The sequence below is a fragment of the Phyllobates terribilis genome, unplaced genomic scaffold (genome assembly GCF_046119375.1).
Source record: "Phyllobates terribilis strain yellow unplaced genomic scaffold, ASM4611937v1 Scaffold_11__3_contigs__length_659146591, whole genome shotgun sequence".
NCBI classification, from domain to species: Eukaryota; Metazoa; Chordata; class Amphibia; order Anura; family Dendrobatidae; genus Phyllobates; species Phyllobates terribilis.
Genome location: NW_027362771.1, coordinates 194,207,891 through 194,279,979, shown reverse-complemented (window position 1 = coordinate 194,279,979; position 72,089 = coordinate 194,207,891). Strand labels below are relative to the sequence as shown.

General features: G+C 45.7%; 1 pseudogene; it reads left to right on the top strand.

Annotated features, from left to right (window-relative positions):
* Positions 1-35,391: 35,391 nt before the first annotated feature.
* On the top strand, positions 35,392-68,860 carry LOC141167242 (protein canopy homolog 1-like; annotated as a pseudogene).
* The last annotated feature ends 3,229 nt before the right edge of the window (positions 68,861-72,089 follow it).

The window sequence follows — 72,089 nt, the reverse complement described above, 5'->3', positions numbered from 1 at the left end:
CTGCGCCCGTGTGCCTGAGTGCGCCCCCTCCTGCGCCCATGTGCCTGAGTGCGCCCCCTCCTGCGCCCATGTGCCTGAGTGCGCCCCCTCCTGCGCCCCGTGTGCCTGAGTGCGCCCCCTCCTGTGCCCCATGTGCCTGAGCGCACCCCATGTGCCTGAGTGCGCCCATTCCAGCGCCCCATGTGCCTGAGTGCACCCCGTGTGCCTGAGCATGCCCCGTGTGCCTGACAGTCCCCTACGCCTGACAGTTACCTACACCTGACAGTCCCCTACACCTGACAGTCCCCACACGTGATTGCAGAAGTTTACACCAAGCACTCACACATACACACACACACGTACACTCACACTATAATAAAGTTTTGATTTTTTTTTTACACATGCACACAGCACACAAAATGTCCCGCCCGTCCCGCTAGTCCCAGTCTAGGGCGTACACAGATGAGGAGGCATATTCCATTATTGCCCCCGAAGCTGATAGTGAGGGAGAGGACACCACATTCCTCTATTCCTCCCATTCTTCCTCCTCCAGTGACACCGAGCCGGCACCAAGACGACGTCAGAGGTCAAGACATCGTCCGGAGGCCGTGGAAGAAGACCCACAGCCATCTGTGAGTAACCCTCAACCTGGTGCTAGTCAAGCCCAACCTAGCACCAGGGCCCCCGTGTGGACCCTCGTCCCTGAAAATTACACTCCGCGGATTCCTGATTTCCTTCCCCAAGCAGGAATCCAGTTTGAGACGGCAAACCTCAGGGAAATAGACTTTTTCAAAGTCTATTTCTCTGAGGCCATTGTCAGTCTCATGGTGGAGCAGACCATTATCTACGCCCAACAATTTTTGGCTGCAAACCCATATTCAATGTTTTCTACTTGGAGTCCCGTTGACTCAGTAGAAATGTTGAAATATTGGGGACTGGTACTTCACATGGGGATTGTGAAGAAACCAGAAATCCGCCAATACTGGAGTACCAATATTTTATATCAAACTCCAGTGTTCGGAATGGAGATGACCCGCAAAAGATTTGAGGTCATTCACAAGTTCTTATATTTCCGGGAAAACGCGGACAGCCTTCCCCGCGATTACCCGTATTTTGACAGACTGTTCAAAATTCGTCCGGTCATCGAACACTTCAGCAACAAGTTTGCTGAAGTGTACGTTCCCCAAAGGGAAATTTCTGTGGATGAATCCCTCATCCACTTCAAAGAGAGGCTTCAATTCTGACAATACCTGCCCAGTAAGAGGTCAAGGTACGGAATAAAACTCTACAAGCTGTGCGAGAGTGCCTCAGGGAACACTCACAGCTTTAGAGTGTACGAAGGAAAGGATTCGAGGATCCAGCGCCCAGAATGTCCACCTGCTCTGAAGGTGAGTGGGAAAATAGTGTGGGATTTCATCCGCTCACTGCTTGATAAAGGTTACCATCTATATGTTGATAACTTTTACACAAGCATTCCACTATTTCAGTCCCTCTCTGCCAGAACTACCGCCGCTTGCGGTACTGTGCGCAGAACCCAGAGGGGTCTCCCTTTGATGCTAATTGAGCAGCCTCTCCCAAAGGGTGAGAGCCGAGCCCAATGTAGCGGCAACATGGTTGTGGTGAAGTTCAAAGACAAAAGGGATGTCTTTTTCTTGACCACAATCCATGGTCCCGGCACCACGGCCACCACCGTTAGACGTACCCCAGCACCGGTCCACAAACCGGACTGTGCCCTGGGGTACAACAAGCACATGGGGGGAGTTGATCTTTCTGATCAAGACCTCCAGCCCTACAGTGCCATGCGGAAGGCGAAGGTTTGGTATAAAAAACTGGCCGTGCACATCGTTCAAATGGCACTGTATAATGCATAAGTGCTGTCACGATGTGCAGGCCAGACCATCAATACCTTCCTCAACTTCCAGGAGGCGGTGATAAAGGCCCTGATTTTTAGAGGTGAAGAAGAAGCGGTCCCCAGCACCCCTGGAACTCGAGTCTCCCGTGTGGTACCAGGGTAACATTTTTCCGGTGAGGTCACAGTAAGAAAAAGGTGCTGGGTCTGCCATAAAAGGGGGATAAGAAAGGTCACCCGTTTCCAATGTGAAACGTGTCCTGACAAACCAGGACTGTGTTTGAATAAATGCTTCAAAATTCATCACAAGTCCCCGTACTAAACACATCCTGACCTTCCCAACAGAACTCACCCACACAAGCATGACATACACAACATCACACACACACACACACAACAACCTCACGTACACTACAACACACACACCAACCTATGTCAGGTTGGTGTGTGTGTTGTAGTGTATGTGAGGTTGTTTGTGTGTGTGTGGTGTATACACTATACTATACCACACCGCACAAAAAACCTGACATACACTACACAATTTGTGAAGCACCTGGGGGTGCTCACTATGCATCTAGATAAGTTCCCTGGGAGGTCTAGTTTCCAAAATGGGGTCACTTGTGGGGGAGCTCCAATGTTTAGGCACACACGGGCTCTCCAAACGCGACATGGTTCCAATTTGTTAGCGGACACCATGTCGCGTTTGGAGAGTCCCTGTGTGCCTAAACATTGGAGCTCCCCCACAAGTGACCCTATTTTGGAAATTAGACCCCCCAGGGAACTTATCTAGGTGGGTGGTGAGCATTTTGAGCCCCTAGGTGCTTCACAAATTAATCCGTAAAATGAAAAAAAAAAAATTTTGTGGAAATGTTTTTTTTCATTTTTACGGATTAATTTGTAAAGCACCTGGGGGTTCAAAATGCTCACCACCCATCTAGATAAGTTCCCTGGGGGGTCTAGATTCCAAAATGGGGTCACTTGTGGGGGAGCTCCAATGTTTAGACACACAGGGGCTCTCCAAACGCGACATGGTTCCAATTTGTTAGCAGACACCATGTCGTGTTTGGAGAGCTCCTGTGTGCCTAAACATTAGAACTCCCCCACAAGTGACCCCATTTTGGAAACTAGACCCCCCAGGGAACTTATCTAGATGGGTGGTGAGCATTTTGAACCCCCAGGTGCTTCACAAATTAATCCTTAAAAATGAAAAAAACAATTTTCCACAAAAAATGTATTTTTTCATTTTACGGATTAATTTGTGAAGCACCTGGGGGTTCAAAATGCTCACCACCCATCTAGATAAGTTCCCTGGGGGGTCTAGTTTCCTAAATGGGGTCACTTGTGGGGGAGCTCCAATGTTTAGGCACACAGGGGCTCTCCAAACGCGACATGGTGTCCGCTAACAAATTGGAACCATGTCGTGTTTGGAGAGCCCCTGTGTGCCTAAACATTGGAGCTCCCCCACAAGTGACCCCATTTTGAAAACTAGACCCCTCAGGGAACTTATCTAGATGGGTGGTGAGCATTTTGAACCCCCAGGTGCTTCACAAATAGATTTGTAATAGTGAAAAAAAAATTCCAGGAAATTTTTTTTTTTCATTTTTACAGATTAATTTGTGAAGCTCCTGGGGGTTCAAAATGCTCAACACCCATCTAGATAAGTTCTCTGAGGGGTCTAGTATCAAAGATGGGGTCACTTGTGGGGGAGCTCCAATGTTTAGGCACACAGGGGCTCTCCAAACGCAACATGGTGTCCCTTAACAATTTGAGCCGATTTTCCCTTCAATTTGTTAGCGGACACTATGTCGCGTTTGGAGAGCCCCTGTGTGCCTAAACATTGGAGCTCCCCCACAAGTTACCACATTTTGGAAACTAGACCCCCCAGGGAACTTATGTAGATGGGTGGTGAGCATTTTGAGCCCCCAGGTGCTTCACAAATTAATCCATAAAAATGAAAAAAGAAAATTTTTCTGGAAAAAATTTTCCTTTCATTTTTCCAAATCAATTTGTGAAGCACCTGGGGGTTCACGATGCTCACCACCATCTAGATAAGTTCCCTGGGTGGTCTAGTTTCCAAAATGGGGTCACTTGTGGGGAGCTCCAATGTTTAGGCACACAGGGGATCTCCAAATGCAACATGGTGTCCGCTAACAATTTGAGTCGATTTTCCATTCAATTTCTTAGCGGACAACATGTCGCGTTTGGAGAGCCCCTGTGTACCTAAACATTGGAGCTCTCCCGCAAGTGACCCCATTTTGGAAACTAGACCCCCAGGGAACTTATCTAGATGCATGGTCAGTGCTTTAAACCCCCATGTGCTTCACAAATTGATCTGTGAAAACGAAAAAGTACTTTTTTTTTCACAAAAAATTTCTTTTAGCCTAAATTTTTTAATTTTCACATGGGTAACAGGATAAAATGCATCCTAAAGTTTGTTGGGCAATTTCTCCTGAGTGCAGCGATACCTCATATGTGGTCATAAACCACTGTTTGTGTGCACGGCAGGGCTCAGAGGGGAAGGTGCCCATTTCACTTTTTGAATGGAAAATTAGCTCCAAAAGTCAAATTGTGCTCCTTCCCTTCTGAGCCCTACCGTGCGCCCAAATAGTGGGTTATGATCACATATGAGGTATCGGTGTACTCAGGAGAAATTGCCCAACAATTTTACAGCAAAAACTATACACCATTCTCTGTCCAGAGAAAAAGTTGTGGTGAGGTGCACACAGAGGCACATGTCTATTGTCAGACACTCCTAATTCATTAAGAGGGGTACACCTTTTAATAAATTTAGAACATCTGACTCCTACACACACTTTCATCAAAACCGGTGCAGTTCACTCCAGTCTTGATGAATCGGAGCCCCTGACTGTACAAAAGTTAACTTCACTTGCCTAAATATTTAACTCCTAAAGCCAGCTCCTTCTTCCAATTGTTAGGTTATAATTTCTTATTAACTTGAATTTCGTATATTGAGCATTAAATTATTTGTCTTAATTAGTCTTAAAGAATGTGAAATCATTTTCATTTTTTTTCACTTTGATATTAGAACCTTCATATGTTGATCATTGTCAAGGATCTTCCTTTACCCACAGTGATTCAGCATTGATATTTAGTAACATTTAGCTCATTGCTAATTAACAACATGTAACATAGTAACATAGTAACATAGTTTTTAAGATTGAAGGAATACTAAGTCCATCTAGTTCAACCCATAGCCTACCATGTCCTAACATGTTGATCCAGAGGAAGGCAAAAAAAAAACATGTGGCAAACACCAAGCTTCACATTGGGGAAAAAAATTCCTTCCTGACTCCATACAACAATCAGACTAGTTCCCTAGATCAACGCCCTATCAACGAATCTAGTATATATAATCTGTAATATACTTTTCAAAAAAGGCACCCATGGCCTTCTTAAATTTTAGTAGTGAATCACTCATTACAACATCATGCGGCAAAGAGTTCTATAGTCTCACTGCTCTTACAGTAAAGAATCCGCGTCTGTGATTTTGCTTAAACCTTCTTTCCTCCAGACGTAGAAGATGCCCACTTGTCCCCGTCTCAGGCCTCAGAGTAAAAAGATCAGTAGAAAGGTCTTTGTACTGTCACCTCATATACTTGTACATAGTAATAAGATCACCCCTAAGCCTTCGTTTTTCCAAAGTAAATAACCCCAAGTGTAATAACCTGTCTTGGTATTTCAGACCCCCCAGTCCTCTAATGACCTTGGTCGCTCTTCTCTGCACGCGCTCTAGTTCAGCTATGTCTTTCTTATACACCGGAGACCAGAACTGTACACAGTATTCTAAGTGTGGTCGCACTAGTGACTTGTATAGAGGTAAAATTATGTTCTCATCAAGAGAATCTCTGCCTCTTTTAATGCATCCCATTATTTTATTTGTCTTTGCAGCAGCTGCCTGACACTGGCCATTAAACGTTAGCTTGTCGTCCACCAATACACCCAGGTCTTTTTCAGTTACAGTTTTGCCCAGTGTTTTACAATTAAGCATGTAATTATACATTTTATTTCCTCTGCCCAAGTGCATTACCTTACATTTATCCCCATTAAAGCTCTTTTGCCATTTATCATAGATCCTCCTGTAATATCAAATTGTCCTCCACTGTATTGATTACCCTGGAGAGTTTAGTGCCATCTGCAAATATTGAAAGATGACTCTGTATGCCCCCTACAAGGTCATTAATAAATATGTTAAAAAGAAGCGGGCCCAATACTGACCCCTGTTAACTGAGACCCAGTCTGAGTGTGTTCCATTAATAATCACCCTTTGTTTCCTATCACCGAGCCAGTTCCTAACCCACATACATATATTTTCCCCTATCCCCATTGTTCTTATTTTATGTAGTGACATAAAACTGGTGATGAGCAAACACTAAAATGCTCGAGTACTCGTTGCTTGGGTCGAGCAAATTGGAATACTCGGGTGCTCGACCCGAGCAATGAGCCCAATGTAAGTCTATGGGAAACTCGAGCATTTTTCAGGCAGCTCCCCCCGGCGGTCTGCAGAGGGCCTAAAAATTGCCAAAATTGATGGGAACAGTGCTCAAATGACATGGAAACAGCATGGGGAAGACCCCTGGAAGCATCTCTGACTCCCAGATCAATGCTGTTAGCAACGTGGTCAGAGTATTACACCACTTTTACGGACTCACAATGAAACATACAAAAACGAAACCAAAATGGATTTTCCTGGGAAATATGTTAAGGAACATCCTTTCCAGGGTAATGACTTGTATATAAGGCAAAATAAATAACGAAAAAAAAAAAAATACTCCTCCACAACTTGGGCTATGTTCACACGTTGCGTTTTTGATGCGTTTTTGCACTTTTGAATTGCTTTCAACCAAGACAAATGCATTCACCAGAAAATGTCATTTTAACATTTTACCACCTTATCTGGCCATGTGGTGTGTGACACATCATCATACACATGCATACAGTGCTGAAAAGACATGGGAACAGCATGGGGAAGACCTCTGGAAGCATCTCTGACTCCCAGGTCACTGCCTAAAAGTGTGCCCATCATAAGTGATCCTTGGCACATGCGAAAATGCCTCCCGCCATGCACCTGTCATTGCAGACTTGCAATAATCACCGTCCACATCCTTGTCCCACTGCAGCATTCAGTTGTCCCTACGCCATTCCTTGGAATGCAAGCACAAGTATGCAGGCAGCCACCCACCCACAGGCTGCAATACTATACTGCTAAATTTTTGACAGCTGCTTGCACTTGAAATGTGTCCACACTCGGTCCCCAGCCGCCACTATATTTCCCGGTATCGCCTCCGCCTTCCACAAGCACGGGTCCCACAACATTACCAGTGCCCTCCCCAGTACACTTACTGGGAAGATCCACCTAACCACAAACACGTGGACAGGTGAATGTGGCCAGGGACCGTACAGAGCCAGTCCACAACTTTTTTTGCTAAGAGTTGTATTTAGCTTGGTGAAAGGGCTGGCATAGAGGGAAACCGTATCTACCCTGGGTGTCATTTCTCCCAGGGAGTACTCTAATGCAGCTTGTTTCAGAAGCAATGGCAGCCCATCCAACATCAACTCGCAATTGTCAGTGGTGCTTTGACACACACACATCTTTCTTTGCGCATTTAATTTCTTGAATACAGAGTTGGACAATGGCCTGATCTGCAATGCGTTTTGAGAAATAACATGCATAAGCATGGCTGATCCACATTAAAAAAGCAGCCATAGAGTGTCCGGGAACCTTCCCCCACACTTTTCTTAGCCAGGGCTGCTTTCCGGCAGGGTTGGACGGGCTCACCAGAGAACCGGAGACTCCTCCAGCGGGCCCTGGCTTCTCCTTCTGGAGAGTTCATAGTGCATAGGTGAAGCCATGATGATGCTAGAAGCCACCATCTGCTTAGTTTTCTGTTACTTGGAATGCAAGTGCAAGTATGCAGCCAGCCACCCACCCACAGGCCGCAACACTAAACTGCCAGATTTCTGGGCAGCTCTTTGCACTTGAAATATGGCCTTTTAAGCTCATGGAGGCGGAAGCTTTTCACAACCTCATGCCGGTGGCGGCCGGGTGTCCATACTTGGTCCCCATCCGCCACTATATTTCCCGGTATTGCCTCCGCCTTCAACAAGCACGGGTCCCACAGCATTCCCCGTGCCCTCCCCAGTGCACTTACTGGGAAGGACAGCCTAACCACAAACACGTGGACAGGTGAATGTGGCAAGGGATGGTACGGAGCCAGTCCACAACTTTTTTGGCTGAGAGTTGTAATTAGCGCGGTGAAAGGACTGGCATAGAGGGAAACCACATCTACCCTGCGTGTCACTTCTCCCAGGAAGTTCTCTAAAGCTGCTTGTACTTGAAATGTTACCTGAACATACTGCTGGTACTTTTCTGTGGGAATTTGCTTGCCTCCTTCCAGCCTGGAATATTTCCAGCAAACTATGGTACGACGCCATGATATTAGCACGGCACCCAGTACCAGTAGCGAAGCCACCCCCAATTTCCTTCTCAGGAATTTTATTTTCTCACAAAGGAGCTGAAGATAGAGTGGCAGTAGGTGCAAGTTTCTCCAGCCTGTTAGATATTAGAGGGTGAACGGCAGCACATTGGATCAGTGGTTAGCACTGAAGCCTTGCAAGGCTGGCATCCTGGGTTCAGATCCCAGCAAGGACAACATCTGCAAGGACTTTGTATTTTTGCATGTGTTTCCTCCTCAGTAAAAAAGCAGCCATAGAGTGTTCGGGAACCTTCCCACATACTTTTCTTAGCCAGGACTGCTTCTCAGCAGGGTTGGACGGTCCCACCAGAGAATCCTCTGGTGTGCTTTGGCTTCTACCTCAGGAGAGTTCATGATAGCGCTAACTTTGCAGCTGCTATGGGGCTCTTGTGCGGGTAAGAAAGGTTAGCCCTCATAATCAAATCCTCAGGTGGGCAGAATGCTTTTCAATCTGAAACAGCTTCTCAGTGGGAGTTGTATTTCACCACAGCCATATTCTTTAGCTCGTTGAAAGGACTGGCATAGAGGGAAACCGTATCTATCCCGGCTGTCATTTCTCTGTCACCAGGTTCCGCCCATTGTCACACACGACCATGCCTGGTTGTATGTTCAGCGGTGAGAGACACAGATCAGGCTGCTGTGTTACAGCTTTCAACAACTCTGCAGCGCTGGGCGGTTTGTCACCTAAGCATTAAGCATGTTATCTTCAGCACAGCCTGTTGCCGCTTTTCCAAGGCAATGCTGCAGTGCTGTCAGCTTGTGACTGATGTGATCATTTCGGAGATGGAGGAGGAGGTGCATGAGCTGAACAATGTAATTACATTGAGGTTAAATTGGTGACGCTGTTTTTTATACTAAAGAAAGATCCTATTGTTTTGGTTTTTTTACGTTATTTTTTAAGACAAATGCATTCACCAGGAAATGTCATTTTAACATTTTACAACCTTATCTGGCAATGTGGTGAGTGACACATCATCAGACTCATCCTTTTTTATTTATGATGGAGGGACTCTGAAAGTCATAAAGCCTATTTTCACAGGGACATCAGATGGCCCTTACTATTCTTAAAAGGCCAGCAGTCGCCCATAGCTATTGTTAGAGAGCCATCAGTCGGCTATGCTTTTTGTTCTCATTATTAACAAGTGGGTCTCCTATACTGTTATTGCGTATCCAGTGACTGCAAGGGCTGGGAAAAATTTGGACGCAACCCAATACCCCTTTGAAGAGACACAGAGGAGAGTCTCAGTAAAAAAAATGTTCCCATTATAAAGGAGCGGGTCTCCTATAAGTGGTAATGCCCTTGCTGTGACTGCAAGGGCTGCCAAAATTTGGGAAAAACCCCACTAAGAATTTAAAGACACATAGAGCAGGGCCGCAGTAACAAGGTATGACATGTTCCCATTACAAAGGAGAGGGTCTGCTATACAGTTATAGGGTATGCAGTGAGTCCAACGGCTGACCAATTTTAGGAAAAACCCCCTTAAGAATTTAAAGACTCCCGGAGCAGGGCCACAATAACAAGGTACGACATGTTCCCATTAGAAAGGAGAGGGTCTGCTATTCAGTTATAGGGTATGCAGTGAGTCCAACGTCTAACCAATTTTAGGAAAAACCGCACTTAGAATTTAAAGACACACGGAGCAGGGCCAGATTAACAAGGTATGACATGTTCCCATTAGAAAGGAGAGGGTCTGCTATACAGTTATATGGTATGCAGTGAGTCCAACGGCTGACCGATTTTAGGAAAAGCTCCACTAAGAATTTAAAGACACATGGAGCAGAGCCACAGTAACAAGGTACGACATGTTCCCATTAGAAAGGAGAGGGTCTGCTATACAGTTATAGGGTATGCAGTGAGTCCAACGGCTGACCAATGTTAGGAAAAACCCCACTAAGAATTTAAAGACACACAGAGCAGGGCCACAGTAACGACAAATTCCCATTAGAAGGAGAGAGTCTCCCATAGTGTTGGCCTATGCAGTGAATGCAAGGGCTGCAAAAAATTTGGAGGCACTTCAATGCACCTTGGAAGAGACATGGAGGAGGGCCTCATAAAAAATGTTCCCATTAGAAAGGAGTGGGCCTCCTATACTTGCGATGCCAATGCACTAAGTGTATGGGCTGATAAACTTTTACCCCTGGGGGGTATGCATGAACATACTGTATAAAAAAAAATTTTCACGGGCATCATATACACCCTTTAAAAAAATTATGTGGGTGTTGCATCACGGACCACGGTCATCCTGGTGATATGGTGGTGGAGGATGAGGAGAAGGAGGAGAAGGAGGAGGACAAGAGCAAATAGACAAAATCAGGAAGCGTATAGTCATGTGTGGGTGTGAAAAGGTGCATGGGAATAGACCCCCCCAAGAAAAGACACTGGATTTGAGTTTATGTTACGCTGCTATCATTTGGTGGTGTTGAGAAGCCTGGCCCAATCCAGCCCTTGTTCATTTTTATAAGAGTCAGCCTGTCAGCATTTTCAGTTGACAGGCGGATGCGCTTATCAGTTATTCTACCAGCGGCACTAAAAACCAGCTCTGATAAAACGCTGGCGGCAGGGCAGGCCAGGACTTCCAAGGCATAGAGAGCCAGTTCATTCCACGTATCCAGCTTGGATACCCAATAATTAAAAGGCACATAGGAATCACAGAGGACGTTGGTACGGTCGGCAAGGTACTCCCTCAGCATCTTCCCAAACTTTGCACTCCTTGTGAGAGTACCCCACGCCTCAGGGCCTGTGCGATGGGAGGGTCTGAGAAAACTCTCCCAGAACTTTGACAGTGTTCCCCTGCCTCTGCTGGATTGAAGTTGTGTCTCTCTCGCCTGTACTCCTTGGTTGCCAACGAAGTGTGCCCTCTGCCGCAAGGGTTTTCAGATGGGAATTTTTTTAACAGTTCTGCAACAAGGGTTTTCTGGTACTGCCCCTTTTTTGTAGACCTGCCTGCCTCAGGAATAAGAGATATAAAGTTCTCCTTGTAGCGTGGGTCTAGAATTGTCACCAACCAGTAATGACTGTCACCCAAAATTTTGAGAATGCGAGGGTCATGGGAAAGGCAGCGTAACTTAAACTCAGTCATGCGTGCCAGACTACTAACAGGCAAGACTTCTGTGTCCTCACCAAGAGGATGACTGACCATGCTCTCCTCCTCCTCTCTGTCCTTTGGCCATCCATGCTGAACAGACGGTATGACAGCTGTGCAGGTAATACTGTCTATAGTGCATGAAACTAGCTCCTGTCCTTCCTCCTCCTCCTCCTCTTCCTCATTGTTACCCAATCCACATTGGGATGAGATGAAGCTTGGCTGTGTGTAATCACCCTGTATGGTTCCTTGCTCCATCTCATCGTGCTCTGCCTGCAATGCATCGTCTTTGATTGTGAGCAGAGAGCGTTTCAGAAGACAGAGAAGCGGGATGGTAACGCTAATAATGGCGTCATCGCCACTCACCATTTTGGTGGAGTCCTCAAAGTTTTGGAGGATGGTACATATGTCAGACATCCATGTCCACTCCTGAGGTCTTATGTGTGGAGTCTGAACTGAATACCGATGGCCTTGTTGATGCTGGTACTCAACAACTGCCCTCTTCTGCTCACAAATACTTCCCAACATCTGCAGTATAGAGTTCCAACGCGTGGGGACATCACACACCAGTCTGTGAGCCGGAAGCTGCAAACGCTGCTGAAACACTGCAAGGGAAGCAGAAGCTGTAGCTGACTTTCTAAAATGGGCACACAGGCGGCATACTTTAACTAGCAGATCCGGCAGCTCCCGGAAGGATTTGAGAAACCGCTGAACATCGAGGTTTACCACATGTGCCAGCCATGGTACGTGTGTGAGCTCGCCTCACCTCAGAGCCGCCACCAGGTTCCGGCCATTGTCACACACGACCATGCCTGGCTGTAGGTTCAGCGGTGTGAGCCACAGATCTGCCTGCTCTTTCAGAGCTGTCCACAACTCTTCAGCATTGTGTGGTATTTCAGCTAAGCATATTAGCTTCAGCACAGCCTGTTGCCGCTTGGCCGAGGCAGGGCTGCAGTGCTTCCAGCTTGTGACTGATGTGGTCATTTCGGAGATGGAGGCTGAAGAGGAGGAGGCTGAGGAGGATGAGGTGCAGGAGCTGTAGACCGTGGGGGCAACCCTGATTGTCCTAGGTCCCTCGATCCTTGGCGTCGGGAGGACGTGTTCCGACCCAAGGTCCGACTGGGTCCCGGCTTCCACTATGTTAACCCAGTGTGCCGTCAGCGAGATGTACCGTCCCTGCCCACAAGCACTTGTCCACGTGTCCGTGGTTAGGTGGACTTTACCGGTAACTGCGTTGTTGAGAGCACGGCTAATGTTTTGGGACACGTGCTTGTGTAATGCGGGGACGGCACACCAGGAGAAATATTGGCGGCTGTGGACTGAGTACCGAGGGACGGCCGCCGCCATCAGGTTGCGGAATGCTTCCATCTCCACGAGCCTAAAAGGCAACATTTCGAGTGCAAGCAGTCGTGAAATGTGAGAATTTAGTAGGATTGCCTCTCGGGCGCTGGCTGCTTATTTGCGCTTGCGTTCCAAGGACTGGGGTATGGACAACTGAACGCTGCGCTGGGACATGGACGTGCTTCCTGATGCTGCTACTTGAGAGTGTGCAATGACAGGTGCAGGGCAGGAGGAGTCTTCGCATGCACCATGGACAGGGGATTGGCTTGCATACACAAAACAGCGGAAGAAGCAATGGTGCCACCCGCAGACACTGTATCTGGACACTGGGGCTCGGCCCACAAAGTCGGGTGCTTTGCTGCCATGTGCCTGATCATGCTGGTGGTAGTCAGGCTGGTCGTTTTGCCACCCCTGCTGATGCTGGCCTGGCAGGTGGTGCAGATGGCCTTTTTGGGGTTATCGGCAGAGTCTTTAAAAAACAACCAGACTCGGGAAGACTTAACAGTTGTACTGGCAACTTCCTTCGTGTTGTTGTTACGGGGAATGGTTGCCTGCCTTCTGTCTGTGGCCAACACACTGCTTCTTCCTGCCTGTTGGGGTGCTCTGCCTCCCTCACCCTGTGTGCTGCTGTCCTCGCTCTGCATGTCCTCCTGCCAGGTTTGGTCAGTTGCTATATCATCCACCACCTCATCTTCCACTTCCGCACCCTGGTCCTCCTCCTTACTTTCTGACAATTGTGTCTCATCATCGTCCACCTCTTGTGACACTTTCCCACCGTCACCTTTGTTTGACCGTGGCTGCTCAAATATTTTGGCATCGCTACACGCGATCTCCTTTTGCCCCGTTCAAGTGTACCGGGCGAGAGGCCCAAATCTATAAATGGAAAAGTGAACAGCTCTTCAGAGTGTCCAAGTGTGGGATCAGTTGTCTCTGAGTACTCGGCATGGTGGTTGGAAGGAGGATCAGGGTGAGGAATATGCAGTCCAGACTCACGGCTACTGAGATTTGACCGTGTGGAAGACAGGGTGGTGGTGGTGTTGGCTAAGTCACTGGAAGCATTATCCGCTATCCAACCAACAACCTTTTGACACTGCTCTGGGTTCAATAGTGGTGTGCTGCGGTCCCCTAGAAATTGGGACAGGAAGGTCAGGCGAGAAGATGTGGGTGTTTGTTGTGGCACAATTTCGGCTTGCCCACGGCTTTGTCCTCAGCCTCTGCATGCACCATTACCATCACATCCAGTACCTCGTCCGTTGCCACGTGCCTTGCCCATTTTAAATGGAGGACAGTATCTTCCACGCTCACTACAAATGACTGAGTTTGGAGCGAACTTATATGTGATCCATGTGATAGAGAAAACAGAGTTTTAAATACCTGGCCTGTAGGAAATTAGTTTGAAAAGCAAACTGCAGTGAATTGCTTCAATGACACACTAAAGGAAATTTTTAATGGAGACCAGAAATGGCAGTATTTTCTGACAACATATATGTGATCCGTGTGACAGAGAAAACACAGTTTTAAATACCTGACCTGTAGGTAAGTAGTTTGAAAAGCAAACTCCGGTGAATTGCTTCCATGACACACTAAAGGACATTTTTAATGGAGGCCAGAAATGGCAGTATTTTCTGACAACGTATATGTGATCCATTTGATGGAGAAAACACAGTTTTAAATAGCTGGATTTCTAGCTCTCTAATATGGAAAGGACCTGGCTATATTCTGCAGTGCCAACAAGCAAATGACGCAGAAAAAATGGTGTTCTCTGGATTGCTTTTTAAGCAAATAATGAGTATTAAGATCCAAAGAAAAGTATTCCTGGCCCCTGAGACCTGGGCCTTTGTATAGAAATATCTAACAGCAGCAGAAGGCAGAATTGGAATGGAGCCTCTTGTGCTATATGCACTGCAGTCTGCTATATACACTGCCTGCCTATACACCCTGCCTGCCTGGTATCTCTGCAGATAGATTAGTCCTCAGAAGGACTGTTTGTTAAGATGGATATGTGTAATGTACGTTTTTTCTCTCTACACTACCTAATACACAAGCAAATCTGTCCCTGACGCAGCAGCACCTCTCCCAAAACAAGCAAATGGTGCAGAAAAATGGTGTTCTCTGGATTGCTTTTTAAGCAAATAATGAGGACACAGCAGCAGCTCTCCCTACAGTGTCTGATCCGGAGTGACTGTGACGAGCATGGCGGCGCCAGGTCTGATATAGACCTGATGACGCTGTGCGGCCAGCCACTCAATGTAATGCCCACAACCAACATGGCTACGGCATTACAGTGCATGGCAGGCAATCCCTGCATGTTCATTGGCTCTCTAAAGAGCGACAAACATGCAGGGAGGGGACCCGAGCAGTAACGAGCATGCTCGCTCATCACTAGCATCAACCTTTTGTGTGGAACCGAATCAAAACAATATCAAAATTGTTACGCTCACGCCCGGACTGTTTGTCGTGGGCATGGTAAGTGGTCCCACTGGGCTACAAACCGAGGAGTGCCTGGAGGGGCATGACTAGGGGCCTCACCAGATCTGACCACGGATGCAAGGTAGCTTAATCGACTCCATGGTCTGAGGAGGGATGAGGGAAGTGGCCCAGTGTAACATACCTGGCGGCGTCCTTGCATGGTGGTCCATCTCCCACTGTGCAAGAGGGCGCACTTGATCTCCTGTCCAGAATGTCTCTCTGGCTTCCCTCCATGCTGTCTGTTTGTGTCTGTTTCTGCTGCTTAAGGGCGGCGCCCGATCACTTCCTGCCTTTTGTACCTGCTGTGGGTCACACCCCTTGTGCGTCCTCAGCCTATTGCTGTCTGTCACTTGGTATATAGCTCGGCAGCTCCCTTCTATCCCTGCCTGAGCATAGTGTTTCCTTCAGTGTGTGCTTGCACTCTGAAGGTGCCAGGTCCCGTCTCTTGTCTCCTGCTTTTTGTATCAGTTCCCGTGTCTGAACTGAGTCCTGTATGTCTCCTGCTTTGCGGTATCAGCTCCCGTGTCTGAACTGAGTCCTGTATGTCTCCTGCTTTGCGGTCTCAGCTCCCGTGTCTGAACTGAGTCCTGTATGTCTCCTGCTTTGCGGTATCAGCTCCCGTGTCTGAACTGTGTCCTTTTTGTGTTCTCTGGTCTGTCCTGTCTGAACACGCTCCTTGCCTGTTCGTTCCGCCTTCTAGTGGCCGATTTCCTAGACCCGCTCCTGCGTCTGGTCTGGCCTGTCTGAACACGCTCCTTGCCTGTTCGTTTCGCCTCTCTGGGGGCCGTATTCCCAGACCCGCTCCTGTATCCCTCTGCAGTGTCGGTCTCCTCCGTACACTCAGTTCCAGTCTGAACTCTCTCCTGTCCTTTACCTGTTTTGCCTCTATGTCCGTTCCCTTCCTTTTTCTGCAGAGTCTGAACTCTTACCTAACTCCTGCTTGTTGTCTCTGCAAGTACTGTGTGAGTATCTGGCTCTGTCTTTCCCTTCCTGTCTGTTCCGTGTGAACAGAGCCCTGTCCTCCCTGCTCAGCCTTGTCTGCACTCTAGCTGTGCTTGCCTGTAACCCTCTGCCTGTATTGTTCCTGAGTCCCGGTGTGTACTGGGTCCTATCCCGCCTGTGTTCCTACCTGCTAGTGCCTCCCTGTCTGCACTCTAGCTGTGCTTGCCTTTACCCCCCTGCCTGCATACCAGTCGTGCCTGCCTATACCCACCAGTCTGTGTGCCAGCCTACCAGCCTGTTCCTGTATTCCCCTGTGTGGGTCAACAGCCGTGTCCGGGGTCTGTCCTGGAGTAGCACCTGGTCCCTCTGCTCGGTTCCTCCTTGGTGCACTGGCGTCGTATGCCGTCGTGCGACCCTGGTCGGATCGGGTGAATACTTAGTCACGCCCCTCCAGGCATTCACTCTCCGGCACGGTCCAGTGGAATCACTACAATCACACGCACACGCCGCTTAGCCCGGGCGTGTGCATAACACCCAGGTGCTACTCCAGATCAGACCCCGGTCACACAGCTGTTGACCCACACCGGGGAATGCAGGAATTGGCAGGTTTGGCTGGTATGCAGACTGGCGTGTTCTGACAGGCACGGCTGGTATACAGACGGGTGGGTACTGGCAGGTAGGTAAACAGGCTGGTTAGGGACCAGTACTGGGATACAGGAGCAAAGCTGCAGGTGCGGAGGGGAAGCGGAGTATAGCAGAGCCACAGCTGCGGAGGACAAGAAGAGCAGAGCATATCCACAGGTGCGGAGGACAAGCAGAGCAGAGCAGATCCGCAGGTGTGGATGACAAGCAGAGCAGAGCCGCAGGTGCGGAATACAAGCGGAGCAGAGCAAAGCCGCAGGTGCGGAGAACAAGCGGAACAGAGCAGAGCAGAGCTGCATGTGCGGAGGACAAGCGGAGCAGAGCAGAGCCGCAGGTGCGGAGGACAGGCTGAGCGGAGCAGAGCCGCAGATGCAGAGGACAAGCGGATCAGAGCAGAGCCGCAGGTGCGGAGGACAAGCGGAGCAGATCAGAGCCGCATGCGGAGGACAAGCAGAGCAGAGCAGAACCTCAGGTGCGGAGGACAGGTGGAGCAGAGCAGAGCCGCAGGTGCGGAGGACAAGCGGAGCAGAGCAGAACCGCAGGTGTGGAGGAAAAGTGGAGCAGAGCAGAGCAAAGCCGCAGGTGCGGAGGGCAAGTGGAGCGGAGCAGAGCCCCAGGTGCAGGCAGACAGGACAGGGCTCTGTTCATATGGAACAGACTGGGAAACACAGGAAGATAGCTAGAACACAGGAGGTAAATACAGAGGCAGGGAAATGGGACAAGCAGAACCAGAAACACACAAGGTACTTGCAATCAAGTAGCGAGTCGACACCAAACTCACAAACACAATACAGAGACAACAAGTAAGAGTTAGGTACTGGTTCAGACACTGCAGGAAAAGGGAATGATTGAACATAGAGACAAACAGGTAACAGGCTAGGACACAGTTCAGACAGGAACTGACACTGGAACGAGATACAAGAACGATCCTGGGCATACAGCCCCCTGGGTGTCGGAAAAGACTAGAAGTCACAGATACAGGTAACGGGCCTGGGTATTCAGTCTCCAGGGTGGCGGAAACAGACAAGATACAGGACAGGACCTGGCAACTCAGTTGCACAGAACACACTGAAAGAAAGTGTTACTCAGGCACCTCTCACTGGGTGGAGTAGGTTTAAGTATCCATTGACTCACAGCAATAGGCTGGGGACTCAATAGGACTGCGCACACTGTAACTTTAAGATTCAGGAAGTGCCAGCGCCACCACCCTAAGCCAGCAGACAAGAGACATGCACACAGCAGGCAGAGGAGCATAGTGTTCAGCCTGGACTGGTAGATAAGTTGGCGGTCTTGCATGGTGGGAGATGGTAAGCCATGCCAGCACGCCGCCAGGGATGTTACAGTACCCCCCCTTTATGCCCCCTCTTCTTCAAGCCAGCAAGGATTTTCTGCTGAGAAGTTGGAGGCAAATCCTTCTCAATGGACTCCCAAGACTTCTCTTCAAGATGACTACCTCTTTTGTCCACTAGAGGGAATGAGACAGGTCTCACCATTTTGGTGACTAGGATGCTTCCTCCCATCGAGCCTTCCTCAGCATCAGATGAATTGGACAAAGTACCAGGAACAGGACATAGGAAAGTCTCTCTTCATTTGTTATTATCGGGTAGCACCCCAAAGGATTCAAGGGACAACTGGAGATCATCCACTGTGTTGGAGGGGTGCAGAGACTCGGGGGTAACCACCTCCTTGACGTACACTTTGCCAAGCTTACTGGATGAAGTGGGCGAAGTACCAGGAACAGGGTGTAGGAAAGTCTCTCTCCATTTTTTAACATCAGGTAGCACCCCGGTGGATTCAAGAGACAACTGGGGGTCCTCCGCCTGGTAGGAGGGGTGCAGAGACTTGGGGGTAGCCACCGCGTTGATGGACTTATTGCCAGACTTATTAGAGATGGAAGATCCTTGCTTTGGGACCATCTTCAGTCTGGTCTCTGAGATGACACGTCTACGAGGTGGGGTGGTACCTGAAGCCAGATCAATAGTACAATCATTGAGACTGTGTGAGGACTTGGCCCCGCTTCCCTTCCTTCGGAGACTTCAGCGCACAGCGAGTCAGCGACTAGCAGATCTGGTGAATCAGAAGAAGACATTGCTGACTGTCCTGAAGGTATGGGGACTGGACACCCCTTGTACCTCAGCAGTCCCACAGGAAACACCATGCAGGATCTCCAGACCTGAGCAGGCACTAGAGCTCTCGGCTATGGACGACCTGTGGGTAAACTAGATTGCACCTGGAATGTGAACTTCTTCATGTGTAATGCTCAAATCTGGAGCTTAATTTGTACAGACATATTTTGATTGTTTCTGAGTAGGGCTCGTCCTACCCCTGACAATGCCCAAACCGGATTCTGGAGTTGTCGGAAGGGAATCAGATACCGACTCTTCATGGCTTTCAGCCCGAAACTTCCGGTTACTCAAGGCCTTCACTTGCCATGAAGACAGTCACCGTCATCTGTGGAGAGGAAATACTAATGCCAAGGGCAGCCTCTCCTACAGGCCTAATGTCTTGGGACTCTCCAACCCTTGCTGGACAAAGACCATCAGGGTGTTGCAAACAACCGCAGCGGGTCCGCAATCCGATTTTATGACTGAGTTCTGGCCTCTGCTTTGCCTGACGAACATGGTCAACCTTCATGGATTCTGTGCGGGTAGCTGCCTCTACAGGCTGGGGAACAGGAGGTCTTTGGGAGGACAGAACCTGACGTGATGGTTTACCTCTACTCCTTGCTCGTCTGGACTGCCTCTTGAGGTTGGGAAGGAAAGTATTCTGCGGAGCATTGTCATCCTCTGTGGATTCTGCGTGGGCAGCAGCCTCTTCAGGCTGGGGAACTGGTGGGCTACCTACACGCATCACCCATCTGGACTGCTCCAGGATATTAGGAAGGGAAGCTTTAGCAAAATATTCAGGGTTAGGGTCATCGAAGACCATTAAAAAGGCCACCAGGAAGGCCTGCAGGTCAGAGACCATAGGGTCCCTTGATTCCCATAGGGTGGTGATCCAATTCAAGGCATCACCCGCTAGGTAGGACATCAGAAATGCAACTTTAACCCAATCTGTGGGAAAATAGTGAGCATAGAATTTAAAATGCAGCATGCATTGCTCCACAAATGCACGGTTTTGTTTTGGATCCCCATAGTACTGTGGTGGATCCGCAGGAACGAGTGCTGATAGCTCCATTTGGCCTGGTGCGTAAATCGCCTGGACCTCAGCTTGGGAAAAAAAAAATTCTTGGTGCACGTATTTGCCAGACAAGGTTTGAAATGTCTCCGAGAGCGAAGGACCATGGGACTCAATGGGGACCATGGCCTGAGCAAACTGATATGCTCACGCCCGGACTGTTTGGCGTGAGCGTGGTTAGTGGTCATACTCGTCCACGAATCGAGGAGTGGCTGGATGGGCATGACTAGGGGCCTCACCAGATCTGACCACGGACGCACGGTAGCTTAATCGACTCCATGGTCTGAGTAGGGACGAGGGAGGTGGCCCAGGTGCTACTCCAGATCAGACCCCGGTCACACAGCTGTTGACCCACATCGGGGAATGCAGGAACGGGCAGGTTTGGCTGGTATACAGATGGGCGGGTACTGGCAGGCACAGCTGGTATACAGACAGGCGGATACTGGCAGGTAGGTAAACAGGCTGGTTAGGGACCAGTACAAACTGGGATACAGGAACAGAGCCGAAGGTGCGGAGGGGAAGAGGAGCAGAGCCGCAGGTGTGGAGGACAAGTGGAGCAGAGCAAAGCCGCAGGTACGAATGACAAGTGGAGCAGAGCAGAGTGGCAGGTGCGGAGGACAAGCGGAGCAGAGCAGAGTGGCAGGTGCGGAGGACAAGCGGAGCAGAGCCGCAGATGTGGAGGACAAGCGGAGCAGAGCAGAGCCGCAGGTGCGGAGGACAAGCAGAGCAGAGCCACAGGTGTGGAGGACAAGTGGAGCAGAGAAGAGCAAAGCCGCAGGTGTGGAGGGCAAGCGGAGCAGAGCGGATTAGAGCAGAGCCGCAGGTGCGGGCAGACAAGACAGGGCTCTGTTCACATGAAACAGACTGGGAAACACAGGAAGATAGCTAGAACACAGTAGGTAAATACAGAGGCAGGGAAACGGGACAAGCAAAACCAAATACACATAAGGTACTTGCAATGAAGTAGCGAGTGGACACCAAACTCACAAACAGAAGTACAGAGACAATGAGTAGGAGTTAGGTACTGGTTCAGACACTGCAGGAAAAGGGAAGGATCGGACATAGAGGCAAACAGGTAACAGTGTAGGACACAGTTCAGACAGGAACTGACGCTGGAACGAGATACAGGAACGAGCCTGGGCATACAGCCCCCAGGGTGGCGGAAAAGACTAGAAGTCACAGATTTAGCCATAGTGGTTTCCTCCTATTTCTAGCATGTTTTTCCCATAGGGTATATATTGTGCACAGGTCATATTCAGGATGCTAATAAATGTCTCCCATTTGCTTTGTGTAGTTTTATGTCTCAGGATATCGTCCCAGTTTATTGCACTACGATCATCTCTCAACCGTTGGAAATTTGCCTTCCTGAAGTTTAGTGTCCTTGTAACCCCTCTACTACACATCTCATTAATGGATACATGAAAACTTATTATTTTGTGATCACTATTACCCAAGTGACCCCCAACTCGTATATTTGATATGCGGTCTGGCCTGTTGGTTAATATTAGGTCTAGCAGTGCCCCCCTTCTTGTTGGGTTCTGAACCAGTTGTGAAAGGTAATTGTCTCTCATAGTTGTCAAAAACTTATTACCTTCGCTTGAACTACAGGTTTCTGTTCCCCAGTGTATTTCAGGGTAGTTGAAGTTCCCCATAATAATGACTTCTCCTTGAGTCGCTGCTTCATCTATTTGCTTTATGAGGATATTCTCCAAAGTAGATTGGACATGGTAAAAATGACGGCAACAATTATAGATAGGCGTATTTTGATAGCAGATAAAAAATGTATAAGATTTGTCCTTCTGCTTACCTAGATCTCGGGTTGTCTATATTTCACAAATAATGATCACATTACTCATTGGAATATAGTATAACTTTTGACAGTTTTATAAGCAAACATTTTCTAGTCATAGATACCTTAGTGGTCATAGAATAGAGAGCTTATCTATGTTTTGAATGGTCTTTGAATATTGTCTCTGTTCAATGTAAAAGTTTTATTGATATATAGGATATAATTCAAAGCATTTTAATCAATATTCTGTTGATAATAAAGTCCGACTTGCAAACAATAAATCCGGTCATACAACTGAAACATTTGCGTCATCATAACATCAAATTTATTGTGAAAATTGTACAAGTGTTTGTAACAGAGAAATGTTGGCTTTAGAATAAGATCTAGCAGTATATAGCTGTTATGCTAAAAGTAAGTGATGGCACGTCTGAGCCAAAGTTCATTAAATACTGGCTTGACTGGGTTGCACTGTTTCTGCATACTTTTGTTTTTATAATTTTCTAGTGTAGGTTAAAGAAAGCAGAAAACTACCCTTTCCTATACAAAAGGCAAAGAGAAAAGAAGGCACCATTTTACCATGAAATAGTAAATGTCTTTTATTATAATGGCACTCTATGCATGATGTTTGCTAATGTACAGTACACCATTACAGCATCATTTGGTGGAGCTTTCTGTCACAGATATACATCAGGAGCCTGTGATTCCATTGGAAGCTTTAAAAGCTGTGTGCACAAAGCCTTGCAGTCAATACAGTAATTGCAGCTGTTAGAGACTTTGAATGACAAATACGCAGGATTATTCATCGATATGGTTGTGGGGACATATATGTACATTCATATATATTTAATTATTTATTATATAAATATTCAAATGTGCCTTGAATAGTCAGCTGGGTGATTTTTAACAATTTCAAAGAGCACAACGCTATAGAGATTAGTCCAATTATATTCTTTGCAATATTTAATTTTAACCTTTTTTTGTGAAGACTATAGAAATTATCCAGATATGCTGATAGACAAAATTCCAACCTTAACTTTTTTCCGACTTGGCGATTTTCCATTTTTTTTCATTTTGGTTTTTTCTTCCCCTTCTCCTAAGAGCCAAAACTTTTTTATTTTTTCCTCAATATATCCATATGTGGAAAAGAATGCAATTCTTCAATTATTAGCGGTTAACAAATATTCTACAATTTTTTCTATTTCAGTGATGAAAAAAATTCACAAAAAAAATTTTACAAACTGATGAAGTTTTCATTTTTGCTTGGTGGAGTTAAGTTTTTTTGCATGCACACTTTGATCACTTCTTATTGCATTTTTTTGCGGTGTTGCTGCTGAATAAAATGCAAATCTAGCATTTTTTTGGTGTTTAACAATCAGGTTAATCTACTTTATATTTTAATATATTGGACTTTTACGGACACAAGAATACTACATGTGTATTATTTTATTTATTTCATATCTTTATTTTTAATGGGTGAAAGGAATGGTAATTTGAATTTTTATATTTTTTTCACATTTTAAAAACATTTTTTTAAAATTTTTACTGTATATTCTCAGTTCCCGTGGCGAACTTGAACATCTGACCATCTGTTAGCTTGTACTATAGACTGCAACACTATAGTATCACAGTATATAGCCAAAATCACAGACTTCTATGAAGCCCAGTAACAAACTGAACTTCAATGACACACAAATATGTCAGGCATTGAGGTCTTCAGTAGACTCTCAGCTGTCATGGTAACCCCATTGTGTGCGGGGAGGTGCTGATGTTGGATGTGTGAAATGATGTGCCGCCAGTTCACATGCTGTCAATTTTGCTGTTAGAGATTGACAGCAGCATTTAATGAGTTAACAGTAGCTGGCTGAGCTCATCTCCACCCTCTGCTGTAATAGAAAATAATAGAAAAGTGATGGCTGGTAACACAACTATCATCTGCCAGCACTGTTGCTAGCTCGGCTCCTGAGCATGCATCAAAGACAGGGTCCCAACATCGGATATACCACTATGTCTAATATCTGTAAGGAATTAAAGGGGTTGTCCACTACTTGGACAACACCTTCTTAAACTAAATGTTTGGCCCCTATAAAATGAAACGCCTATACTCACTTCCCATGCTGGCGCCATTCCAGCGGTGTTGGCACTCATGGTCCCGGGGCTACCGTGCGGTTGTTGTGACACGTGATTCCGGCACCTAATCAGAGCTGGCATCACTATCTCCGCCTCTGGACAAATTGTACATGAAGAGGAAGTCCGGGATGCAGCTTCTCTCTCACTTCCTCTTCATGTTCAACTCGTCAGGTGTCGAGGACAGTGATGCCAGCACTGGGCGTTGGCGTCACGTGTCACAACAACAGCACGGGAGCCCGGGGAGAGCGAGTGTCGACACCGTGAGAACGGCGCAGGTGTCGGAGGTGAGTATAAGCTTTTTTATTTTATCGAAGCCAAATGTGGGGTTTGAGAAGGAGTTGTCGAAGTAGTTGACAACTTTTTTAAATACAAATAATGATCTTGTATAGTAAAATAAACCTTTAACAGCCACGGGAGGAGTGGAGCTCTGCTCCCAGCTGTAAATCTGTTAAATCTCATTGTAATCTCTGACAGCGGAAATTAATACTCACCGGAAGAGGTGCCCGTCTTTTCACACTCCCATCGACATGCTTATGACATGACCACAGGGCGCCAATGCGTGCGGGCGGCGTTCATAGGAGATCGTGATTTCTGATTTACGTAGCAGTGCTGATGCATTGCTATGTATAGCACAAGCGAATGGACGATTACAGATTCAAGTCCCCTAAAGCTACGATTAAATACAGTAAAAAGTGAAACATTTTTTTTTAACAAATATGAAAAATATTAAAAAAAAACCACAAAAGTTCAAATCATCCACCTCTTGCCTCACTGAAAATAAGAGTTAAAAAATACACATATTTAGTATTGCTGTATTTAGAATCGTCTTGTCAATCAAAATATAAATGAAATTAATCTGATCAGTCAATGGTGTAACGAAGAAAAGAATCAAAACACCAGAATTACGTTATTTTTGACTGCAATGGGAGGCAAGCAAAACATCATATCTACCCTAAACAGGTATCAGTAAAAATGTCAGCTCAGGGCACAAAATTTAATCCCTCACACAGCCCCGTATCCTGAAAAATAAAAACGTTGCGGGTCTCGGAAAATGGCAACACAAGCAAAATAATTTTTCATTACAAATTTCCAAATTTTTTTCACCACTTAAATAAATAAGAAACTATACATGTTTGGTATCTGCATACTCATACTGACCTGGAGAATTACATTGCCTGGTCAATTTTACCATACAGTGAACATGGTAAATAAAAAACCCCAAAACAATTGCATTTTTTTTTGCAATTTCAATGGACATTCAATTTTTTTCCCGCTTTCCAGTGCATCACAAGATAAAACGAATGCTGTTATTCAAAAGTACAACTTGTCCCATATGAAAAAACAAACTCTAATATGTCTATATTGACAAGAAAATAAAAAGTTATTGCTTGGAAGAAAGCAAAGAAAAAATGAAAATGAAAAAATGGATAATCGCAAAGTCGTCAAGGAGTTAAAGTAGTAGTTTGATCTTGTAGAATTATTATTTAACCAGGCCATGACCAGCCATTTTCCCATGTTCACGTTCTTTTAACAGCTCTAAAAAAATTGTTGCTCAGATATTCAAATTATTTTTGCCCCTTTTTTTTCAAGATACATGGGACTTAATTGTTATGTCATTTTTATCTCTTTTTGCTGCTATAGGGTGAAAATATAAACTAAAATAGGAAATACTTGTCTATTTTTCACTTTTTTTTTTTTCTACAACCAGAAAGGACTGCTTATACCATTGTACGTTGCATTCACCTTTATGTAAAAATAATTTTTGTATATTGGACATATATTTTTTTAAACTGGGGAGTGCCTATAAACAGCGAGTCAGATTAGCAGTGTCTCTTTTTTTAGCTTAGTTTTATTCATTTATACTTTTTTAGATTTTATTTTTCCTTTTTTATTTAATTTTTTTTTTTCATTTTTCACATACTGCGCACCCCATAAAATCTTAAAACATTTTAATACATTATTTTTTATTGCTGATATCCCCTGTAACTGGGGCTGGTAAATTAGCCTCAGTTACTGGGGAATTTCAGCCTTCTGCCTGCATAGGTCTCCTAGGACCCAGCAACTCCGGCTCTCTCCCTACAAAACAAGTTCACTGGGTCTGGAGAAGGAAGCACGATAAATGCTTCTGCTTCCTAATTTATATACATAAGTACTGGTTCAGAGACATATATACAGAGATCAATAAGGTAAATATGGTAATAAACCATGTTTATCTCCTCTCTGGGAAGTCTGGCTATATCTGACAGCAAGCTTTCCATCCCCATAGCTTCACAATCTTATGTAAGCTGGTTACACTGCATTGGGTAACATGTGGACTGCTGAAATATATAAAGTCTATGGGCAGTCTAGAAGTAGTTAAAGCCTAACTGTCATTTTAGTTTTTTTAATAAAGTAAAGCAAGCAATTTTAATAATCTTTCAAATATACCAAATAATTGAAATCCGAAAGAAAACCTTTCAAAAACCTTATAGAAGATACCCCCTTTGCTGTTTCTGAAGCAAATCTATATTGAGCTCCGCACACACTGAATACGGCTTTCTAAGTGCGGGGTGGAGCCTACACAGTGTGCGCTCCTGGCTGAATCCCATGCACTGTATGTCAGTGCATCAGCAGACTACCTCAGTCACACAGTGCTGAGCTCTGTCAGCTGTTGGTTGTCAGCACACAGCTCCTCTGCCTGTCAGCTGGTCCCTGTGTGCTCACTGACATTGGCACTTCTCAGTGTTATTGATCATCCTGAGGCACATTTGCTGGAATTGTCATCACTCACAGGCAGCACTGGAGCACTGAGAAGTGTCGATGTCACTGAGCACACAGGAACCAGCTGACAGGCAGAGAGGGGCTGTGTGGTAAACACTAAGGGGAAGTGTTGACGTTATGGAGCTCCTTCTGCCCTGTCAGCTGATTGTCCTGTGTGACTGTGTTATACACTGAGGAAACCTGCTTATGTCAGTGAGCTCACGGGAACCAGCTGACATGCCAGGAGAACTGCCCATGTTACTGAGCTCCTTCTGCCCTGTCAGCTGGTTGTCATGTGTGACTGTGCTATACACTGAGAAGTGCCGATATCACTGAGCAAACAGGAACCAGCTGACATGCCAGGAGAACTGCCCATGTTACTGAGCTCCTTCTGCCTTGTCAGCTGGTTGTTGTGTGTGTCTGTGCTATACACTGAGAAGTGCCGATGTCACTGAGCACACAGGAACCAGCTCACATGCCAGGAGAACTGCCCATGTTACTGAGCTCCTTCTGCCCTGTCAGCTGGTTGTCGTGTGTGTCTGTGCTATACACTGAGGAGAAGTGCCAATGTCACTGAGCACAAAGGAACCAGCTGATAGGCAGAAGAGCTGTGTGCTGACACCCAACAGCTGACAGAGCTCAGCACTGTGTGACTGAGATAACCTGCTGATTCACTGACATACAGTGCATGGTATTCAGCCAGGGGCGCGCACGCTATGTAGGCATCTCCCCAACCCTTAGAAAGCCATATTCAGTGTGTGTGTGTGGAGCTGAATACTTATTTGCTTCAGAAACAGCAGAGGGGGACATCTAGATGGTTTTGGTAACGTTTTCTATCAGATTTAATTTAAAAGGTATATTTGAAAGATTATTAAAATTGCTTGCTCTATATTATTATTTCAAATAATAATGTGAAATACACAATGAAAAAATACTCATTGTGGGAATTAAGCCCTAGGGCGCAATAAGGCGGCCTCCTGACCCAAGCATGACAACATGTATTTCTATACACCTGTCTCGCTCAGGTCAGGAGAACCGACGGTCAGTCAATTGCACTGCCATGCAATCACTAAGGCTGTCTGACTGCACCCTTAGTGATTTAACAGTCCTTTATATTTGTAAGTATATGAGCCATCAAAGAGGCAACATCAATAAAATATTAAGTGCAATAAGAGAAATGCATCAGTCAGATTCATTGTCTTATTACTTGGTAGTGTTAAAATTTGGGTTGAATGATATTGCATATAACTTCTACATTCCAATGCTCTCTTGCTACACACATAGTCTAAAAACAAATGGCATAATAACATTTCAGCAGTCATTTTTCAAGTATAAATAAGTAATCCGACTTGCTTAAAATTTAAATACAGATGTTACATTCTGAACCAGAACATTTAAACATTTTAATTAATCAGATTTCAATCATGAATTAAACATTTTAAAATTAAGTTCGTACTATATTTTATCATTTGTTCTCCATTTGAAATATTCTTTACTAGCTGGTATTGATATATGCATGCTTTAATAGAGTACTTAAATGACAAAATGATGTCCTTAATAACACTTTCCACTCTTAAAAAATTCTAGGTGTTACATTTCATATTTTCATTTATTCCAAAAGCAAAACGAGTCTCTTGTGTTACTATTTAATTGCAAACATTTTTCACTGAAAATCTGTTTGCACCTGGGTTCTACAGTTACTTCGAATGTCTTTCATATTTTAAAAACATGAACAGATTATTTATGTATTCAGTTATTATATAAGCAGAATTTCACAGCTAAAATGTAATGAAAAATGCTTAATGAAAGCATATTTATATTATTTAATAATATGTTCAACTAATATTGCCATCTTGCTTCATTATAGCATCAAACCATTGTTTGTCATCAACATTAATTATAAATTTTCCCACAAAAAAATATCAGCCAAACATGACGAAATATCAAATTGTGGATATTTGTATGGATTAATGCCACACACAGAAAGTTATTATTATTATTAGCAGTAGTAGTAGTAATACAATTAGAATTACGAGCAGTCTATGTGAGGGCTCACACGTGCAAGCATATAAATCGGACATGTGCTGTCCAATATTAAATCAAATATCACACGGACAGTACACTGACCCATGTTATTCAATAGGACTGGTCAGATGAACGACTGTCTATGACAAAACAAATCGCAGCATGCACTAATTTCTTGCATACAGTTGTGCTCAAAAGTTTACATACCCTGGCAGAATTTTTGCTTTCTTGGCCTTGTTTCAGAGAATATGAATGATAACAAAAACACTTTTTCTCCACTCATGGTTATTGGTTGGGTGAAGCCATTTATTGTCAAACTACTGTGTTTTCTCTTTTTAAATCTTAATTACAAGCAAGAAAAAGATTTTTTGTTATCATTCATATTCTCTGAAACAAGGCCAAGAAAGGAAAAATTCTGCTGGGGTATGTAAACTTTTGAGCACAACTGTATCTGATGAGATTCACCCATTCAAATGTACAAGTGCAAAAAAAAATCACACAGAACATGACACTTTTTAAAGATATATTTATGTTGTACACGTAGAAAATTGTATTTGATCTTGTACATTTTTTTATGTACTGTAGATGTGACGCGCCCCTGGGCCTGCTGTGTCGCGCAGCGTCTCGCGCACGGGGGCTTACCCGGAACCGGATCAGATGAGGGTTGTAGTCTCCGAGTGGCGGGGACCCGGTCCGTGCCCAGGGAGTCAGACTCAGTGTGTGGCAGTCTTGATAGATGTTATTTGAGTGTCGACTACGCCACCCGTTGATTTGCAGCTATGGAGCTGCCGCTGAAGGGCAGACCGCTGAGGCCGGTGTAGAATTGTGCAGCGTGATAGTATAACCCCCAACGGGAGGGGTATGGCCTCAGGGCAGCCGACGTGGAAGATGGGGGTAGCAGGAACCACTCAGAGACGGTGCGGTGTAATTCAGGGTCTTTACTGGTAACAACGATAGACCCTCCCGGAGTACTTGCTAGCGAACGGGGCCTGGTCAGTCCTTGAGCAGATGGGATCTCCCCTGGCCAGGCGGAGTTGTAGGCCTCCCAAACTGACTGTACTCTTCTGGCTACCTTGCTAGAAGCGGATATAAGTAGCCCACGTCCCTGAGTGTACCGTGTGGTGCTCACCCGTATGGCCGGTGACTCGGGGCCTTCTATTGGCTTCCGCTCCACGATGGTGGTGCTGGTCCCACACGTGTGACCGTGCCTTCGGGTTTCTGGGCCTGAGGACCTGAAATCCCCTGCCGGTCGGCTTCTGCTGCTGGGTAAGAGTTAGTCCCCACAGCCTCGGACGCCGGGTCCGGTAAGAAAGCTTCTCAGTCAGGGCGAGCTCTGCAGCTGCCAGCCCCTGACTTGTAGTAGTATTGCTCCCACTGAGCTCCAGCTGTTTCTTCCTATGACTGTTTCTTGTCTCTACTCTCCTTGACTTCTCACCCTGCTTCAGCCCCGGGTTTATATAGGGGAAGTTCTTCCCTCCCAAGACTGGGCAGGAGGTGTGGCATGCACAGGATCCCTGACCAAAGGACCTCCCACCTGCTCTCAGACATAACATCTCTATCACTGTGGCAACCAGACCCCTGGGGTGTCACAGATGTACAGTGGCATGTAAAAGTTTGGGCACCCCTGATCAAAATTACTCTTATTGTGAACAGTTAAACAAGTTGAAGATGAAGTGATTTCTAAAAGGGCTAAAGTTAAAGATGACACATTTTCTTTGTATTTTAGGCATATATATTTTTAAAATGTAAAAAATTACAATATATACAGTACAGACTAAAAGTTTGGACACACCATCTCATTTTAAGACTTTTCTGTATTTTCATGACTTTGAAAATTGTACATTCACACTGAAGGCATCAAAACTATGAATTAACACATGTGGAATTATATACTTAACAAAAAAGTGTGAAACAACTGAAAAAATGTCTTATATTCTAGGTTCTTCAAAGTAGCCACCTTTTTCTTTGATGACTGCTTTCCACACTCTTGGCATTCTCTTGATAAGCTTCAAGAGGTAGTCACCGGAAATGGTTTTCACTTCACAGGTGTGCCTTGTCAGGTTTAATAAGTGGGATTTCTTGGCTTATAAATGGAGTTGGGACCATCAGTTGTGTTGTGCAGAAGTCTGGTGGATACACAACTGATAGTCCTACTGAATAGACTGTTCGAATTTGTATTATGGCAAGAAAAAATCAGCTAAGTAAAGAAAAACGAGTGGCCATCATTACTTTAAGAAATGAAGGTCAGTTAGTCTGAAAAATTGGGAAAACTTTGAAAGTGTCCGCCAGTGCAGTTGCAAAAACCATCAAGCGCTACAAAGAAACTGGCTCACATGAGGACCGCCCTAGGAAAGGAAGACTAAGAGTCACCTCTGCTTCTGAGGATAAGTTTATCCGAGTCACCAGCCTCAGAAATCGCAGGTTAACAGCAGCTCAGATTAGAGAACAGGTCAATGTCATACAGAGTTCTAGCAGCAGACACAACTGTTCAACAACTGTTAAGAGGAGACTTTGTGCAGCAGGCCTTCATGGTAAAATAGCTGCTAGCAAACCACTGCTAAGGACAGGCAACAAGCAGAAGAGACTTGTTTGGGCTAAAGAACACAAGGAAGGGACATTAGACTAGTGGAAATCTGTGCTTTGGTCTGATGAGTCCAAATTTTAGATCTTTGGGTCCAACCACCGTGTCTTTGTGCGACGCAGAAAAGGTGAACGGATGGACTCTACATGCCTGGTTCCCACTGTGAAGCATGGAGGAGATGTGATGGTGTGGGGGTGCTTTACTGGTGACACTGTTGGGGATTTATTCAAAATTGAAGGCATACTGAACCAGCATGGCTACCACAGCATCTTGCAGCGGCATGCTATTCCATCAAGTTTGCGTTTAGTTGGACCATCATTTATTTTTCAACAGGACAATGACCCCAAACGCACCTCCAGGCTGTGTAAGGGCTATTTGACCAAGAAGGAGAGTGATGGGATGCTACGCTAGATGACCTGGCCTCCACAGTCACCAGACCTGAACCCAATCGAGATGGTTTGGGGTGAGCTGGACCACAGAGTGAAGGCAAAAGGGCCAACAAGTGCTAAGCATCTCTGGGAAATCCTTCAAGATTGTTGGAAGACCATTTCCGGAGACTACCACTTGAAGCTCATCAAGAGAATGCCAAGAGTGTGCAAAGCAGTCATCAAAGCAAAAGGTGGCTACTTTGAAGAACCTAGAATATAAGACATATTTTCAGTTGTTTCACACTTTTTTGTTAATAATATAATTCCACATGTGTTAATTTATAGTTTTGATGCCTTCAGTGTGAATGTACAATTTTCATAGTCATGAAAATACAGAAAAATCTTTAAATGAGAAGGTGTGTCCAAACTTTTGGTCTGTACCGTATATATATATATTATATATATATATATATATATATATATATATATATATATTAATATTTTACATTTTAAAAATGACAAAAAGAAAAATGGACCAATGTAAAAGTTTGAGCACCCTTGGAAATTTGTATGCACAGATAACTTTGACCAAGTTTCAAACCTTAATGTTATGCACACGCCCTGACTGACTGGCTTGTGCGTGATTTAGTGATTCCACTGTGCCATGAACCGGAGAGTGCCTGGAGGGGCGTAACTAAGTATCCACCCAATCCGACCAAGGTTGCACGACGGCTAACCACACCGTGCCCCAGGGAGGAACCGAGCAGAGGGACCAGGTGCTACTCCAGGTCAGAACCCGGACACGGCTGTTGACCCACACCGGGGAATACAGGAACAGACAGGTTAGGCTGGCACACAGACTGGTGGGTATAGGTAGGCGCGGCTGGCGTACAGACGGGGAGGTACTGGCAAGCACGGCTGATATGCAGACAGGGGGTACTGACAAGCACGGCTGGCGTGCAGACTGGATAGGATCCAGTACAGACTGAGACTCAGGAACAGAACCGCAGATGCGGTAGACAAACAGAGCAGCGAGGAACCGCTGGAGCGGTGGACAAGACAGAGCAGAGAGATACCGACGGAGCGATGAGCAAGCAGAGCAGGGCGAAACCGCCGGAGCAGTGAGCAAGGCAGAGCAGAGAGGAACCGCCGGAGCGGTGAGCAAGGCAAAGCAGAGAGGAACCACCGGAGCGGTGAGCAAGACAGAGCAGAGCGAAACCGCCGGAGCGGTGAGCAAGGCAGAGCAGGCAGGAACCGCCGGAGCGGTGAGCAAGGCAGAGCAGGCAGGAACCGCCGGAGCGGTGAGCAAGGCAGAGCAGGCAGGAACCTCCAGAGCGGTGAGCAAGGCAGAGCAAAGAGAAACCGCCAGAGCGGTGAGCAAGGCAAAGCAGGCAGGCACTGCCGGAGCGGTGGGCAAGGCAAAGCAGGCAGGAACCGCCGGAGCGGTGAACAAGGCAGAGCAGAGAGAAGCCGCCGGAGCGGTGAGCAAGGCAGAGCGGGCAGGAACCGCCGGAGGGGTGAACAAGGCAGGGCGGGCAGGAACCGCTGGAGCGGTGAGTAAGGCAGAGCAGAGATAAACCTCCGGAGTGGTGAGCAAAGGCAGAGCAGAGGGGACAGGGCTCTGTTCACACGGAACAGACTGGAAGTGAAAGGCAGAACCAGATACACACAAGATACTTGCAATGCAGTAGCGAGTGGAACCTAAACTCACAAACGGAAGTACAGTGACAATGAGTAGGAGTTAGGTGCAGGTTCAGACTCTGCAGAAAAAGGGAAGGTACGGATATAGAGAAAAACAGGTAACAGGCTAGGAGAGTGTTCAGACAGGAACTGAGTGTTCAGACAGGAACTGACACTGCAGCGAGATACAGGAGCGAGTCTGGGTATGCGGCCCCCAGAATGGCGGACAAACAGGCTAGAAGACACAGACAACAGGTCTGGGTATGCGGCCCCCAGAAGGCGGGACGAACAGGCTAGGAGCGTGTTCAGACAGGCCTGGGAATACAGCCTCCAGGAAGGAGGACATGCAGAAAAAACAGAACGGGACCTGGCACATCAGAGGCTCTCTGAGGGAAAGAGTTGCTCAGGCCCCTCCTACTGGGTGGAGGGGGTTTAATTATCCAGTGACTCACAGCAATAGGCTGGAGATGCATTAGGGGTGCGCCCACAGCAGCTATAAGAATCAGGAAGTAACCGGGCCGCCGCCCTAAGCAGACAGTCAAGAGACATGCAAACAGCATGCACAGGAGCAGGAATAGCAGACTGGACAGACAGGTAAGATTGCGGTCTTGCATAGTGTGAGGTGGTGCACTATGCAAGTACGCCGCCAGGGATGTTACACTTAATTAGCCTGTTAGGGTTATGACTTGTTCACTATTATCATTAGGAAAGGCCAAGTGATGCAAATTTCCCTTCTTTATTAAAACTCAGCCTTCTCTAACCTTGTGCCAAAAAACTGCAGCCATGGGTTCTTTTAAGAAGCTGTCTAGCACTCTGAAAATGCAAATGGTGGAGGCCAACAAAGCAGGAGAAGGCTATAAGAAGATTGCAAAGCGTTTTCAAGTTGTAATTTCCTCAGTTCAAAATGTAATTATGAAATGGCAGTTAACAGGAACAGTGGAGGTCAAGATAAGGTCTGGAAAACTAAACAAAATTTCAGTGAGGCTGTTTGCATGGATTAATATAGTGTGACCAAGTTGTCAAGCACTTTCCAAGTGATGCTTGAATTGCTTGGAAAGCGCTTGTCAACCAACATGCGGAAATGCATGTGAAGAACGCTTCACATCCACTTGCCCCTGGCAGGAAAAACGCATGTACAATCCGCATGCGTTTTTTCTGCCAGGGAGATGCAGCAATGCTCAGGAAAAAAATCCGGAGCATTTCTGCATCATGGGCACATAGTCTGAAAGCTGTAATAGACCTTCAAAAAGATTTAGCATACTCTTGAGTTGTTGTACATTGTTCTAATGTTCAGAGACACCTGCAAAAATATGACCTTCAAGGAAGAGTCATTAGAAGAAAATGTCTCCTCCATCCTCACTATAAAATGCAGCATCAGAAGTATGCAAAAGAACATTTAAACAAGGCTGATGTATCTTGTAAACAAGTCCTGTGGACCGATCAGGTTAAAATAGAACTCTTTGGTCACAATGATCAAAGGTATGTGTGGAGAAAAAAGGCACAGAAATTCAGGATAAGAACATATCAACAACCAATAAGCATGGGGTGGATCAATCATGCTTTGGGGTTGTGTTGCAGCCAATGGCATGTAAAACATTTCACATTTATGAATTCAATGAAATTTCAACAAATTCTTGATGCAAACATAACACTATCTGTAAAAAAGCTGAAGCTGAAAAGAGGATGGCTACTACAAATGGATAATGATCTGAAACACACATCAAAATCCACAATAGAGTACATGAAAAGGCACAAGCTGATGGTTTTACAATTACCCTCACAGTCCCCAGATCTGAAGATCATTGAAAATCTGTGGCTAGACCTCAAAATAACAGTGCATGCAAGATGACCCAGGAATCCCAAAGAGCTGGAAGAATTTTCCAAGGAAGAATAGATTAAAATCCTTCAATGAAGAATTGAAAGAATCTTGGCTAGCTACAAAAAGCGTAGGAGTGATATTTGTAAAAGGGGGTACTAGGTACTAAACATGCAGCGTGCCCAAACTTTTGCAGTGGCCCATTTTCTTTTTTGTCTGAGGAGTAAGCACATCACATTTGGTGCAGTGTCACCTGAGTGCGAGCAGCCCGGGTGACAGAGGTATTCAATATGACATTACTTTTGTTCCAAATTGGAATGCTCTGTACAGCTGTTTTATCCCACAGTGTAAAAGGGAAGGGAGATCCAGTCATGTATTGTGGAGCCTGCAGGACAGTAGTAGATGAGCTGCTGCATGAAGTTAGGAAAGTGAGCCCAAGTAAGACATTTGATGTACAGTAATTCAGGATAAATCTAGACGGGACGCAGGTACAGAATAAGCTTCCATTAGTCAAATCTGAGGTATATCTCACAGAGGTTTTAGAAGGAATATGTGAAAAAATGGATGACTACAGCCTCTACATAGACCCTGATACCAAGAAAAAGAGTTTCAAAAGGTTTGCTTCCAGAGATGAGGCGTTCCCTTCAGTCGACTTTAACAATTTCCAGTTCAACGTGCGAAACGCACGTTGGGGCACGGGGATACTCACTGCAGACTCATTTTTTTACTTGTAAGTACATGTATTTTCTTTGCCAGCATGGTGTATAATACCCGGTTGTACTAGTGGAAGTAATAGGTATGGATTTTTCCCATATACTGTATCCACCCCAAGCTTTTCTTAACTCATGCTTCATGTGCTTAATATGTATTTATAGAGTAATTATCTCCTTTTTAACCCCTTAACATGCACTTGGTCACTTTGATCGACTGCTGTTTGTAACACACCTAGGGGTAATAGGATTGTTTCATCCAGTGTGCGCAGTACCTCATAGGGCTATAACTCTTATATCCACAAGGATTAGAACACATGGGATTAACTTGCACAATGCACTTGTCACTTTACAAATGCTCTGTTTTCATATATTGCTCTATATTGATTTACAGTGCTGTGCAAATTAATTGGGACAAAGCATTTTTTAAGTAAAATCATAAGTTGGTTTTGGGGCTTTTTTTACAGCTAATGGTACAGGGAGCTTATTTCCTGTTGATGGTATGATGAATTCATCCAAATACATAGTCGTTTTAAAACGTTTTATTGTGCCATTCATGCGTAAATTTGAAGGGACATTCCAACAAGATTTGGCTCCATGCCACAATTCAAGTGTGTGAAGAAATTCCTGGAAGAAAATAAAGTAAATGTGCTGGACTAGCCTGGCAATTCACCAGACTTAAATCCTATAGAAAATTTGTAGAGCATTGTGAAGAGCCGTCTTGGCAAAATTGACTGTACAAGCAAAGAACGCATGATAAACAGTGCCATACAAGTGTGATTCCACGATGAAGAATTGAAGAATTTATGCAAAAACTTGGTAGAATCAATGCCAAAATTGAAAATCTCATATCTGCTAAAGGAGGACATATTTCTTACTAAAATTAGTATGTAACAGTGTATTATAACATTTTATTATTAAATATTCAAAAATATGTGTTTCTTTGCTTTGTCCCAATTAATTTTCAGAGCACTGTACATGCACCTTATTTTTGTACAATCATGTCCAGGATACTATAACTGTAACTATTGATCATTGGATTATGGTGTGGAGTGTTTCTCCTCTTCATAGCAGTACTATGTTGTTTTAAACTTGTTATATATGAACAATAAAATATTTTTGTGGTTTAAAAAATAAACTGGTCGTCTGGGCTTTTTGTTTTGACATCATATTGATACTGTCAATCCTGAAGATAGCAATCCTCTAAAGTTTGCGTGTGAGTATGTGGTGGAGGAGAATGATGATGAAATGATTACACTTCCTAACAAAGATATTGAGAATTTAGCTGGCAAGCTATGTAATGAAGTAGCAGGTTTTTGTGATGCCATTCCACATACTGAGTTATATATATATATATATATATATATATATATATATATATATATATATATATATATACAGTACAGACCAAAAGTTTGGACACACCTTCTCATTTAAAGATTTTTCTGTATTTTCATGGCTATAAAAATTGTATATTCACACTGAAGGCATCAAAACTATGAATTAACACATGAGGAATTATATACTTAACAAAAAAGTGCGAAACAACTGAAAATATGTCTTATATTCTAGATTCTTCAAAGTAGCCACCTTTTGCTTTGATGACTGCTTTGCACACTCTTGGCATTCTCTTGATGAGCTTCAAGAGGTAGTCATCGGAAATGGTCTTCCAACAATCTTGAAGGATTTCCCAGAGATGCTTAGCACTTGTCGGCCCTTTTGCCTTCACTCTGCGGTCCGGCTCACCCCCAAACCATCTCGATTGGGTTCAGGTCTCGTGACTGTGGAGGCCCGGTCATCTTGCGTAGCACCCCATCACTCTCTTTCTTGGTCAAATAGCCCTTACACAGCCTGGAGGTGTATTTGAGGTCATTGTCCTGTTGAAAAATAAATGATGGTCAAACTAAGCGCAAACCGGATGGAATAGCATGCCGCTGCAAGATGCTATAGTAGCCATGCTGGTTCAGTATGCCTTCAATTTTGAATAAATCTCCAACAATGTCACCAGCAAAGCACCCCCACACCATCACACCTCCTCCTCCATGCTTCACTGTGGGAACCAGGCATGTAGAGTCCATCCATTCACCTTTTCTGAGTCGCACAAAGACACGGTAATTGGAACCAAAGATCTCAAATTTGGACTCATCAGACCAAAGCACAGATTTCCACTGGTCTAATGTCCATTCCTTGTGTTCTTTAGCCCAAACAAGTCTCTTCTGCTTGTTGCCTGTCCTTATCAGTGGTTTCCTAGCAGCTATTTTACCATGAAGGCCTGCTGCACAAAGTATCCTCTTAACAGTTGTTGTAGAGATGTGTCTGCTGCTAGAACTCTGTGTGGCATTGACCTGGTCTCTAATCTGTGGCTGCTGTTAACCTGCGATTTCTGAGGCTGGTGACTTGGATAAACTTATCCTCAGAAGCAGACGTGACTCTTGGTCTTCCTTTCCTGGGGCGGTCCTCATGTGAGCCAGTTTCTTTATAGCGCTTATTGGTTTTTGCAACTGCACTTGGGGACACTTTCAAAGTTTTCCCAATCTTTCGGACTGACTGACCTTCATTTCTTAAAGTAATGATGGCCACTCATTTTTCTTTGCTTCGCTGCTTTTTTCTTGCCATAATACAAATTCGAACAGTCTATTCAGTAGGACTATCAGCTGTGTATCCACCTGACATCTGCACAACACAACTGATGGTTGCAACCCCATTTATAAGGCAAGAAATCCCACTTATTAAACCTGACAGGGCACACCTGTGAAGTGAAGACCATTTCCGGTGACTACCTCTTGAAGCTCATCAAGAGAATGCCAAGAGTGTGCAAAGCAGTCATCAAAGCAAAAGGTGGCTACTTTGAAGAACCTAGAATATAAGACATATTTTCAGTTGTTTCACACTTTTTTTGTTAAGTATGTAATTTCACATGTGTTAATTCATAGTTTTGATGCCTTCAGTGTCAATGTACAATTTTCATAGTCATGAAAATACAGAAAAATCTTTAAATGAGAAGGTGTGTCCAAACTTTTGGTCTGTACTGTATGTATATATATATATATATATATATATATATATATATATATATATATGTTTTGCCTGAAATACAGAGGAAATGTGTAATCTTTAGTGATGAGCGAGCACTAAAATGCTCAGGTGCTCGTTGCTCGGGCAGTGCAAATCGTAATGCTCTTGTGCTCGATCTAAGCAATGAGCCCAATGTAAGTCTATGGGAAACTCGAGCAATTTTCGGGCAGCCCCCCCCCGAAGGTCTGCAAGGGGCCTAAAAATTGCCCAAATCAATGGGAACAGTGCTCAAATGACATGGAAACAGCATGGGGAAGACCCCTGGAAGCATCTCTGACTCCCAGATCACTGCTGTCAGCAACGTAGTCAGAGCATTACGCCACTTTTACTGACTCACAATAAAATATACAAAAACGAAACCAAAATTGACTTTCCCGGCAAAAATGTTAAGTAACATTCTTTCCATGGCAATGTCTTGTATATAAGGCAAAATAAATTACCCCCCCAAAAAATGCATTTTTGATGGGTTTTTGCATTCTTGCATTGCTTTTAACTGTGAAAAATACATTCACCTGTAAATGTAATTTTAACATTTTACAACTTTATCTGGCCATGTGGTATGTGAGACATGATCAGACACATCCTGTTTCATTTATGAAAGAGGGACTCTGAAAGTCACAAAGCCTATTTTATATGGCCATCAGGTGGCCCTTACTATTGTTAAAGGGCCAACAGTTTAGGTGGCCCTCACTATTGTTAGAGGGCCATCAGCTGGCTAGGCTTTGTTGTTCATATGGAGTGGGTTCCCTATACTGTTATTGCATATGCAGTGACTTTAAGGCCTGCCCAAATTTTGGAAAAATCTCAACACCCCTTTGAAGAGACATAGAAGGCCTGATTTAAAAAAAAATCAGATTATTAAGGAGCGGGTCTCCTATACTGTTATAGCGTATGCAGTAACTGCAAAAAGCCTGCCCAAAATTTTTGAATAAAACAATACACCTTTGAAAAGACATAGAGGGCTTGACTTTAAAAAAAATCCCATTGTTAAGGAGCAGGTCTCCTATAGTGGTAATGCCCATGCAGTGATTGCAAGGGCAGTCCAAAATTTTGAAAAACCCCACTACCCCTTTGAAGAGACATAGAGGGCCTCATTTAAAAAAAAAATTCTCATTATTAATGGACGGGTCTCCTATAGTGTTATTGCGTATGTAGTAACTGCAGGGTCTGCCCAAAATTTGGAAAAACTCCACTACCCCTTTGAAGAGACATAAAGGGCCTGCTGCCAAAAATTAGGATGCAATCCAATACTCCTTTGAAGAGACACAGAGGAGGTCGTCATTAAAAAAAATATTTCCATTTTTAAGGAATGGGTCTCCTATACTTGTAATGCTCAAGCAGTGAAAGCAAGGGCTGTCAAAAAATTGGACACACTCCAATACCCCTTTGAAGAGACTTTGAATAGGTAATAGTTCCTCATTAAAACATTTTTTACCATTGTTAAGGAATGGGTCTCCTATACTGGTAATGCCAATGCAGTGACTGCAAGTGCTGCAAAAAAATTGGACGCACTCCAATATACCTTTGAAGAGACGTAGAGGAGGTCCTCATTAAAAAATTGTTTCCATTGTTAAGGAATGGATCTCCTATACTGGTAATGCCTAAGTGCATGGGCTGAAAAACATTTACCCCTGGGGGGAATACATGAACATACTGTATAACATACAGAATGTTAGAGGTAGGCCTCTAAAAAAATTTCTTACGGGCATCATAAACAACCTTACAAAAAAATGATGTGGTCATTGCATCACAGTCACCCTGGTGTTGTGGTGGTAGTGGAGGATGAGAAGAAGGAGAAGGAGGACAACAGAAAATAGAAAAAATAAGGAAGCGTATACCCATGTCTGGGTGTGAAGAGGTGCAGGAGAATAGACCCCCCCAGAAAAAGACACTGGATTTTATGTGCTGCTGCTGTCATCGGTGGGGATGAGAAGTCTGGCCCAATCCAGTCCTTGTTCATTTTTATAAGACTCAGCCTGTCAGCATTTTCAGTTGAAAGGCGGATGCACCTATCAGTTATAATACCCCCATCAGACCAGGACCACCAAGGCGAAGAGAGCCAGTTCTTGCCACGAGACCAGCTTGGATACCCAATAATTATAAGGCACAGAGGAATCACGGAGGACATTGATACGGTCGGAAAAATGCTCCTTTAGGATATTCCAAAACATTTTCTTCCTTGTCAGAGTACCCCACACATCAGGGCCTGGGCACTGGGAGGGTCTGAGAAAACTGTCTCACACCTTTGACAGTGTTCCTCTGCTGCATCATATTTGTGTCTCCCTTGCCTGTACTCCTTGGTTGAACTGTGACCTCTGCCTCCAGCATTTTCAGATGGGAATTTTTTAATAATTCCGCAACAGGGGCCTTCTGGTACTGCAACATTTTACTAGACCTCTACGCCACGGGAAGGAGAGATAGAAAGTTCTCCTTGTAACGTGGGTCTAGAAGTGTGACCAACCAGTAATTACTGTTGGTCAAAATGCATACAACGAGAGGGTCACAGGAAAGACAGAGAAATATAAAGTCAGCCATGTGTGCCAGACTGCCACCAGCAAAGTCTTCCCTGTCCTGACCAAGAGGACGACTGTCCATGCTCTCCTCCTCCTCCTCATTCTCCCTTTCCTCAGGCCATTCATCCTGAATAGACGGTATGAATGTGATATGGGTAGTACTGTCTGTAGCGCCGGAAACCAGCTCCTGTTCCTCCTCATCCTCTCCCTCCTCCTCATTAGCACCCAATCCGCATTGGGATGAGATGAGGCTGGGATGTGTGGCATCACACTCCATCTCATCGTGCTCAGCCTGCAATTCCTCCTCTTTAATTGTGAGCAGCGAGCATTTCATAAGACAGAGAAGCAGGATGGTGACAATAATTATGGCATCATCGTTGCTAACCATCTTGAGTCCTGAAAGTTTAGGAGGACGGCACAGATGTCTGACATCAATGCACACTCATAAGTTCTTATGTGAGGAGGCTGACCAGATTGCCAACGGGCGTGTTGAAGCTGGTATCAACAACTGCCCTCTGTTGCTCACAAATCCTTCCTGACATCTGCAAGGTGGAGTTCCAATGTGTGGTGACATCGCACACCTGTCAGTGAGCTGGAAGCTGCAAACACTGCTGAAGCACGGCAAGGATGGCCGAAGCTGTAGGTGACTTTAGAAAAAGGGCACACTTGCAGAAAAGTTTTACAAGCAGCTCAGGCACATCTGGGTAGGTTTTGATAAACCGCTGAACCACTAGGTTGAGCACATGGGCCAGGCATGGTGTGTGAGGTTGCCTAGCTTCAGAGCCGCCACCAGGTTCCGGCCATTGTCACACACGACCACGCCTGGCTGTAGGTTCAGTGGTGAAAGCCACATATCTGCCTGCTCTGTTACAGCTGTTAACAATTCTTCAGAGTTGTGCTGTTTGTCCCCTAAACATATTAGGTTCAGCAAAGCCTGATGTCTATTGGCCGAGGCAGTGGTGCAGTGCTTCCAGCTTCCGACTGATGTGGTCATTTCGGAGATGGAGGCTGAGGAGGAGGTGCAGGAGCTGTAGAATGTGGGGGCAACCTGATTGACCCAGGGCCCGCAATCCTCGGTGTCAGGAGGACGTGTTATGTCCCAGGGTCCGACTAGGTCTCGGCTTCCACTATATTAACCCAATGTGCCGTCAGCAAGATGTACCTTCCCTGCCAACAAGCACTTGTCCACGTGGTTAGGTGGACCTTCCCAGTAACTGCGATTGTTGAGGGCACGGATAATGTTCTGGGTCACATGCTTGTGTAATGCGGGGACGGCACACCAGGATAAATAGTGGCAGCTGTGGACCGAGTACCGAGGGACATCTGCCACCATCAGGTTATGGAAAAATTCTCTTTCCATGATCCTAAAAGGCAACATTTCAAGTGCAAGCATCCAAGAAATGTGTAAGATTAGTAGTGTGGCCTGTGAGGCGTTCGCTGCGTATCTGCTTATTTCACTGGCAACTTCCGTCGTATTGGTGATTTGGGAAACAGTTGCCTGCCTTGTGTCTGTGGCCACCATATTGCTTTTTTCTGCCTGTTATGGTACTACACCGACATCCTCCTGTGTGCTGTTGTCCTTGCAATGCATGTCACCTTGCCAGGTTGGGTCAATGACTTCATCGTCCACCACCTCGTCTTCAATGTACGCACTCTGAGCCTCCTTCTGACTTGCTGGCAATTGTGTCTCATCATCATCATCAAAATCCACCTCTTGCAACAGTAATTGCACTTTCCCATCATTGCCTTCATGTGACCGTGGCTGCTAAAATATTTCGGCATCGCTACATGCGATCTCCTCTTGTCCCACTTGATGCTGGCTGGGCGAGAGGCCTGAATCTATAGATGGAAAAGTGAACAGCTCTTTGGAGTATACAAGTGTGGAATCAGTTGTCTCTGGGCACTCGGCATGGTGGGAGGAAGGAGGATCAGAGTGAGGAATATGTGGTCCAGACTCACGGCTACTGAGACTTGATCGAGTGGAAGACAGGGTGGTAGTGATGGTGGCAAAATGAATGGAAGCATTATCCGCTATCCAACCAACAACCTTTTCACACTGCTCTGGATTCAAGAGTGGTGTGCCATGGCCCCCTAGTAATAGGGACCGGAAGGTAATTTGACATAATGTGGATGTTTGTTGTGCTCCCTCAGCAGGCACAGTTTCAACATGCCCACGGCCTCTGGCTCTGCATGCACCATCACCGCCCCTTGCCACGCGCATTTACCATTTTAAATGGAGTGCAATATTTGTCCCGCACCACAAAATGTCTGTATTATTTCAACAGTATTATGGGATCACGTCTGATGACCAAAGTTTTAGGAAGTGGCCTTATAGATATGGTATTGGTAAGAAACCAAGTGTGAATAGGTTCAACAAAACACAGATGACTGATTTTAAATGGATTGGAATATTTTGCCCGCTCCACAAAATGTCTGCATTATTACCAGAGTAATATGGGATTGACGCCCCCCCTGGGCCGTGGGGTACTCGGTGCCGGGCAGGTTGTTGCTAGGGGAGATGTCACAGTGGCGGTGACCCGGTCCGTGACTCAGGGCGGTCAATCAAAAGAGGATTTTTATAGGGGATTTATAGTTTTTATGTACAAAGTTCGTGATGCCACCTGTAGTATGCGGCTAAGGGAGCCACCGCTGCGGAGCAGGTCCTCTGGAGCTGATGTTAGTGCAGCAAAGCTGGTGTGGCACTCCACAGGTAGAGCTTAGCTCCAGGGCAGTGTAGATGTATTAGGTTGTGCTGGGCGTTGTACTGCAGGGATGATGGCGCAGATATTAATCACAGAGACAGTGGGGTGCAGTCTTCCGAGTTTACTCACAGTTATTAAGTTCCTCAGATTACAGGTTCTGGACTATAACCTCCCACGTCATGCTGCGTTCACCAGGCAGGGGTTCAGCAATCCCTCAGGTAATTCAAGAGTGCCTGACAGGACCCCTTTCTATGTGCCTTCCTCAGTAGTCTTCCTGCGCTGGCTCTCGCCCTCCTGCCCTGCTCCTCGCAATCAGTGTCCCAATCCGGTAGCCTCGGGTCTTGTCGGGCGACCTGCAGTCCCCTGGACCTTCTGTGGCCACATTTTCAGCGATATAATTGCGGTTGTGGCCACTGCACCTTGCAAGTACAGCAGCCTCCGGTTCCTAGCTGAGCTTTGTAGTTCTCCACTAGTTTAGGGGCTGGTCCCCTCTGTGGCTCGATCCCTCCACCGCCTGGCAGATTCGGGCATACGGGTGGCCTCCAGCACTTCCCGTACCCCTGGGATCCCTTCTGTTCCTGGAGCCTTTCTCCTGCTCCCTCTCCTCTCTTCTCTCTTTCTGCTGGGCCTCTCACTAGGCCCGCCTCCGGAGCAGAGCTCCTGCAGAGCCTCTGCTCCCCTCACTTTCCTCCTCCAACTGGCTTGTCTTTCTAAGATGGCTCCCCTTTTAATACAGCTTCTTTCAAGTGCTCCCCTAATCTACTTCCTCCACCCACACCCACTACATGGTTCCCCCTCACTAGGTTCCCCTCCACTCCAGCCAGGGACCAGGGACTGTGCTCTCCCATAGGAGCAATCTCGCCCTGCCCTGCTGAAGTGGATGTGTTGGATGCAGGTGTTAGGGTCCCGGGCAGCACTCTATCCTTACCTGAGAGTGGGATACCACACCTCTGGGTGAGATGCAGTACCTCTGTGGCGACTGAACCATCAGCGGCGCCACAGGATCATGTCAGATGACCACAGTTTTAGGAAGTAGCCTTACAGATATGCTATTAGTCATCAACCAAGTGTGAATAGGTTCAACAAAACACAGATGGCTGACTTTAAATAGGATGGATTATTTTGCCTGCTCCATAAAATGTCTGTATTATCACCGCAGTAATATGGGATCGCATCTGATGACCATGGTGTTAGAAAGTGGCCTTACAGATATGGTATAGGTCAGTGACCAAGTGTGATTAGGTTCAACAAAACACAGATGGCTGACTTTAAATAGAGTGGAATATATGGTCCGCTCCACAAAATGTCTGTATTATTACTTCAGTAATATGGAATCACATCTGATGACCACGGTTTTAGGAAGTGGCCTTATAGATATGGTATTGGTCAGCGACCAAGTGTGAATAGATTCAACAAAACACAGATGACTGACTTTAAATGGAGTGGAATATTTGGCCCGCTCCACAAAATGTCTGTATTATTACTTCAGTAATATGGGATCACATCTGATGACCACGGTTTTAGGAAGTGGCCTTATAGATATGGTATTGGTCAGCGACCAAGTGTGAATAGTTTCAACAAATCATAGATGGCTGACTTTAAATGAAGTGAAATATTTGGCCTTCTCCACAAAATGTTTCTATTATTACCTCAGTAATATGGGATCACGTCTGATGGCCACGGTTTTAAGAAGTGGCCTTACAGATATGGTATTGGTCAGCGACCAAGTGTGAATAGTTTCAACAAAACATAGATGACTAACTTTAAATGGAGTCTATAATTTGGCCCACTCCACTAAATGTCCATATTATTACCGCAGTAATATTGGATCATGTCTGATGACTACGGTTTTAGGAAGCGGTCCTACATATATGGTATTGGTCAGCAACCAAGTGTGAATAGGTTCAACAAAACACAGATGGCTGATTTTAAATGGAGTGGAATATTTGGCCCACTGCACAAAATGTCTGTATTATTACCACAGCAATATGGGATAATGTCTGATGACCAAGGTTTTAGGAAGTGGACTTACAGATATGGTATTGGTCAGTGACTAGGTGTGAATAGGTTCAACAAAACACAGTTAGCTAACTTTATATGAAGTGGAATATTTGGCACACTCCAAAAAATGTCAAGATTATTATCGCAGTAATGTGGGATCACAAGTGATGATGGAAAAGTTTCTCTGCTTCCACAATACAGCAATGTGAAAAAAATAAAAAAAATCTGCCTGTATTCTGCTAACTAGCAAATTAATCAGTAAACAGGTGTATTGTATTGCTTTTTAACCAAATAATCAGGATTAAGAGCAAAAAAAATAGCCCTAATATGTAGGGCAATGGATATCTGTAACAGCAGAAGACAGAATGTGCAATAGACGTTATTGTGCTGTATACACTGTCCACAAGCCTTGTGTTCCTAGGTCCTGCTATCACCCTCACCAGTAATATATGTAGCTGGATTAGTCCTCAGAAGGACTGTTAGTTTATAGTGTTGAGCGAGCACTAAAATGCTCGGGTGCTCGAAGCTCGGGCCGAGCTCACCGTGATACTCGGGTGCTCGACCCGAGAAACGAGCCCAATGTTAGTGTATGGGAGACCCGAGCATTTTTGCGGCGGCACCCCCGGCAGTCTGTAGAAAGTCTAAAAAGTGGCCAAAACGATAGTGACAGTGTTCAAATAACATGGGGACAGCATGGGAATCGCCCCAGGAAGCATTTACGACCCCCAGGTCACTGCTGTCAACAACGTGGTCAGAGGTATTAAGCCACTTTTAATGGCTCACAATAAAACGTTCAAAAACAAAACTGAAACGGTTTTCCTGTGAAATATGTTAAGGAACATCCTTTCCAGGGTAAAGACTTGCGTAAAAGGTAAAATAAATAACCAAAAACAAAAAAACTCCTCCACACCTTGGGCTATGTTCACAAGTAGCATTTTTATGCGTTTTTGCACTTTTGTATTGCTTTCAACCGTGACAAATGCATTCACAAGGAAATGTCATTTTAACATTTTACAACCTTATCTGGCCATGTGCTGTGTGACACATGCATACAGTGCTGAAAAGACATGGGAACAGCATGGGGAAGACCCCTGGAAGCATCTCTGACACCCAGGTCACTGCCTAAAAGTGTGCCCATCAGAAGTGATCCTTGCCGCATCAGAAGATGCAGACTTGCAACTATCCCCGTGCAAGTCCTTGTCCCAGGGCACAGTTCAATTGTACCCCCCCATTCCTTGCAATGCAAGCACAAGTATGCAGCCTGCCACCCACCAACTCCCAGGCTGCAATACATACTGCTTGCTTGCTTGCACTTGAAATTGGGTCTTTTAGGCATGTGGAGGCGGAATCTTGCCACCACGTCATGGCTGCGTCGGCGGCCTGGTATCCATACTCAGTCCCCAGCCGCCCAGCGGCCGGAAGTCCACGCTTGATCCCCAGCCACCAGGGGGCGGCTGGGTGTCCATACTCAGTCCACAGCCGCCCCACGGCCGGGTGTCTACACACGGTCCCCAGCCACCTAGAGGCGGCCGGGTGTCCATAAACGATCCCCAGCCATGCCTATTTGAAGGACAGCCTAACCACAAACACGTGGACAAGTGAATGTGGCCAGGGATGGACCATCTCACTGACGCCTTCACACTGGGTTAATATTGTGGAAGCCGGGACACAGTTTGACACTGGGATGCAACACGTCCTTCAGATATAGAGGAGCGGGTCCTGGGTCAATCAGGCTTCAACACAAAGTTCAAAAGGTAGACAGCAGCAGTGGTCGGCCTCCTACACAACGAGTAAATTATTCATGATCATGAGGCCATCCATCTCCTTAGCTTTCTGTTCCTTGGAATGCAAGCGCATGTATGTAGTGGTGGCTAGGCCTGAGGTGGTCAGCGTTTCGGCGCATATCCTACCTCCTCTGAGGATTGCTGGATGTTTTCCTGCTACTATCCCAGTTCTATGACTCCCGTTAAAACAAAGCTTCAGGTGATGAATGATGTATGAGGTGGTGGCAAAGGAGAAAGAGCAGGAGGAACAGGGACCATTCACATCAATATCAGGCCAGTCAACCACACATGTCTTGTAGGATATGTTTCTGTACCAAAAGGCTACACAGTTATAGGGCATAAAGTGAGTGCAATGCCTACCAAAAATTTTGAGGCACTCCAATGCCCCTTGGAAGTGACATGGAGGTCCGAGGGCCATAATTAAACCGTTTTTTCCATTTATAGCAACTGGGTCTCCTGTACACAGTTTGGCCTAAGCAGTGAATGGAAGGCTTTCCAAAAATTATGAGGAACTGCAATGCCCCTTGAAACAGACGTGGATTACAGCGTACTAAAAACCTTCTACCCATTATTGGGTAGTGCGTCACCCTTAGTTTTCGCCTATGCTTTGAAAAGCAAAAGCTGACTAAAATTAGGAGGAAATGCAATGCCCGTTGGAAGAGTTGTGGAGGTTAGAGGTAATTAAAAACAACATTTCAATGCCCCTTGGTAGAGCTGTGGAGTTCTGAGTGGTTTAACAAGACGGTTTTAATGCCCCTTGGGAGAGTGGTGAAGGTCGCAGTGGAATAAAAAGACAATATCAATGCCCCTTGGAAGAGTGGTGAAGGTCACAGTAGCTTTACAAGACGGTTTTAATGCCCCTTGGAAGAGCTGTGGAGTTCAGAGTGGTTTAACAATACGGTTTTCATGCCCCTTGGAAGAGACGTGGAGGTCACAGTAGCTTAACAAGACAGTTTTAATGCCCATTGGAAGAGTGGTGGAGATCGCAGTGGAATAAAAAGACAATATCAATGCCCCTTGGAAGAGTGGTGGAGGTTTCAGTAGCTTAACAAGATGATTTTAATGACCCTTGGAAGAGTGGTGGAGTTCAGAGTGGTTTAACAAGACGGTTTTAATGCCCTTAGGAAGAGATGTGGAGGTCACAGTAGCTTAACAAGACAGTTTTAATACCCCTTGGAAGAGCTGTGGAGTTCAGTGTGGTTTAACAAGACGGTTTTAATGCCCCTTGGAAGAGACGTGGAGGTCACAGTAGCTTAACAAGACAGTTTTAATGCCCCTTGGAAGAGTGGTGGAGGTCGCAGTGTAATAAAAAGACAATATCAATGCCCCTTGGAAGAGTGGTGAAGGTCACAGTAGCTTAACAAGACGGTTTTAGCTCCATTGGAAGAGCTGTGGAGTTCAGAGTAGTTTAACAATACGGTTTTCATGCCCCTTGGAAGAGGCATGGAGGTCATAGTAGCTTAAGAAGACAGTTTTAATGCCCCTTGGAAGAGTGGTGGAGGTCGCAGTGGAATAAAAAGAAAATATCAATGCCCCTTGAAAGAGTGGTGGAGGTCTCAGTAGCATAACAAGATGGCTTTAATGCCCCTTGGAAGAGCTGTGGAGTTCAGTGTGGTTTAACAAGACAGTTTTAATGCCCCTTGGAATAGACGTGGTGGTCACAGTAGCTTAACAAGACGGTTTTAATGCCCCTTGGAAGAGCTGTGGAGTTCAGAGTGGTTTAACAAGACGGTTTTAATGCCCCTTGGAAGAGATGTTGAGGTCACAGTAGCTTAACAAGACAGTTTTAATGCCCCTTGGGAGAGTGGTGGAAATCGCAGTGGAATAAAAAGACAATATATATGCCCCTTGGAAGAGTGGTGGAGGTCTCAGTAGCTTAACGAGATGGTTTTAATGCCCCCTGGAAGAGCTGTGGAGTTCAGAGTGGTTTAACAAAACCATTTTCATGCCCCTTACAAGAGCCATGCAGTAGAGCATATTAACAACATTATTCCCATTATTGGGGAGTGGGTCTCCCATAGTCTTTGCCTTTGCCTTCCAAGCAAAAGCTGCTAAAAATTAGGACGGAGGAACTTGCAATGCTAGCAAACAAGAGCCATGCGGTATAGCATATTAAAAACATTATTCCCATTATTGGGGATTGGGTCTCCCATATTCTTTGCCTATGCCTTCCAAACAAAAGCTGCCAAAAATTAGGATGGAGGAACGTGCAATGCCCCTTACAAGAGCCATGCAGTACAGCATATTAAAAACATCATTCCCATTATTGGGGATTGGGTCTCCCATAGTCTTTGCCTATGCCTTCCAAGCAAAAGTTGCCAAAAATTAGGATGGAGGAACTTGCAATGCTGGCAAACAAAAGCCATGTAGTACAGCATATTAAAAACATTAATCTAGCGGCAGGGCAGGCCAGGACTTCCAAGGCGTACAGCGCGAGTTCATTCCAAGTGTCCAGCTTGGATACCCAATAATTAAAAGGCACAGAGGAATCACGGAGGACGCTGGTACGGTTGGCAAGGTACTCCCTCACCATCTTTTGATACTTTCCACTCCTTGTGAGAGTACCCCGCGCCTCAGGGCCTGTTAGCTGGGCGGGTCTCAGAAAACTGTCCCAGAACGTTGACAGTGTTCCCCTGCCTATGCTGGATTGGAGTTGCATCTCTCTCGCCTGTACTCCTTTGTTGGGCAACGAACTGTGACCTCTGCCGCTAGAGTGTTCAGATGGGAATTTTTTTAAAAGTTCTGCGGGAAGGGCCTTAAGTTACTGCCCCATTTTTGTAGACCTCTCCACCTCAGGAATAAGAAAGTGAAAGTTCTCCTTGTAGCGGGGGTCTAAAAGTGTCACCAACCAGTAATGACTGTCACCCAACATTTTGACAATGGGAAGGTCACGGTTAAGGTAGCGTAACATAAAGTCAGCCATGCGTGCCAGACTGTTAATGGGTAAGACTTCTGTGTCCTCACCAAGATGATGACTGACCATGCTCTCCTCCTCCTCCCCTCCTCCCCCCTGTCCTCAGGCCACCCACGCTGAATCGACGGTATGACAGTTGTACAGGTACTACCGTCTACAGCACATGATACCAGCTCCTGTTCTTCCTCCTCCTCCTCTCCCTCATTGTCCCCCAATGCACGTTGGGATGAGATGAGGCTAGGCTGTGTGTAATCGTCCACTACAGCTTCTTGATCCATCTCATCATACTCTGGCTGCAATGCCTCCTCTGTAATTCTCTGCAGAGAGCGTTGCAAAAGACAGACAAGTGGGATTCTGACGTTAATGATGGCGTCATTGCCACTCACCATCTTGGTGGACTCATCAAAGTTTGTCAGAATTGTATATATGTCAGACATCCAGGTCCACTCCTGAGGTCTTATGTGTGGAGTCTGACCTGAATATCGACGGCCTTGTTGCAGCTGGTACTCCACAACTGCTCTCTTCTGCTCACATATCCTTTGCAACATGTGGAGGGTAGAGTTCCAACGTGTGGGGACATCACACACCAGTCGGTGTGCCGGAAGCTGAAAACGCTGCTGCAACACAGCAAGGGCGGCAGAAGCTGTAGCCGACATCCGAAAATTAGCTGACAGGCGGCGTACTTTGACGAGCAGATCTGGCAACTCGGGGTACTATTTAAGAAACCGCTGAACCACGAGGTTAAGCACATGAGCCAGGCATGGTACGTGTGTGATCTCGCCTCGCCTCCAGGTTACGGCCATGGTAACACATGACCATGCCTGGATGTAGGTTCAGCAGTTTCAGCCACAGATCTGCCTGCTCTTTCACAGCTGTCCACAACTCACAAGCAGTGTGAGGTTTATCACCTAAGCTTATGAGTTTCAGCACAGCCTGTTGCCGCTTGGCTGAGGCAGTACTGCAGTGCTTCCAGCTTGTAACTGATGTGGTGATATCTGAGATGGAGGCTGAACATGAGGAGGAGGAGGAGGATAATGCCCAGGATTTGTACACTGTGGGGGCAACTCTGACTGACATAGGGCCAGCAATCATCGGTGTGGGGAGGATGTGTTCCGTCCCAAGGTCCGACTCGGTCCCGGCATCCACTATGTTTACCCAGTGTGCCATCAGGGAGATGTACCATCCCTGGCCACAAGCACTTGTCCACGAGTCTGTTGTCAGGTGGACTCTCCCAGTAACTGCGTTGTTGAGGGCATGGCAGGTGTTTTGGGACACGTGCTTGTGTAGTGCGGGGATGGCAAACCGGGCAAAATAGTGTCGGCTGGGGACCGAGTACCGAGGGACGGCCACTGCCATAAGGTTGCAAATGATTCCGTCTCCACCAGCCTAAAAGGCAGCATTTCCAATGCAAGCAGTCGTGAAATGTGCGAATTGAGGACTGTGGCCTGTGGGGGGTTGGCTGCGAATTTGCGCTTTCGTTCAAAGGTCTGGGATATGGACAATTGAACGCTGCGGTGGGACGTGGACGAGGATGTTGATGCTGTTTCTTGAGAAACTGCCATAACAAGTGAAGACTGAGAGGAGGGGGCATCTTTGCATGCAGTATGGACAGGGGATTGCTTTGCACGCACCACAGGGGGTTCTATTACACGCACAACAGCGGAAGAAGCAGTGGTGACACCCGCTGACACTGGTCGTGGACCCTGGGGTTCGCCCCACAAAGTCGGGTGCTTTGCTGCCATGTGCCTGATCTTGCTGGTGGTGGTCAGGCTGGTAGTTTTGTCACCCCTGCTGATGCTGGCATGGCAGGTGGTACAAATGGCCATTTTGGGGTGATCAGCAGAGTCTTTAAAAAAATTCCAGACTCTGGAAGACCTACCGGTTGTACTGGCAACGTCCCTCACGTTGGTGTTACGGGGAACGGTTGCCTGCCTTCTGTGTGCGGCCACCACACTCCTTCTTCCTGCCTGTTGGGGTACTCTGCCTCCCTCCCCCTGTGTGCTGCTGGCCTCGCTCTGCATGTCCTCCTGCCACGTTGGGTCAGTTACTAGATCATCCACCACCTCCTCCTCTTCCACTTGCGCACCACGATCCTCCTCACTTTGTGGCAATTGTGTCTCTTCCACCTCTTGTGACAAATTGCCAGTGTCGACTTCCTGTGGCTGTGGCTGTTCAAATATTTGTGCATCGCTACATGGGATCTCCTCTTCCACCACTTCAAGCGGAGCAGGCGAAGGGCACAAATATGGAAATGGACCAGTGAACAGCTCTTCAGAGTGTCCAACTGTGGGATCAGTTGCTGTCTGACGACACTCGGCATGGTGGGAGGAAGGAGCATCAGGGTGAGGAGAAGTATGCGGTCGAGACTCACGGCTACTAAACTTGACCGTGTGGAAGACAGACCGGAGGTGGTGGTGTCCAGGTAACTAGAAGTATTATCTGCTATCCAATTAATAACCTGTTCACACTGATTAGTTCGCAATACTAGTGTTGTAGTGTGCTTCCCTAGTAATTCGGTCAAGAAATGGGAGCGAGAAGATGTGGCTGTTGGTTGTGGCACATTTTCACCTTGGCCACGGCCCCGTCCTCTACATGCACCATGACCATGACGTCCAGTTCCACGTCGTTTGCCACGCGCCTTGCCCATTGTAAATGAAGTAAAATAGCTTATACTCGCACTATCGATGGAAAAAGGGTAATAAAAAGGAGATTAGAACTATGGAAGAGGAAAACCACAGTTCTATTTCTCTGGCCTACACCAGAATCTTTTAAACAGATATATTTGTGTCTGAACCCTGAGCGAGACACTCAAGCTGCTTTTTTTTATGTAAAAAAGCCAAAAAGGTGGATAATACAGAGATTTGAACCGTTGAACTGCAAAACCACAGTTATAGTTATGTGGCCTACACCAGAATCTTTTAAACAGATATATTTGTGTCTGAACAGTCAGGGAGACACTATTACTGTTTTTTTTTACGGAAAAAAGGCCAAAAGCTGGATAATACAGAGATTTGTACCGTGGAACTGCAAAACCACAGTTATAGTTATGTGGCCTACACCAGAATCTTTTAAACAGATATATTTGTGTCTGAACAGTCAGGGAGACACTATTACTGGTTTTTTTTACGGAAAAAAGGCCAAAAGCTGGATAATACAGAGATTTGTACCGTGGAACTGCAAAACCACAGTTATAGTTATGTGGCCTACACCAGAATCTTTTAAACAGATATATTTGTGTCTGAACAGTCAGGGAGACACTGTTACTGCTTTTTTTTTACGGAAAAAAGGCCAAAAGCTGGATAATACAGAGATTTGAACCGTGGAACTGCAAAACCACAGTTATAGTTATGTGGCCTACACCAGAATCATTTAAACAGATATATTGGTGTCTGAACAGTCACAGACACACTCAGTTTTTTTTGGGGGGGGAGGGAAATACCAAAAGGTTAATAAGACGCGTATTTGTACAGTCTGACTGAGGAAAAAAAAAATACAGGATTTAGATGAAAATAAAAGGATTTTTCCTGGCCCCTGAGACCGGGGGATAAGTCTAGCAGTTTGACCAGCAGGACCACACAGGACTGCAATGCACTGTTTGTTGGTATAACCACTGCGTCTCCTAGTCTCCTATACAGCCTGCCTGCCTGCCTGATATCTGGGATGGATATTAGTCCTGAGAAGGACTGTTTGTTTGATTTGGCAGGCTTTATAGACCCTACACTACCTATTTTGCACTATATATCTCTCCCTAACTCAGCAGCACTGACCCTAGACTGTCTGATCCCGGGCGACTGTGTCCAAGATGGCGGCGCCCAGTTTCAAATACTCAAGGTGACACTGTGCAGCCAGCCAATCACTGTAATGCCCTCAAACAACATGGCTGCGGAATTACAGTGACTGGCTGGCAATCCCTGCATGTTCATTGGCTCTGTAAAGAGCGCCAAACATGCAGGGCGGAGACCCGAGCTCCCACCCGAGTAACCCGGAAATGCTCGGTGCTCACCGAACATCCCGAGTAGCGAGATGCTCGGGCGAGTACCGAGCAGTGTCGAGCATGCTCGCTCAACACTATTAGTTTAGATTGATATCTTGCTGTGGAATACCTGACTAAAACAAACAACAATTCTCTCCCTCACTCAGCAGCAACTCTCCCTACACTGCCCGTTTCCGGGGTAGACTGTGACGAGCATAGGGTCACCAGGTCTTATATAGACCCGATGACGCTATGCGGCCAGCCAGTCACTGTAATGCCATAACCAACATGGCTATGGCATTACAGTGAGTGGCAGGCAATCCCTGCATGTTAAGTGGCTGTCTAAAGAGCGCCAAACATGCTGGGAGTGGACCCGAGCTCCCGTCTAAGCATCCCGGAAATACTTGTGGAGCTTGTTGAGCAGTGAGAAGATCGGGCGAGTACCGATCAGTGGTGAGAACACTCGCTTATCAATAGTAAACTTCAACTTTAGCCCTTTTACTGATCATTTCATCTTCAGCTTACTTAACTGTTCACAATAACAGTAATTTTGACCCGGGGTTCTCAAACATTTACATGCCACTGTATACTGTAGGGTTTTCTGTTCAAATCTCGGTTGCTAAGTTATTAGCTCTGAGGTCCTCTTACTATTCTAAATCACCAAAAATCAGGAGCTTTATTCCTTGTCTAGGCTATTATACAGGCTATAAAAGTTACTCCTGATTGGCTGCACTATGCCATGTGATGTGACAGTTGCAAAGTATTATGTCTAAGCCCACACAGTCGTACCCGAGGTCATGTCAGGCTTCTGTCTCTGATGCAGTCTTCTGCAATCTGTAAAAAGTCAGTGGGTTTCATGAAAATCTAATTTATAAGTGCCCAGATAAATATGCATATATACAGTATTTATTTATTTTACTCACTTATATAGCACCATTAATTCCACAGTGCTTTACATACATCATCATCACTATCTCATTGTGGCTCACAATCTACATTCCCTATCAGTATGTCTTTGGAATGTGGGAGGAAACTGGAGAACCTGGAGGAAACCCATGCAAACATGGGGAGAACATACAAACTACTTGAAGATGTTGTCCTTGGTGGGATTTGAACCCAGGAACCCAGCGCTGCAGTGCTAACCACTGAGCCACCGTGCTGCCCATATGTATATATATATATATATATATATATATATATATATATATATATATATATATATATATATTTATTTATTTATTTATATATATATATTTATATATATATGTATATATTTATATATATTTATATATATATATACATATATATATATATATACAATGCCCTGAAAAAGTATTCATACCCCGTGAACTTTTCTACATTTTTTCATATTAAACACACAAATTTAAATGTATTTTATTGAGATTTTATGCGATAAATAGCTAAAAGTTTCAGTAGTAGTACCATCTAGCTACTTAATACATAAGGAGCAATTTATTAAGACTGGTACAGTGCTCATTGGAGTACACTGACCTGATTCATTAAAAAGCATGCGGGGATGTCTGATGCTTAGCGTGCGCTCCTGCCAGAAATGGGGCCATGCGTATATTTCTGGAGTAAGTTACATAAAGTTGTGTAATGTAAGATGAATTTGATGGGCAGACATGACCATTCGACGCCACGTCCCGTCCCACCCATCTACTGCAAATGCTGCACCCATTTTGCGATAGCTGGCCAGGACTAGCCTTTAATTGCCAAGAGTCATAATATTTTTGTGCAATTGTCAAGTTGCGCAATAATATTGCAATTTATTAATCTGTTAACTCCAGATTTCTGGAGTAAGCACCTTAATGAATTGGCATTATAATGTTTCAAGTTTTAAAGTGTGACTAATTTTGTAAAATGTTTTATATTTTATAGGCTTTGCATTAGAGTTGAATGCATATATTCAAGTGGAATTGAATTCTACTATAATTTTACAAAAATCTGCTTTTGCTAAAATGAGGAAATTTGTTGTTCACTTCAGGACAAAGTCAGCAAAATAGTTGCCGCTGGGCGCCATTTTTCTGAATCATACAGGTTCATCAAAAGGTTAAAGAAATAAAAAATCCTTATACTCCCCTTACTGCCCCTCTACTGCTCACATCATTCTTCCGGTTCTTGTCCCATCTTCTCTTCAGTTCTGCGCATGTACACGCAAGGTTACAGTGCACATTATGACGTTGAGACCTTGTCGAGTGAGAGGCATGGGTATTTCAATGTAAGTAGCGGAGATCAGAAAATGCAAGAGGGATAGTACAAGTGATATACCAAAGAGGCCGGATAAGTGAGCAGATGAGCGGTAAGGTGAGTATAAGGATTTTTTAAAGTTTTTACATATTACATTTACTATGCTCGATGGATTGTAGAAATTATTGAATTGGGGAAAATTAATTCTCAAAAAATTTAATTTTCCATTAAAATTCACGGGAGCAAGCAAACTCGAATTTTGCTTGATCTGATAATCTCTACTCTGCACAGTGTTGATGAATGGTAGGAATCATATCCTCAGACCCCACTGATCAGTCAAAATACTGCTTTGAAGCACACAGTTCGTACTTATGAGTAGTGTTGAGCCACCCCCGTAGTGTTCGAGTTCGGTTCGGTTCGTCGAACACCCGTGTGTTCGCCGAACTGTTCGTCGAACTGTTCGTCGAACACCTTCGAACACCGTTAAAACCAATGGCAGGCAAACAAAAACACATAGAAACACATAGAAAACACCTTCAAAGGTGTCCAAAAGCTGACAAACTGCTCAGAAGACACAACTAACACATGGAAAAGTGACAAGTACATATAGTCATGAGAAAAGAAAAGAGGTGGAGGAGTAAAAGGAGGGGGAGACACAGATATAGGCATGTCATGCCCTTCTAAAATCCAAAAAGTGAGAAGCCGAGACGGCCAGTCCGCTCCTGCCCGTGCCACCTCCGTGTCGCCGGGTTTGTGCCAGAGCCGCGGTGAACCCTGACGGCCAGCCCCCCTCTCCCAATACTGGTGCCTGTCCGCTGGTGGGTCGAGAGAGCCCCCCTGTGGTGGAGGCAGCTCTAAGCTTTTTAATTTAAATTGTCCCTCTAATTTGAATGAATACACTTTAAATCCATTTACAAGGATCTATTGGAGGGCAAGTCTCATGCCAGCAGCCGCGTAATTCCAGCTCCAGTAGCGTCCACTAAAGCTGCTGCAGTTAAAAAGCTTTTATAAGGATTGAGCTCGGCTGTCCACCGCAAGGCATCCTAGTGCCAGTCCCAGCCCCTATGCCTTGGGGTGCCTCCTGATGCTCTTCACTGAGTATCCCGTGGTCCCGAAGCATTTCCTTTGAAAAAATTAAGTGTCCAAACTACAGGTGGTGTAGCTTGCTTAACAGCCGGGATAATCCGCTGACTAGCAGACACTGCTACTAGGCACAAAGTATTTCCTGGGCTAGATGCAGTTAAAAATTTGTAAGTAGATACTCTCGTTGGATGCTGAGAAAGCATTCCATAGAGTCTCCTGGCACGCCATATATGATTCTCTTAAAAAGCTTGGGGTAGGGGTCTAGGGGACCCTTTTATAGCCAAAATCACGGCCCTGTATCACAATACGTCACCTAGGCTGAAGATAAATGGAACAGTAGCACCGAGGGCTCGGTTGCTACAGACGTATTGCACCTCACCCAGAGGTGTGATATCTCACTCTCAGATAAGGATGGAGTGTGGATCAGGACCCGACACCTGCATGCATTACACCACATTGCCGTGGGGCAGGGCGACCAATATGCCCCTGAGATGGGCACGACAGTCCCTGTCCCTGGCTGGAGTGGGGGGAGGGAACACTGAGGAAGGGGAACCCTGCAGTGCAGGAGCAGGGAGGAAGCAGTTCCTGGGTGCATTGAGAAGGGAGTATAAAAGGTGGGCACCATCTTAGTTCAGTGCAGAGAAGTCTGAGCAGAAGTGGCAGGGAGCAGGGGCTCTGCATGAGCTCTGCTCCGGAGGCGGGCCTAGTAACAGAGGCCCAGGCCTGCAAGAGGGAGAAGGAAGGAAGAGGAGCGGAGAAGGCTCCAGGAACGAGGAATGAAGGGATCCCAGGGGTGCGGACGGGCGAGTCGCCACCGCACGCCCGAATCCACCTGCGTGGAGGGGTCAGGCCAAAGGGGGAGACCGGTCCCCGAACTAGTGGAGGCAGGAAACGACCCTCAGCTAGAAACCGGAGGCTCTGACATTTTATGTGGCGCAGCCCCTTGCTCCACCCTCTAGGAAGGCACCACATAGGGTCAGGGAAACTGGCGCCAAGTTTACCAAGAGGAGGCCCGAGGCAGCCGGACAGAAGTGTTGGTAAGAAAGGCCAGACAAAGGACACACAAAGGGGGTCCTGTGAAGCGCTCCAAAGTTATCTGGGAGTTGTCTGAGCCCCTCACCTGGTGAGCACAGTACGACGTGGGCAGCCGTTACCTGCAGACGTGGTCTGGATAATAAGAACTGTGAGTAAAGGCCCTGAACTGCATCACTGACTCCGTGTCGTTACTGCTGCTGCCCTGCACCATCACCCCCATCCTCCGCATACACTGCCCTGAGGCTATACTCCTCCCGTGGGGAGTTATGCTACGCTCTGCTGCACCCACAACACCAGCCTTAGCGGTCTGCCCTGTAGCGGCGGTTCACTCTGACCGCAATCCACGGGTGGCGTAGTCGGACATTTAAACATCAAAACCACATAAATAGTTCCGCCACTGGTTTGACCGCCCTGAGCCACGGAACCGGATCGCCGCCACGAAGACTACAACCACCAGCATCCACCAAAAAGGGTCCGGCTCCGGGTGTCCCAAGGCCCAGGGGGTGCGTCAGAACATTTTCATCACCTTTCACAATCACCAATGGGACAAGGCAGGGATGTCCTCTGTCCCCTCTCTGATACATCCTAGTGACGGAGCACCTGCTCTCATCAATTCGCCATAACCCCAATATTAGGTGGATTGAGGTGGGAGGCACCGAGTACAAGTGCTCTCTATTTGCTGATGATGTCCTAGTATATATCACTCAATCATATATATCCATCCCTGCTGTTATGGCTGAAATAGATCACTTTGTTACATGGTAAAATTTTAAAATCAATGCAGCGAAGTCTGAGGCCCTCGATGTCTCCCTCCCTAAATCCATATAGGATTCCATCCAGTCCAACTTTCCCTTTGCCTGGCCCTCACAGGGTATCAAATACTTAGGAATTCCTATTCATAGAGACCTCTCCCATCTATGTTATCTTAATTTTGGGCCCTTTATTGAACAATTCCATACAGACCACGGTTGGCAAGTTAGAACTGTAAGATTCACTACGTGAACCACTGGTGTTTTGTGGAAAAGCACATGTACACCGCGTTCCAAATTATTATGCAAAAAGTGTTTAGGAGTGATAAGGGAAGAATTTGTTTGTTTGTCAGTTAAACTCATTGATGGTGATGTGTGTCAGGGCTCTTTATATCACTGTAAGCAATTGCAGACACCTGTGCTAATTAGTTTGGCAGGTGTGTCCAATGAAAGGCAAGACTACTTAAGAAGGCTCTCTCACATTATTAAGCAGCCTACATTTTCTGCCAAAATGGGAAAGAAAAAGGATGTGTCGGCTGCTGAGAAGCAACAAATTGTGGAGTGTTTAGGTCAAGGCATGACTACAATCAACATTGTGCGATGATCAGGATGAAGTGTCTTGGCAATCAAGAAGTATGTAGCTGATTCACAGTACACACGTGTGCGTGCTGATAAGGGCAAATTGAGGACTCTTTCCTACAGGCAATTACGTCAGGTTGAAAGAGCAGCGGCAAAAAAGCCTTGTCATAGCAGCAGACAAGTTTTTGAAGCTGCTTGTGCCTCCAACGTCCCCCGAACAACAAGATGCAGGGTCCTTCAGAGGTTTGCAGCTGTGCATACGCCATCCTGTCGACCTCCTCTATCCACTTCACACAAGCAGAAACGGCTCCAGTGGGCCAAACATTACATGAAGACTGATTTCAAAACTGTTTTGTTCACGGATGAGTGCCGTGCAGCGCTCGATGGTCCAGATGAATGGAGTGGAGGATGGCTGGTTGATGGACACCCCACGCAAACACGGCTACAGCGCCAACAAGGAGGAGGTGGAGTAATGTTTTGGGCTGGAATCATGGGGAGAGAGATTGTCGGCCCCTTTAGGATCCCTGAAGGCGCTAAAGATGAACTCCATAATGTATGTGGATTTTCTCAAACAGCACTTCCTGCCATGGTTCAAGAAGAAGAACCGTGTATTTCACAGCAAGATCATTTTTCTGCATGATAATGCACCATCTCATGCTGCACATAAAACATCTGCATCTCTGGCTGATATGGGCATAAAAGGGGACAAACTTATGGTGTGACCCCCATGCTCCCCTGACCTCTACCCCATTCAGAACCTTTGGAGCATCATTAAAAGGAGTGTCTATAATGGCGGGAGGCAGTTCACATCTAAGCAACAGCTCTGGGAGGGTATTCTGTCCTCATGCAAAACAATTGAAGCAGAAACCATCCAAAACCTGACAAATTCAATGGACGAGAGAGTTCAGAAGCTCCTTTCGAACAAGGGGTCCTATGTGAAAATGTAACATCACCTAGAATAAAGTTTTGAGTTGAAAACTGTTTGATTTCAGTTTCTAACAACCTGCTAATGCTTATAATTTCAAAAATGACCATTTTTTTGGTCTTTATTAAAATGAAAAGGTTGATCGAAAAGTTTGGGGGATCTAAGAGTGTGGCAACCCAGTAGTCATGATTACTTCGAATTCTGACAATATGAGGGTCATGCTGCAGGTAGTGCAGCAAGAAGGCACTTATGTGTCTTGCGCATCTCGGAGCCCCAAAATTATTTTCCGGGCTAGATGCAGCTAAAAATTATTTTTAATTTTAAATCTGGTGAAGCTTATTATAGATGGCCTAATAGGATCAGTGCTGCACACTGCTACAAAGCCCAAATTATTTTCCAGTCAAGATACAGATAAACATGATTAGTAATTTGAAAGCTTAAAACGGTTGGTAGGGTGATTTTAACCAATCATCAAGCTTTTACTCTCCCCAGGATGACACAGGGGTAGAAAAGTCGTTTCGGATCCATGATTTGTTCATCTTTATGAACGTGAGTCTGTCTACATTATCAGTGGAGAGCCGCGTGCGCTTATCTGTCAGCACACCACCAGCAGCGCTGAACACACGTTCAGACAGAACGCTGGCTGCGGGGCATGACAAGATCTCCAAGGCGTAAGTGGCTAGCTCCGGCCATTTATCCAGATTGGAAGCCCAAAAAGAGCAAGGGTCCAGTGACACAGTCGTGGCTTCAATGTTTACTTGGAGATACTCCTGTACCATCGTCTCTAGGCGTTGACTATGTGTCAGACTTCTTGTCTCCTGTGGCCTTGCAAAGGATGGGCTAAAAAAGTGGTGAAATGATTCCGCAAAATTGATGTTACCAGCAGATACTGTGGTTCTGTTACGGTTTGAGTGCTGAACACTTGACGGTCCCACGGTTGGCAAGTTGGAACTGTGAGATTCACTACGTGCACCACTGGTATTTTGTGGAAAAGCACATGTAAGATTCTGCAACAGTCTCTGCTGATACTCCTGCATGCGTGCATCCCTTTCTATGGCAGGAATAATTTCTGCAAATTTACTTTTGTACCGGGGATCTAACAGTGTGGCAACCCAGTAGTCAGGATTATTTCTAATTCTCACAATTCGAGGGTCATGTTGCAGGTAGTGCAGCAAGAAGGCACTCATGTGTGTTGCGCATCCAGGAGCACCAAGTCCCTGTTGTGTTGGTGGCGAGGTAACAATCATGCTTCCTTCCTCTGTCCTCTCCCCCCAACCTCGCACAACAGAAATGTGATCAAGGTCTCCCTCATCTGATGAGTCTTCCATCAGTTCGTCCTCCACTTCTTCCTGGGCTCCTGCACCTTCCTCACTAGTTTGGCTGCTACCATGCGCCCTGGTAAAATCATCTCCCCCACCCTCACATGCCTGCCGCCTTGGTGCTGCCGACCGTCTGGACCTTGCAGATGTTAGCCCTTCCGCATACAACTCCTCCTCCTCTACTTCCTCCACCTCCTCTTGTGCCACCACCTGACTCCGAATTCTGTTTAACATGTGCTCCAGCATGTAAATCACCGGAATAGTCATGCTGATAATGGCATCGTCAGCACTAAACATCTTCGTCGCCATTTCAAAACTGTGCAGAAGGGTGCATAGGTCCCTGATCTGAGACCACTCCTCCAGCGTGATTTGCCCCACCTCTGAATCTCGTTGGCCCAGGCTATACGTCAGAACGTATTGCACCAGGGCTTGTCGGTGCTGCCACAGTCGCTGCAACATGTGCAGAGTTGAATTCCACCGGGTAGGCACATCGCATTTTAGCCGGTGAAGTGGCAGGCCCAACGACTTCTGTAGAGATGTAAGTCGCTGAGCTGCGGGATGCGAACGGCGGAAGTGAGCACACAGCGACCGTGCCCTCTGCAGAAGGCCATGTAGTCTGGGATAGTGGGCTAAAAATTGCTGGACAACCAGGTTCAACACGTGAGCCATACAAGGCACGTGTGTGACATTCCCCCGGCGAAGGGCCGCACCCAGGTTTGCAGCATTGTCGCACACGGCCTTCCCTGGTTTCAGGTCCAGTGGAGACAACCATTCATGAAATTGGTTCTCCAGAGCTGACCACAACTCCTCAGCTGTGTGACTCACATTTCCCAGACATTTCAATGTAAAAACCGCCTGATGACGTTGAGCCCTACTGCCAGCATAGTAAGGAAGTGTGCAGGATCCCTTCTGCGCAGTTAGAAAGCTTGTGGCATGACCAGACAGGCTTTGGGTGCAGGTGGAAGACCGAGAGGAGATTGAGGAGGCAGAAGCAGTGGAGGAACTTTGACATAAAGAGGATTGACGCACAACTCGTGGGGACGGCAAGACTTGGACAGCAGCCCCTTGTCCTGCTGTCACCATAGTTACCCAGTGCCCAGTCAGCGACATGTAACGCCCCTGTCCATGCCTACTCGTCCAAGTGTCTGTGGTGAAATGCACCCTGTCACACACAGAGTTTCTCAAAGAAGCGGTGATGTTGTGTGCGACATGCTGGTGGAGCGCAGGCACACCTTTCTTTGAGAAGTAGTGCCGACTGGGCATCTGGTACTGGGGCACTGCGACGGACATAAGGTCTCGAAAATCCTCTGTGTCCACCAGGCGGAAAGGCAGCATTTCTGTAGCCAAGAGCTTGCAGATGGTGAAATTCAACCTCTTAGCTTTCTCATGGCTAGGAGGAAATGGTCTTTTACTTGTCCACATCTGAGGGACCGAGGGCTGGCTATTGTGCTTAGACGGGGTTGATAAGGGTGTCCCCGGCAAACTGCCGGTCTGTGAGGAAGATGCAGGCGGACATGTTAGGTTGCCTTGATCCAAAGGTGGTGCTATCGATGTTGGACAGCGCTCAAGACCAGCTGGTGTTACCACCTCCAAAGAAAATGATGACCTGCCAATCACGCTGGCTGTTGCGGGTAAAGAGGTGGCAGGTCTGCGCTCCAAAACAGGTGTGACTGCTGTCCCCCCAGTCACAGAGGATGAAGAGGCCGCGGATGCACAAGTTATGGCAGACGGTGGTTGGCCCGGCCGGCTAGGCCGCATTGTAGCACACTGAGCTTCCCACTGCAACTTATGCTTCATGTCCATGTGCCGGTTCATGCATGAAGTACTCAAACTATGTATTTTTTGGCCTCTACTTAGCTTTTGCTGACAAATGTTACAGATAACACGAGTTGGGTCATCTTTATCGATCTGAAAAAATGCCCAGGCTATGCAAGGCTTAGCACCCATGCGACCTGAAGAGCCACCACGACTTGTGGTGAGAGGCAGAGTTGTGTTTGAGGATGCAGTTGTTGACGTGCTTCCAGTACTACGTCTCTGTCCAGGAAGGCGCAACCTGACCTCGTCGTCACTAGCATCTTCCTCCACCTCCTCTGCTGACCTCATCTCTTGGCTGACTGTGGGTTGACAGTAAGTGGGATCTCCGACCTCATCATCATCACCCTGTGCGTTATTACACCCGTCGTCCTCAGAGCCAACCTGTTCCTGCCCTGACAAAAAAATAAAGTTGTCGCTCCAATCAGGTATTTGAGTCTTATCATCGTCTTCCTCATTGTCTCCACCAACAGGAGTTACAGTTTGGGAATGAGGGTCTACATTATGGTCAGAACCTTCTGCGTCTGGTCCTGGATCCGACTCATAAAGATTCTGGGCATCAGTGCAGATCATTTCCTCGTCTGGATTCACAGAACCGCTGGAGTCGACCTCTGATTCCCAGGCTATAGTATGAGTAAACAGCTCTGCAGACTCAACCATCTGTTCTACCTCATACACAGTCGGGCAGCTGGAGATTTGGGAGCTGTGAGGAAGCAAGTGCGATTTGGGTGACACCTTTGAGGACTGGAGTATTTGTGATGTTGAAGTTGATGTGGAGGAGAGCCCACTTAAAGGAGCACTTGATATCCGTTGAAGCACCTGCTGTTTTTGTGCCTCATCTGGAATTTGTAGCGATTGGCGTGGCCGTAAGAAAGGGATCTTATCACATTGTCCGCTAAAAGAAGTAGACATTTTAGTTTGGCTGGAAGATGGTCTTTCTTCTGCACCTACCCCACGGACACAACCTTTTTTCCCCTTCCCAACACGCCTATTCCCCTTTCCACCAGCAGCAGGCCTTTTTCCACTCATTTTGGTTGTTAACTAATTCACAACTCTGGAGTTGTTTGCACAAAAAAACAATGGATGGTAACCGAGCAGAGCTGAGTGGCCAAACTGTGGTATTAGGCCAAAACTATTGGCTGGGTTAGATGCAGAAAAAAATTATTTTTAATTTGCAACCTGATGGAGGTCAGTATAGATGGACTAATAGACCAAGTCCCACACACCGCTAGAAGCCCAAATATTTTTTCAGAGCTAGATGCAGAAAATTTTTTTATTCAATTTGCAACCTGATGGAGGTCAGTATAGATGGACTAATAGACCAAGTCCCACACACTGCTAGAAGCCCAAATATTTTTTCAGAGCTAGATGCAGAAAAAAATTATTTTTAATTTGCAACCTGATGGAGGTCAGTATAGATGGACTAATAGACCAAGTCCCACACACCGCTAGAAGCCCAAATATTTTTTCAGAGCTAGATGCAGAAAAAAATTATATTCAATTTGCAACCTGCTGGAGGTCAGTATAGAAGGACTAATAGAACAAGTCCCACACACTGCTAGAAGCCCAAATATTTTTTCAGAGCTAAATGAAGAAAAAAATTATTTTTAATTTGCAACCTGATGGAGGTCAGTATAGATGGACTAATAGACCAAGTCCCACACACTGCTAGAAGCCCAAATATTTTTTCAGAGCTAGATGCAGAAAAAAATTATTTTTAATTTGCAACCTGATGGAGGTCAGTATAGATGGACTAATAGAACAAGTCCCACACGCTGCTAGAAGCCCAAATATTTTTTCAGAGATAAATGAAGAAAAAAATTATTTTTAATTTGCAACCTGATGGAGGTCAGTATAGATGGACTAATAGACCAAGTCCCACACACTGCTAGAAGCCCAAATATTTTTTCAGAGCTAGATGCAGAAAAAAATTATTTTTAATTTGCAACCTGATGGAGGTCAGTATAGATGGACTAATAGAACAAGTCCCACACGCCGCTAGAAGCCCAAATATTTTTTCAGAGATAAATGAAGAAAAAAATTATTTTTAATTTGCAACCTGATGGAGGTCAGTATAGATGGACTAATAGACCAAGTCCCACACACTGCTAGAAGCCCAAATATTTTTTCAGAGCTAGATGCAGAAAAAAATTATTTTTAATTTGCAACCTGATGGAGGTCAGTATAGATGGACTAATAGACCAAGTCCCACACACCGCTAGAAGCCCAAATATTTTTTCAGAGCTAGATGCAGAAAAAAATTATATTCAATTTGCAACCTGCTGGAGGTCAGTATAGAAGGACTAATAGAACAAGTCCCACACACTGCTAGAAGCCCAAATATTTTTTCAGAGCTAAATGAAGAAAAAAATTATTTTTAATTTGCAACCTGATGGAGGTCAGTATAGATGGACTAATAGACCAAGTCCCACACACTGCTAGAAGCCCAAATATTTTTTCAGAGCTAGATGCAGAAAAAAATTATTTTTAATTTGCAACCTGATGGAGGTCAGTATAGATGGACTAATAGACCAAGTCCCACACACCGCTAGAAGCCCAAATATTTTTTCAGAGCTAGATGCAGAAAAATTTTTTATTCAATTTGCAACCTGATGGAGGTCAGTATAGATGGACTAATAGACCAAGTCCCACACACTGCTAGAAGCCCAAATATTTTTTCAGAGCTAGATGCAGAAAAAAATTATTTTTAATTTGCAACCTGATGGAGGTCAGTATAGATGAACTAATAGACCAAGTCCCACACACTGCTAGAAGCCCAAATATTTTTTCAGAGCTAGATGCAGAAAAAAATTATTTTTAATTTGCAACCTGATGGAGGTCAGTATAGATGGACTAATAGAACAAGTCCCACACGCTGCTAGAAGCCCAAATATTTTTTCAGAGATAAATGAAGAAAAAAATTATTTTTAATTTGCAACCTGATGGAGGTCAGTATAGATGGACTAATAGACCAAGTCCCACACACTGCTAGAAGCCCAAATATTTTTTCAGAGCTAGATGCAGAAAAAAATTATTTTTAATTTGCAACCTGATGGAGGTCAGTATAGATGGACTAATAGAATGATGCTATGCCCAAAAGATTTTACTTCACTAGGTGCAGTAAAAAAATTGGTATTCTATACACAGGTGGTATATCTTGCAACACAGATAGGCTACTCCACTGACTAACACACTCTGCAATAGGCCAAAAAGGATTAGCTTTGCTAGATTAAGCCAAATGCTGTGAAAAAAACTTGCACAGCACTGGCACAGACCTGCCTGGCAAAAACTGATAGGAACTGATGTAACCTAGTCCTGAAAAGGACTCCAATTACAATTAGTCTTTACTCCCACAATCTATCTATTTAAGAGCACAGACCTGCTTGATAAAAGTCGTAGGAAATGCTGTAACCTAGTCCTTAAAAGGACTGCAATCACAACTATTCCCTACTCCCAAGCTATCTGTATATTTGTGCGAAAATTGGCTTGAAATTAACAAGGTATAGCGCACACAGCAACAGCGGTGCCGTCTAACACGCAGCTGCAGCAGTGAGAAAATGGTGGCGACGGGGAAAATGGCTTGGTCTTATAGGGCAAGGACATGTGACATACACTGCCAATCACACATGCCCTTGCTTGTGTGAAAAAAAGCACTTCGCTCCGTGTGTGCGCTGCTGATAGGCTGACAGATTGCACCTCCCCACTGCAAATGCGGGAAAGAGAAAAAAAAATGGAGATCTTCATTGTTCCTGCAGAGATCCATCCCCTGCCCCTCCACCCGCCCCGCTGTACACTCAAACTGCGTATTAACATTAATTTTCATCATTACTGAGAAAAAATCCAGTTATGATTTTGGTGCACGAACAGTTATCGAACATAACCTCGAACAGCCGAATTTTTCTCAAATTGTTCGTGTTCGCCGACCGGCTCGAACACCGCCCAAAACAGCTCGAATTTGAGATTGGCGAACAGTTCGAGTAGAACAACGCTCATCTCTACTTATGAGCTCAGTTTGGTGTATGGGCTCATTATTAACGCTATACGTCTGTACACCACTTTATAGTAGTGAATATACAGATTCATAGACTTACTATTGAGCCTATACACTGCTCTGTATGCGCCACTCATGCAAGAGCTGCGCACTTCAGAGTGGTGTATTGACTAATCGGTGTGGGTTTCATGTACTGGTCCCCCATTGATCAAAAATTCTTTGGATTGCCTAGAATAAATAAAAAGTTTTACACAGTAATAGTTACACTCACTGTGTCTTTTCTTTTGTTTTTGATCTCTAGTTCTTCCATTGTCTTGGCTGTACTTTCTCCTTTTACTGGGAAGTCCTTTAGTGTGACAAATGTAAACATAATTTTGGAGTTTTAAACAACAAATTCCAATCCTCATTGTACTCTCCTTTCTGTCCTTGCCACTTGATTACCCATGATCAATTTCACTACACAGGGCAAGCATGTATACACATGTACACATGCATCATTGCACTTGTTCGAACAGCTAAAAATGTAACTAAGGATAAACTGGTAGTAAAAGATTACATAGGTGTGTGTGATTATTTAGGAAATGTTGTTCTTTGATGAATAGTTATAATTACTGATGAGTAAGCATTACAATGCTCGGGTACTCATTGTTCGAGTCGAGCAAATTGGAATGCTCGAGTGCTCAACCCAAGTAACAAGCCCAATGTAAGTCTATGGGAAACTCAAGCATTTTTTCGGCACCCCACCTCGGCGGTCTGCAGAGGGCCTAAAAATTGCCCAAATCATGGGAGCAGCATGAGGAAGACCCCTGGGATCATCTTTGACTCCCAGTTCACTGCCTAAAACTGTGGTCATCTCATCAGACGTGATCCTATATTACTGCAGTAATAATACAGACATTTTTGGCAACGTGACAAATATTAAGCTTCCTTTAAAATGGGCAAGGTATGTGGCAAGGGATGGGGAAGTGTACGTTATGGTAATGATGATAGTGCATGCAGAGGCCATGGGCATGATGAAACTGTGCCTGCTGAGGGAGCAAAACAAAGACTCATATCATGTTGAACTACCTTCCTGTCCCAATTTCAAGGGGGCCGTGGAACACTACTCTTGAAGGCAGAGCAGTGTGAAAATGTTGTTGGTTGGATAGCAGATAATGCTTCCAGTCAGTTTGCCACCACCACCTCCCTGTCTTCCACATGGTCCAGTCTCAGTAGCCGTGAGTCTGGACCACATTATTATAATTACTTTAGTGCCATTTATTTCATGGCGCTTTACATGTGAAAAAGGGGTATACAAATACATTGCAAAAACAATTACAATAATCTTGAACAAAAATGTGACAGTGACTGCTACAGGAGAGGAGAGGGCCCTACCCTAGTGGGCTCACAATCTACAAGGGATGGGTGAGGATAGAGCTGGTCATGCAGCGATATAGTGGAGCAAGGGTTACTGAAGGTTGTACGCTTGTTGGAAGAGGTGGGTCTTCAGGTACCTTTTGAAGGTTTCAACAGTAGGCGAGAGTCAGAAATGGAGGGGTAGAGAGTTCCAGAGAAGGGGGGATGCACAGGAAAAATCATTTATGCGATTGTGGGAAGAGGAGATAAGAGGAGAGTAGAGAAGGAGATCTTGTGAGGATTGGAGGTTGCGTGCAGGTAAGTACCAGGAGACTAGGTCACGTATGTGTGGAGGAGACAGGTTGTGGATGGCTTTGCATGCCAAGGTTAGGGTTTTGAACTGGAGTCTCTGGGCAAAGGGGAGCCAATGAAAGGATTGACAGAGAGGAGAGGCCAGGGCATACTAAGGGGACAGGTGAATTAGTCGGACAACAGAGTTTAGGATAGATTGAAGGAATGCGAGAGTGTTAGAAGGGAGGTCACAGAGCAGGAAGCTGCTGTCATCGAGATGGGAATTGATGAGGGCATGCACTAGTGTTTTTGTGGATTTGTGGTTGAGGAATGTACAGATCCGGGAGATAATTTTTACGTGGAGTCAGCATACTCCTCACCCTGATCCTCCTTCCTCCCACCATTCCAAGTGCCTTGAGACAACTGATCCCACACTCGGACACTCTGAAGAGCTGTTTTGTTCATCTTTCCATTTATAGATTCTGGCCTCTCGCTCGGTCGCTCGGAAGTGGAAAGAGCTTGGATATGTGGTTTTAAGGAGAGATTAGAGTCCAGGGTTACCCCAAGAGCTGTTCACTTTTCCAATGATAGATTCGAGCCTCTCGCCTGGCCAGCTTCAAGCAGGGTAACAAGGATCGCATGTAGCAATTTGAGCAGCAATGGTCACCAAAAGGTGACAGTGGGAAAGTGCAATTACTGTTGCAAGAGGTGGATAATGATGAGACACAATGGACAGAAAGTCAGGAGGAGGACCAGGGTGCAGAAGTGGAAGATGAAGCAGTGGACGATAAAGTCACTGACCCAACCTGGCAAGGAGACATGCAGAGCAAGGACAGCAGCACACAGGGGGAGAGAGGCATAGCACCACAACAGGCAGAAACAAGCAGTGTGGTGGCCACAGACACAAGATGGGAAAGTGCTCCCCAGAACACCAACACGATGGGAGTTGCCAGTACAACTGTTAGATCTTCCTGAGTCTGGTTCTTTTTTAAAGACTGTTGTTTAGATAACCCCAAAAAGGCCATTTGCAACATCTGCCAGGCTAGCATCATCAAGAGCACCAAAACTACTAGCCTGGCCACCACCAGCATGCTAAGGCACATGACAGCAAAGCACCCAACTAGCTGGGCCGAACGCCAGCGTCCAGAAACAGTGTCTGCAGGTGACACCACTGCCTCTTCCGCTGTTGTGCATGCACGCCAATCCCCTGTCCATGGCGCATGCGAAGATGCCTCACGCTCTCCACCTGTCATTGCAGACTTGCAACCATCACCGTCCATGTCCAAGTCCCTTTGCAGCGTTCAGTTGTCCCTACCCAAGGCCTTGGAATGCAAGCGCAAGTATGCAGCCAACCACCCACCCACCCACAGGCCGTAATACTTAACTGCCATATTTCTGGACAGCTTGCTTGCACTTGAAATGTTGCCTTTTAGGCTCGTAGAGGTGGAAGCTTTCCACAACCTCATGGCAGCAGCGGCTGGGTGTCCATACTCGGTCCCCAGCCGCCACTATTTCTCCCGGTGTCGTCTCCGCCTTCCTCAAGCGTGGGTAACAGAACATCACCCATGCTCTCACTTAAGTAGGAAGGACCGCCTAACCACAAACAAGTGGACAAGTGAATGTGGCCAGGGACTGTACATCTCACTGACGAATGTCACTGGGTTAATATTGTGCTCGGTCTCCAAGACAACGACCAAATTATTCATGATGATAAAAAGATTATTATTATTATTGTGAAGGTCGGATCATCCATCTCCTTAACATTGTGTTACTTGGAATACAAGTGCAAGTATGCAGCCAGCCGAGAAACCACAATAATAAACTGACAGATTTCTGGACAGCTTGCTTGCACTTGAAATGCTGCCTTTTAGGCTTGTGGAGGCCGAAGGTTTCCACAACCTCAAGGCGGCGGCCGGGTGTCCATACTCGGCCCCGAGCCGCCACTATTTCTCCCGGTATCGTCTCCGCCTTCCACAAGCTCAGGTCCCA